Source organism: Aplidium turbinatum, chromosome 3, assembly GCF_918807975.1.
Source record: "Aplidium turbinatum chromosome 3, kaAplTurb1.1, whole genome shotgun sequence".
In the NCBI taxonomy this organism is placed as follows: Eukaryota; Metazoa; Chordata; class Ascidiacea; order Aplousobranchia; family Polyclinidae; genus Aplidium; species Aplidium turbinatum.
This window is the reverse complement of record NC_137474.1, coordinates 26,874,337-26,946,425: the sequence shown is the minus strand read 5'-3', so window position 1 is coordinate 26,946,425 and position 72,089 is coordinate 26,874,337. Positions and strand designations below refer to the sequence as shown.

The 72,089-nt window shown below is 38.4% G+C and overlaps 2 protein-coding genes across 2 annotated transcripts; one reads left to right on the top strand and one right to left on the bottom strand.

Moving 5' to 3' along the window:
* Window positions 1-21,436: 21,436 nt before the first annotated feature.
* On the bottom strand, window positions 21,437-48,424 carry LOC145766249 (ER lumen protein-retaining receptor 2). The gene is made up of 6 exons (XM_082577924.1): window positions 48,293-48,424; window positions 42,603-42,703; window positions 32,963-33,121; window positions 31,715-31,829; window positions 31,271-31,408; window positions 21,437-22,030 (listed from the first exon to the last, which is right to left on the bottom strand). The coding sequence occupies exons 1-6, from the start codon at window positions 48,381-48,383 to the stop codon at window positions 21,996-21,998; spliced, it is 639 nt and encodes a 212-aa protein (XP_082434050.1). The 5' UTR covers window positions 48,384-48,424; the 3' UTR covers window positions 21,437-21,995.
* A 16,851-nt stretch (window positions 48,425-65,275) lies between these two features.
* On the top strand, window positions 65,276-66,172 carry LOC145766670 (uncharacterized). The gene is made up of 2 exons (XM_082578381.1): window positions 65,276-65,820; window positions 65,901-66,172. The coding sequence occupies exons 1-2, from the start codon at window positions 65,520-65,522 to the stop codon at window positions 66,170-66,172; spliced, it is 573 nt and encodes a 190-aa protein (XP_082434507.1). The 5' UTR covers window positions 65,276-65,519.
* Window positions 66,173-72,089: the final 5,917 nt, after the last annotated feature.

Below are 72,089 nucleotides of genomic sequence, written 5' to 3'. Positions count from 1 at the left end.
GCTTAGAAATGTCGTGAGATGCAGAAGGCTGCGTTGGTACGAACACGCGCAACGCATGGAAGAAGTCGCGTGGCCAAGAAAAATTATTTTTTATCGTCCATGAAAATAACCCTTGAGAAAGTCCTTAGAAGAGTTGGCTAAATTACGTCGGAGAAGATATGCGGATGGCAGAACCGAAATGTTAATAAAAAACCGGCCGATTGTTAAAAAGAAACCGCAGATTCATTCGACGGAGAGTATCTGCTTCTATCCCCTGGTCCATCGAACCCCCGGGCGAGGTCGGGCCTTCCGCTAGTGTCAACGTGGACTTGCCTGTTTGACCACGCAGACAGGTTAAGAGACCGAATCGACTTATACCTGCCTGGTGGAATGTATTAATTTTGGTGTGCGTTTTGTAGTGTCATTGAACTTAAAGTGCAACTGCACGATCGAATTAACATTGGCTAGAATCCATTGCCAAGACATCCGGTACGGGTTGAAAAACTTACTTCCTTACAATTGAGGCCCACAGCCAAGAAACCGACCTTTTTCCTACACACTTTAGCGCTTCTCTCTCAAGCTACCTGGAAGTGGAAAACTCGTCTACGCCACCTAGTGATATGACGTCACTTATAGTCGAACTTAGTGGAGACTAAACTAGACGAGATAGGCTTGGTTGCTAGGGAATGCGCAAATTTATAAGGCATCTACATTCTACAGTATAATGAAGACGCACCTTACAGCCAGCATATTATACAAATTTAGTTGTTGATGCCTGTGTGCCAGGAGTGGTCTGCGATGCCCATCGCCGAAGGCTAGTTTCGTAGATTGAAACAGGCAAACTTGGTTATATCGAAAAGATTTTGTATTGTAAAATAATGAGCTGATATCGCTTCAACCGATAACGCTTCAATATTCATTGGGGCTGTTTTCTGAACCCAACATAATCTCCATCGTCGCTAAGGTATTTTCTGCGCATGAAAGAAACAATGCAGGATGGTAGCACGACTCTGTGCGACTTGCCCAAAACTTCTCCATCCAACAGCCACTCCAGCACGTGCCTAAAAGCGACCAGTCTGAATTGCCTGAGAGATACAACAGCTTTGATTAAATATGAATGGAATAATTACGCAAATAGCTCTTGAAAGGCTGTTGAACAGTAAACAAGATTACTCACTCATTTGACAACTTTCCATTGCGTCGTCTGGGCTTGTCATCTTTTTCCCAATTCTTTCTATCAACCCTGAAGAAGGTTTGTAGGACTGCTGGATTGACCAGTGCATGGAAGTCGACCAACACAGTGATGCAAGAGGTACTTTTGCATTCGATGATCTTTATCCAGCTTAGAAGCAGAAGCATTAGAGGTAGCAGATGTACATTTTATGGTGGGAACAGCAGATTTCTTTAGAATGTAACGTTTGCAAAATCCCCTATCAACTTCAAGACAACGAAAGGACTTGCAAAACCGATAGTCCGATAGTCGCTTCGAGGTCTGTCTATAAGTGACGTCACAATCCGATGTGTTGCGTAATACAATCCGCCAGTGCAGGAACGTGGCCAAAAATACAAGCGCGTGGAAAACCATGGTTTTGATAATTTTTAATGAGATAAATATAACCTTAAAATGTAAGGGCGAGGTTGGTATTTATAGATTGAAACATGCTCTGTCAGATAAAATGCGGTCAAAGTCATCGTGCAGTTGCACTTTAAGGGAGAGGTGTTGTAGTATTTGTAATGATATGCTGGAAGCACTGCTTGTTGCAATCAGTGCCGGATTAACCATTAGGCAAAGTCGGCACGTGCCTACAGGCCAGTCAAAAATCCAGGCCACTTTAAAATCAGTAAAAATTTAGTCATGTTTTCAAAATAATTATTTTCTAAAGTGGTAAGTAAGTATTTATTTTAATAGCTCTGTTTTCAGGGTTGGAAGTCGTCAGTCAAAAAGCAATGACTATTTCACTATTCGATAGTGCCCAAAAAAGCAATGACTTTCCGCTATCGATACTTAAAAAAAGCAACGAATCGCAATTACTAAAAATTGACTGGCCAAAAAAGCCCAAAAACAAGCAACCCGCAAACTCAAAAAAAGGTACCAAAACTCGAAAAAAAAACAATCCCAAACTTGCGGGAAAACCGCAAGGTTTGCAACACTGTTAACGGCTCTCACTGGCATGGTTTTTCTGAACTGTGTTGCCGCAAAATTTTCCTTAATCCTTTAAAGTTCGAAAACCAGAAGGGGACTAGGTCGGATAGTAATCCGAAAACTAAATCTCGTAAATTCGTTTTGACGACAAAGTAAGTGAACAACAAAAAATGATTCAGCAGTTCTCCTAAATATCGATTAGTGAAAAACGAATAATGATTTCGTTGCTTGCATAAAAAAGCAGTGAATAACGCGCATTCGATATTTATTTTTAAAAGGAATGGGTATAAGCATTCGATATTCAGAAAGCAACGAATAACGCTATCGAATAGTGACAACTAGTCGTTACTTCCAACCCTGTCTGTTTTTCCAGATGAATTGAAGGTTGCAAAAATTGTTAAAAAAAGACGAATTGAAACATGTTGCCACTTCCTTTTTGATGTTTTTAAAAATTCGCATTTCCGTTGGGTAACGCAACGAAACAAACGTTGTGTTGTGTTAAGAAATTAGAAATAACTTTTAATCATATTCAGAATGATCATCAGATCAGATTGAGTATTTGGACGTAGGTAGTGCAAGATTGAGTCTCGAGTGTATTTACTGTATAGCAGATCCTAACGATTATATTTGTAATTTTCCATAGACTAGTTTTATAGTGCAATTGAAGCTGTGAGTGTGACTTGTGAACCGTTTCTTATCGGACTTTTTATGCTTCTAAGAAGAAAAAAAATGTAAGTTGTTAGTTGATTATTGATATGAACTTTCTAGCGTTTTATGTGATCAATTTAGGGCAAGTTTTTGTTGCACTAAAAACAAGAGAAAGTTGCACTTAATTTTAACAAAAGTTGCAGTAAAAAGTTGCATTTATTTATTTACCTTTTTACCATTCATATACTTCGAAAGACTAGACACAACCTGTTTCCGTTTATGCGGGCTTGGCCAAAAGCCAAGTCATACTTCCACTTCTAATTTAGTTCGGGCGCTGTCGTGCTTGGCTGAGGTTGTTGAACTTCTAGCTTGCAAGCAAACTGTTGCGTCATAGATAACATTGAGATGCAGCTAATCCATCACATAGCTTTTGTTGTGCAAATCAAAGAGAATAGAACCATACTGTACTAGAAACAGTTTTATAGCATGTTTTTTAAATCACTCCTTTACATTTTGCTCAATACTTGATAAAAGTTGCATGAAAAATAGAAAAAAGTTGCAAAAAGTTGCAATATAAAATTCCTACAAACAGCTTAAAACATCATACTACATAAATTCTGAGTATTTAGGAAGCTGTAAAAAAAAGTTGCAAAAGTTGCAAAAACTTGCCCTAACTGATCAAAAACTTGCCCTAACTGATCAAACTTGCCCGAACTGCAAAAACTGATCATCAACCAACTGAAGAGTGCACTACAGAAACGTATCGATGCATATTCCATGGTGCTTCAGAGGTTTGGGGTTTTGACTGAGTACGACTCCATGTCTGTTAAAGACATCGATGTTGCTGTTGCAGGTCTGGTTGGTGTGTATTCAAAGGACCTGTCTTCCGACTTCCCATCAGAATTTTTTCAGTTTATGTGCTGGTATAAAGACTATAAAGAGCAAAGACGCGATGTCTCTAATGGCTACGAATTGCTCGGAGGAACGCTCGTTTTCACAACTGAAACCAATTGAAGACGTTAAACGATCAACAATGTGTCAGCAACGTCTTGGTACAGTGGCACTTTTGTGTATTGAAAGCGATCTACTCCGTAAGATTGACCCCCAAAAACTAGTTAGCGTACCGGTAACGCGTTTTCAATCGCAAAAACGGGCAAAACTGTTATTTAGTTAGGCATATGATCAAGTTTTTGCACGGTACCTTGTGTTATAGTTGCAACAACGATCTTTGTAACAATGATTTGGCAACACTGATAATTCTAATTTTTTTTAGTTGGCAACCCTGATTTTCGGGCCACTTATAAAATGTGCCTACAGGCCAGCAGACCATTAATCCGGCACTGGTTGCAATCAGCGCGAGGAATGTCTGATTCTGCCGAAGCTGCGTTCTTGCGCTGACCGCAACGCGTTTGTTGTTCAGTTTAATCAGTAGGCTACGACTTGTGCACTGGTAGAGAGTAGGCTACATGCGTAGTCTTTTTCTCTCAGTTAACTTCAAAAATAAAAAGTATCAAACAACCAACCGCCCTAATATCGAGATTATTTTTATTTTTTATTTATTTTTTTTTTATTGTCGCTCTACAACAGCTAAGGTCTTTTAGCGACAGGGCTCATTTTTAATTTATTTCAGGTTTACGATGTTATCACATTATCACCCGACTCATTCTCACTGCGCTATGCAGGATAGAACACAATCGGTACCGTTGTTAAAGTCTTCGGTTTGACCCGACCTGGAATCGATCTCAGATCTACCAGCACCAGAGCCGAAGGCGAAACCACTCGGCCACTGAGCTGGTTCCCATCGAGATTAAGAGACGTTAAATCAGAGAGATGGATAGAGACACAAAAACATCAGGAAAAAAAGCAATATTTTGTTTCCCCGTTTGAGGAAAGCATCGCGTATTGTGTTATTTCTCTGTCAGTTATATGAATTAAGATTAAAGAAACACATTGGTTTTGTTGTTTACACATGTTGTAAACTACATTACTTTTGAGTCATTCTAGAAAGAGGTGCCAGAACTAACACTGGTCTACAAATTTCAACTTTTTTTTTCAGGTTTGGGTTTTGACAACTGATTTTGGCTATTTTTGGGGCGCTGAATCCGAAAATGAACTCAGATTTTTTCTATCACATCAAGTTTCTTTCTATCGTTGCCATTATTTTATGAAATTGACCAATTTTTACCCTTTTTAGTGCAGTAAAATGTCAAATATAATTATTTTCTGACAGCTATAAACTTTCAAACATAGAGATATTTTTACACTTAATTCATAAATTGGTTCAGATTTCCTCTAAAATAAAAAAAATTCCTGTTATGATAATCGTAATAGGACATAGTGGAGATTGGTAGGGTTGAGTTTTTCCATGCTGGCTTGAACTCCCTGTCTTGGCTTCTCAGGCGTTATCTGTGGGTCAGCTGCTATCTCTGTGCACTGTGCAGATGGAATATCGTAGGAAGACAGCTGGTGGGAGTAGATTTGACTTAGTAGCCTAATAAATTCTTGCTTAGTACGGAAGATTTATTTAGAAGTTTCATAAAGCACATGTACATTGAGTCAGTGTTGGGCGCGATAACTCATTTTTCAGTTAAGCGATAACGATAATCGATAAACGAAAAATGCCTAAAGCGATAACGATAAACGATAAATCAAAAAAAAGTTAAGCGATAACGATAAACGATAAATTATCGCCGATAATGTCCGATAACGATAATTTTTTTTTCTTGATTAGCGCTGCCCCATCCCATACAGCACGAACTGTTTTCATTAACATGACGAAAAATCGAACATAATATACTGTAAAGGGACAAAACTTTTTGTAAGTTATGCATAAATAGAATCGCAATAGCTGCAATGGGTATCGAATCTTCAACCTGTTGATCCAGAATCAAACCACTGAGGTAACCGCCGTGCTTATAATTATACCTTCAAATACCAGTTGGATGCTTTTATCAATTGAGTTACACTGCTGCTTACGTGCAGTAGGCAAAATAATTAAATCAAATAAAAATACCATAAAAAATTCCAAACTTTGTATTTTGCTTTCTGCTTAAAGGGCTGTTTACAACAAAGTCAGCAATAATTGAAAAAATTCCCAAAAACGCAAAATGCTTGAAAATTTATCAGTAATCTTAAGCGTTATTGGTAGTAAAAATGTGCATACTGTGAAATCCATCAAGCTTGTCAAATTAGTCGTGTTTGTTTCAGAACAATAACATAATTATCGTAATTTACTAATAATTTCAGATAATTTTTTTTGTTTTCTTTGTGAACACCATCATTAAAGGATTGGCAGAACGCTGAGTTGTTGAGATAAGAATTACAATGTAGGCACTGTATTAGTGGGAATAAAAATATTTGATTGAGGTAGGCTATGTCGCATAGGTACAGTAAAGGAGAAAGGTTATAGCCTACTGTATTTAGCATAATTTTACCACGCAACTCGATGCGCCTATTGTCATGCAAAAACTACTACAAGATGCAAAACATGTGATGTCGGTCTGCATGTCAAATGCTTCAAGCAATATCATATTCCGCAATGACTTGTTTCAGTGATGTTGTGTTACTTTGCTAATTTTCATCTTCATATTTTTTGAACTTTCATTTCAATAAAATGCTCGATGACAATAATGACATAACAATACATGAACAAAACATTTCCCGTTTATCACTTTGAGCGATAAGTAAAATGTAATAACGCTTAAGCATTACGCACAAGAAACTTGTGAAATTTGATAGCTGATTTGCCTAGCGTCTTATTTATAGGACGGCTTTTTTCTCAAAAAGTACAAACACAATTAGGAAAAAAATAATTGTGATATGTTTTTTAGGTCATAATTATGCAATATTTAAATTTTCCGAAAACTTTTTTAAGTACTTTCACTTTTGGCACAAATGGGTTAACTTTTTGAGTTAAATGGCACTTATGCATTTGGTTATTATTTTTGGATTAAAGTTATATCGCCAAGCTAAAAAAAATCGATCTTACAGTCTACAACCGATCTTGTGTTGTTATTGTGTGTGAATTTTGTCTTTTAATCTGAGTTTGTGACGTAACCGCACGTCTCAAGGCAAGTTCTTGCAATTTTAGTTGCGCGTTGGGCTCGCAGTCGAGAGCCTGCATGTTCGACTCCAGCCACCCGCACTTGCTGTTGTTTCTCTGGGCAAGAAACTTTACGATAATTGCCTCTACCCAGTGATCGATTTCGAGTAATGGGTAGTACCAAATTTAAGTCATAAGTAGAGTAGACAACCGGAAACAGACATTGCCGTCGGCTGCAGCGTGGGTCAGGTGTACGTCGGAAGGCGTACACCGATGCATAGCGCTCAAGTCCGCTTTCCCGCAATGCAGAATAAAGATAATAAAAAAAAAACAAAAAAAAAACAGTAAGTTTCATGTTTTGACGAAAGAGATTTTATTTTTTTACGACAATTACTAAAAACTAACACCTCCAACGAAACAGAAAACACAAGAATAAAATAGTTGATCGTGAGGTGGCGCGAAAGACCATGTTTCCGATGTAAAAGCGGCCTCGTATTGCGACACTTTCACAAACCACTTGCCAATTTCTTTCGCTTCAAAGGAATCACCTGTGCGCTTACATTTTAATTGTAAAATTCACTCGCGATTGCCCATTGCAGCAAAACAACAAGTGACTTGTTGCATGCATTTCATTGCATTGCAATTTGCAACTCTAAAAATTATTGTGTTGTCAGGGCCGTCGCTGCAGGGAGGCGTGCCCCATCCCCTGATAACGACCTGTGCACACACACTTCAGGCACTGAAGAAAAACTGGTTTTAATTTTAGTTTTATTAACTAGGGTGCTAGTAAAAATATTACTTTTCATGGTCTTTCCACTTGTGTTGATCCGAAATAAAATTTATCGGCGATTAATTATCGGCGATAATCAAATATTGCCTTTGGCGATAACGATAACTGAAAAAATAATTGAGCGATAACGATAAGCGATAAAAATTTATCGCCGATAATCATCGCCGATGAATTATCGCTGATAATGCCCATTACTGTACATTGTACAGACCAACATCAGAGTTCAAGCTGAAAAGTGGTTTGTAGAAGGAAAAGGTATTTTCATACTTTATAAGTTTGAGTTCAAGTCGGTTAGAATTTTTGGTATAGTGGTGTTTCTGTGGAAAAACTTGCTCTTAGAAAAGTGCTAACAAAGAAAGGTTATATTTGATCTCAAGCTATGTCTGCTTCCAGCAAAAGAAGAAAGTGTTGTAATGATCCGGATATATTTTGTTACATTTGTGGATGCTTCATGTTGAGGTCTCAACAATGCAATATTACCACGTTTGTAAAAAGGGCATATCTTGCTTACTTTAAAGTCAAGTTGGGGGACCAGGACAAAAGCTGGGCTCATCATAAAGTGTGCAAGACCTGCGTTGAATGTCTGAGAAGTTGGTCGCAAGGAAAAGGTTCACAAATGAAATTTGGAATACCCATGATTTGGCGAGAGCAACGAAATCATGTTGACGATTGTTATTTTGTTATAATCAAGCAGAAATTGTTTGACAAAATTAGTGAAACCTTTTAACTCAATTCACTTTGCAATTTTTGTATGCTACGATACAGCTTATACGGAAATGTAAAGGTAGAAGATTGTTTTCCAACTCTGCATTTTGCATCCGATACCTTGTTACCAGTTCTATAGACCTTTCCCGCAGCTCTGTGCAATGAAGCGTGACGTTGAAAACAATCACGCTGGCTGCTTCATTGGCAAGCACCAAATTGCTTGTAAATACTTGATAGCTTGTTGAGTAGTTAGCAGAATCATCGTAAAAACATGGAATCAACGTTAAAAAACAAAGATCTGACTGTTAAATTTTATTCAAGTTACTTTTATATGAAAAACATGCCAAATGATATGAGATGTTCTACTGGTGCAAATTAAGCTAAACTATCACAAGATAACTGTATACATCTTGTGATAGTTTAGCTTAATTTGCACCAGTAGAACATCTCATATCATTTAATTTAATGCCTGGTGAACAGCCTCATTCAATTTTCAGCAAAAACATGCCAAGTTATACAATGATAAGCCACTTATTTAATGGGCTCTAGTAACTGCGCATAAGCCATGGCGCTTGAAGGAACTGCTGGTAGTGTGTTAACGTCTAAGCAAAACGCTGTTGGTCTGCAATTCTGATAGACTTGAAATTTCTTTCTGATTTAGCTACTATGTCTTGATAATGATAATAATAAGTGAGAATTACTGTCTTATTTGCTACAATAAGTAGGCTAAGTGGGTGTCAGTTTGTAGCCTTTTATGCTTCTTTACTTGTGAAAGCAATGCAGCCTATCACTTATGGCCTGCTTACACTGAATATGAATCAACTGAAGTAGGCTAATAAGCTGGACTGTCATTCAATCAGGGCCGTAGCCTAACTTCGTCAGTTGGGGCTCCGATACAATTATGAGGCCTCCATTTGTTTCTGTGCTTATTATGAACGTAGAAATGAGATATGTAAAGCTCGCAGGAGCTACAGACCGCGAAACGCCGGTGTCTATTGCTGTCAATTCTTGCAAACGCCGGTGTCTATTCTAGCCTACAATCAGCTGCTGAGTAAACATTTATTGTTACTATAAGCTTATATCTTGTTTTGGCCGCTTTTTGGCTCAATAACCCAACGGGTCAACCCAGTGGCGTAGCCAAGGGGGGGATTTTGGGGGTTACAACCCCCCCTTTGGCACGCGTGTGACGTCACAATATTGAGAATTATGCTTTCAGTCTCTTTATGCTTGAGAATGATGCTTTCAGTCTAAAAAAAAAGCCTAATTTTAAACAAAACTGCATTAAAAGAGCGAGTTTTGCCAATACCAAACATTCAACACATCTCAACCAGGAATTAGCAACAAGAAGACATAGAGACTTAGCTTTATTTCCGAAAAATGCCGAAGAAAACATGATCTTATCCTTTTGCTATGCCACCGGACAGCACCATTTTACAGGAATATTCACACCCACATTTTTGTTAAAAATGCTCTCAGAATGCACCAAATTCAAAGTAATTTTTCAAAATTTTCTGGGGGAGGCCCCCCAGACCCCCCGCCGCTAGGTCCTCAAAACCCCCCCTTTCAAAATTCCTGGCTACGCTACTGGGTCAACCTATTGATGAAGACGTGTACGGTACGGGCACACACTTTGCATTTGCCCAAACTCATCCAATACAAACCGGTTTTCCGCAGAAGTTTGGTGATTACTTTAAATATGAAATCGAAGCTACGTTTTAATCTTTTTTTCCAACCACAAAAAGATTTCAATTATTTGTTTGTTTAACCTACCCAGTTTCATAAAATCCACCCAGTAAAGTTGACATGAAGTCCAGTAATAGGCTAACCTAATCACGCTTTTTTGCTCCCATTGCAAAAACATATAGAGTATGTAGCCTTTACTGCGATCACAAATGCAACACAATAAGAAGCAACAAAGAAATATATATATAGCCTAGTCGACTCGTCGAGTCAGCTGCTATCCTTATTTTAGCATGACATTGAGTGTCTTTGCCGAGACACAGCCGCAAACTCTGGAGCGGTGTCGAACCGACGTCCTTTACGAACGTCGCGCAAACGTTTTCACCACTCTACCATGCAGTTGCTACATTGCTATAAATTGTTTGTAGTTAATTAAAGTTTTATAATGCTATAAAGTTTATTAAAATTTTAGACAACAGTTAGGCTAATAATTTAATAAAATTGTAGTAGCCTAACCAAAAAGTCTGGTATTGAAGATTCCACTTGCGCTGTAATCCAATTTAAAATGAATGCCGTGTGTGTTGCAAACTTGTGATGTGATTATTCCTATTTCGACGGCAAGTAATAATTGCCAAAAATACATAGGCCTATGCTGTCTCATTCTGTGTCAATATATTAGTTCCATACGAATGAAAAAAGCCGGACCAAACACAAACATTAAGTGGCTAGAAACCTGGAGTGACCAAAAGCATAGGGTTCGCCACCGCTGTTTATTATGTCTCGAGCTTTATTGCGAACGTTGTTGATACGAAGCACTTCAGTAACAGAATGAATGCGTGTCACAAAATGGCGGTAACGGATTAGCTCAAGTGGTCGTAGAATAGAAAAAGGCGAAGTGACTGATCTCAAGACAGATACTGCGTTGCGCAATGATATGACGTCATCAACATCCCCCTTTCAATGAAAGGGGTTATGAATAGGATTGCAGGTTTACTACAGTATGAAGGAGAGATCATTTGGGGGTTAGGTTACATAATACAAAACGTATGGTAACACATATGATTACGATATGGCATATGATTACGATATACACACAATGCAAAACGTATTGCAACATATGTGATTACGATTTGGTAAGTTAATTATATTTACAGCGAAAGGGTAAATGCTCAAGAGGTGGAGATGCAAGCATACTGCTAAAAGTTATCAGTGATATCTGGGATAATGCAGTTAAAATATATCACATATAACTTCATACACAAATGTCATCAGGTTGTAGGTTAAGAAAATTACGTAGTATGGTAATCATTCAACCACACAGGGGCTCTACGCATCCGTCTTGGTCGTTCTGAAGAGCTACTTCTGGGGTAGCTTCCAGAGGGTGCGTCATGGTTGTCAAGTGGGGTTATACTGTGTGGTATATCTAAGAACAGGTCGCTTTTGTCGATACGAAGGTGGACCCTGTTCCTTTTATACCTTGTGCCAGAAGCGGACTCGATTATGTAGGTGCGCGAAGAAGGTATTGCGGTCACTCTCCCTCGTTCCCAGCTTGTACTGGGTGGGCTTTGAAAATAAATTCGTTGTCCAATTGAAAATGGACTCATATCACGAGCGTTTTTATCATAATTTCTTTTTGTGGCATTTCTGCAATGAAGCCTTTTTTCGGCGTGCATGGTGTTGCTAGGTTTGGTGATTAGAGGTATCACTGATCTAAGTTTTCTGCCAAAGAGGATCTCTGCTGGGCTGATGTTTACGTCTTGGCGCGGCGTGTTTCTGATCTCAAGCAGGGCTTGGTATTGGTCGGTTTGGTTGAGAAATGTGCGCTTAAGCATGGTTTTTACACATTTAACCGCTGACTCTGCTTTCCCGTTTTCTCGTTGATGGCCTGGGCTGGAAGTTGTATGGGTGACCTGCCATTTTTTGCAAAATGCGTTAAAGCCATCAGACATAAACTGTGGACCGCAGTCTGATACCACACATTTGGGAATGCCGTATCGCGCAAAATGCTTTTTTAAGCAGCTTATAACTTGTCTGGTGGTGGTTGACGTCATCACGTCGATTTCAATGAAATTAGAGTAGTAGTCGACCGTTATTAAATAGCTCTTTCCTTGAAACTCGCACAGATCAATACCAATTTTTTCCCATGGCGCCGTTCCTTCGTTGTGTTGTTTGAGTGTCTCTTTCTGGTTGCTTGGTTTTGTTTGTTGACAGATTATACAATTGTCTGTCATTTGTTTTAGTTCTTTTGGTAATCCTATCCAAAACACGGTCTCGCGTGCTCGCCGCATCATGCTGTCATAACCTAAATGCGCAAGGTGTAAATTGTCTTTGATCTCGCGGCGCAAATTTTTTGGGATAAATATGCGCTCTCCCTTTAGTATTAAGTTCTTTTCTTGCGTCAGGCACTCTCGAAGCGAAAAATAAGGTTTGATGTTTTCTGGGAGATCATTTTTGGTAGCTGGCCAACCTTCTGTTATGATCCTCAACAGTGTTTTTGCTTCGTCATCGCTTTGCATGGCCTGTTTTACTGCAATTAGACGTTCGTCTGGTATGTCCTCTAGGACGTTTAAGTTCATTATGTGATTCGGTTGATTCTCTGAGTCGTTAAGTTCAGGGAAGGCTCTACTTAGGCTGTCGGCAATGACAAGGCTGGCTCCAGGCATGTATTTGAAATCAACATCGTATCTATTCATGCGCATCAGCAGGCTCTGTATCCGTTTGGGGGCATGGCTTGGTGGTTTTTTAAGTATAGTTTCGATGGGTTTGTGGTCGTTGTGTATTGTGATTTGTCGGCCATAGGTGTATTGGTCAAATCGCTCCAGACCAAATACGACTGCTAATGTCTCTTTCTCTATTTGTGCCCAATTTCGCTCAGATTTTGTGAGGGCGCGAGATGCATATTCGACAGGTTGATCGTCCTGCAAGAGAACAGCACCAAGTCCATCCTTGCTGCTGTCCACCTGTAGAATCACTGGCTTTTGCGCGTCAAAATAGGCCAGTATTGGGGGTTGCTCGATTTTCTTTTTAACCTTTTGTATTGCCTGCTCACACTCCTCACTCTATTCCCACTGTACGTTTTTTCGGGTCAGTCTTCGTACGGGCTCGAGGTCGTTTGCCAGATTTGGCATGAACCTCGATAGATACTGAATCATGCCGCAGAATCGTTTTACGCCAGATATATCTGTGGGTGAAGGCATGTTTCTTATTGCTTCTATCTTTGATGGATCGGCTTGGATCCCGTTTTTCGTTACCTTGTGGCCCATAAACGTGATTTCCGTTTTCTTAATGATCGCCTTTTGATCATTGAGCAAAATTAGTATATTTTTGCAGCGCTGTCGCAAAGCCCTCAGGTTATCGTCATGGTTATTGATGGCCTGGTTTTCATTTGACCCACAACCAACAACAATGATGTCATCTGCGACAGCGAAGACACCGTTTAGGTTTTGCAACGCCTCTATTAATCTTTTTTGAAAAATTTCGCTGCTTACTTTGAGACCGAATGGAAGTCTATTCCACCGATAGCGACCATGCGGCGTGATCATTGTTGTTAGTTTGCTCGCTTCTTCATCTAGTTCGATATGCCAATAGGCGTGTTTTACATCGACCTTTGAGAATATTTTGGCATTTGTTAAGGAAGGTAAGATATCGTCAAGCGTTGGCAATTTATAGTGTTCTCTTTTTAATGCTGTGTTTAGTGGCTGGGGATCGATGCAGATGACGTAAATCCCCATTTGGTTTTTTTACTATTGCCATTTGACTAACCCAGTCCGTTGGTTCATCAACGGGGGATAGTACGCCTTGCTCTACCAGCGATTCGAGTTCGAGTTTGACTTTCTCTTTGAGCGCGACTGGCACATTGCGACAGGGTAGGGTTCTAGGTTTTACCCTTGGGTCTACTGTTAAAGACGCACAACCGATGTAACCCAGTTTTGTGTTACTTATATTGGCGATAAAAGCATCATCATTAATCGAAATCAAATTCAAGTTTTTAACTGTGGATAATCCTAGAAGACAGTTCAAGTTATTATCTACAACAGTGAATTTGACACAGTAGGTTTCCTTAGTTCTCGGATTGATAACATCGAGTAGGGCCGTACCTGCTGGTTTGACTGTAGTTCTATTCCACATCGTCAATGTTTGTGTAGTCGGAGTTATCTGACCTCTTTTTACAAAGCGCTTGCATATGGTGTTGACGTCAGCTCCGGTGTCTAGCTGGAAACGGACTTCCTGTTCATTTATATTGAGTAGTGCAGTTAGTCCTCGTTTCTCACTTCCTTGTATAGCACACAAATATGCGTCTTCTTCTTCTGAGTGCACGCTTGGCTCCATGTTGTGGACCTGGTGTAGGCGGCTTCGGCATTTTACTGAAAAATGATTTCTTTTCCCGCAAGTGGAACACGTTTTTCCATACGCTGGGCACATGCTTCTGTTGCGGGGATGGTTTTGGCCACAAAAGTCACATTCAGCGCTTTTCTCATAGCGTGAAAAGCGTCTCTGTGTTGCCTTGTTGGAATGGTGTTGTACAACCTTGTGTATGGACTCAGCAGGCTTTGTTTGCAATTCTTGCAATTGTTTGTGCGATGCTTCACGGGCTCGGCAGATTTGTATTGTTTTGTCAAGCGTGAGTGTCGCTTCGCATGAAAGCTTCTCTTGCAGCGCCGTCGGAACAGACAGTATGATTTTGTCTCGCAAAGCCCTGTTTCTGTCTGGAAATTTGCAGTGTTCGGCTTTTGCTTTCAATTCTGTCAGGAATGCGTCAAAGGGTTCTTTATATTCTACTTTGTAAAACCTCAATGTGGAGATAACATCGTTCTGTTTTGGGCTGCAATATTTTTCAAGTTTTTCCAGCAATATTTTCGGATCGTCTTTGCTCTCTTCTGCGGTATATTCAAAATGTCTCATTTCCTGGATCATGCTCCAGCCTGCGCATTCTTTAACGATTGCTGTCTGCACCTTGTTGTCGTCATTATATGCTTTGGTCGTCAGCAAATAGATATCCACCATTTCACGCCATTGGTGATAGGACTTGGCAAGGTTGCTGTCCAGTGGATCAAGTGGTGGAGGCAGTCTATGTTGGCGATCTGACATCTTGTCTGTCTATGACGCTGGTTCAATTTAACCTTAGTGCCACTTCTATCTGTATGTCTTCGATTTGCTGACGCTACGGCTGAGTTCAAGAATCTTACGCTGCCACCATGTTTATTATGTCTCGAGCTTTATTGCGAACGTTGTTGATACGAAGCACTTCAGTAACAGAATGAATGAGTGTCACAAAATGGCGGTAACGGATTAGCTCAAGTGGTCGTAGAATAGAAAAAGGCGAAGTGACTGATCTCAAGACAGATACTGCGTTGCGCAATGATATGACGTCATCAACAACCGCCCTTCGCCTAGTGAAACCACACAAATCTCCAGGGCCGGATAAGATCTGCCCTGAGCTTGTGCTCCATGCTGACCATGCCTTAAAGTCCTAGTTACGTAGATTCCTCTCTTCCTGCCTGCACCACCTCACAATCCCAAGAATCTGGAGAAGAGCTTTAGTAGTTGCGATCCCTAAGGATCGAATGCAGAAAGGTAGCTCAAAATAAGCCTAACTTAATGCCAAGCTCTTCTCAGGCAAGCGGAGTTTCAGTCAAGCTCGGTTTAAAACTTGAGCGCGCTGCAGAAACTAATTTGCAAGGTCGCTTGGCCAAGCCACCCATTGAGCTGCGTTTCATAATGAAACTGGTTTTAAGCCACGTTTTTGACGCAAAGTGTGACGTCACTCGACTTGCAATGGTGATTTTTGAAACCTACCCGACAAATAAAGTAATTGTAAGTTTAGAAGTTGTTCGTGTAATTAGGGATGCTTTATTAATGACATCATAATACCTTTTGTTACATCACAATTGAATTTGAAACGCAGTTTCCAGTTGGTGGTAGCAAGTTAATGGCCTGTTGTAAGACAAAGCATGTTGACAGCAACTAGCAAGCATGTAGTAGACAACAATTGGCAGGCTACAAATAGCCAGGGGCACCGGAAGCGGGGGGGAGCAGGGGGGCGAATTCCCCCTGCCCTCAATTTTTGTGTGGATGGGGGGGCAATGGTGCCCTTTTAAGGTCCTGTAAGCTACTGCACATTTTGCAATATAGCAACTTCTGCTATTTCCTTTCAGCCTAATTATAATCTTTTATTTTTGCCTCAAAATAATATTCAGGACACAAAATTCTGTATCACAGTAGGTTACATCATTATAACATAGCATGATGCCCTTCCGTTCCATTGTTCTTTGTATACCTGACACTTGTATCATTACTCGATAATGAGCTGAAAGATGAGCATTATCGCTATATGTTGTTTTAAAACTATAAAAAAATGGGCCTTTCAGCAACAAAAGTGCCCTTTTTTCATAATCCTGCCCCCCCCCCAGTGAAAACTCGTTCCGGCGCCCCTGCAAGTAGCAGTTGTTTTTTAACAACTTTGTAACTGAAAAATAGCAGTGAACCAAAAATATCTGGAGGTTTGTCAAGGGGCTAAATAGGGACATTCCACCTGTAACTCAAATAAATCTGGTCAGAATTTTCTTTTTAACCTGGTCGTATAAAATGCTGCTAGTAAGCTTCAGCATTTCCAGAAAGGCCTACAGTGTTCTACAGGTACCCGGTCAGTTGGTCGACAGACAATTGGTCGACAAGACAGTTGGTCGACAGGACGTTAGGTCGACAGAACGATTCATTTTAGGGTTAGTTAACTAGGGTTAGTTAACCTAATTCTAACTCTAACCCTAACCCTAAAATGAATCGTACTGTCGACCTAACGTCCTGTCGACCAACTGTCTTGTCGACCAATTGTCCTGTCGACCAAATGTCTGTCGACCAATCGACCGTGCACCGTTCTACAGACGGAGAATGCACATTTTAGCAAGCTTCAAAAAGTGCCCTGCACGATGGACTGATTACACAACTTCACCGCAATCCTTTCAAATCCAGTTTGCAAAAATGCTTAAGTCAAGATCCCCCGCTGTTAAGTCGCCTTTTTGGCGACTTAAATTGGTGGCTCAAAACCTGGAATGAAACGAGTTTTAAGCTAGGCTTAAAGTAAGAATTATTTCTGCAGCGCAAAACTCGGCTCAAGCCACTATCTAAGCCCGGCTTGCTCAAAATAAACCTAGCTTAACGCCAAGCTCTTCTCAGGCAAGCGGAGTTTTAGTCAAGCTCGGTTTAAAACTTGAGCGCGCTGCAGAAACTAATTTGCAAGGTCGCTTGGCCAAGCCACTCATTGAGCTGAGCTTCATCATAAAACTGGTTTTAAGCCACGTTTTTGACGCAAAGTGTGACGTCACTCGACTTGCCATGGCGATTTCTGAAACCTACCCGACAAATAAAGTAATTGTCAGTTTAGAAAGTTGTTCGTATAAGTAGGGATGCTTTATTAATGACATCATAATACCTTTTGTTACATCACAATTGAATTTGAAACGCAGTTTCCAGTTGGTGGTAGCAAGTTAGTACTTAGTAGCCTGTTACAAGACAAGCATATATTGACAGCAACTATAGCAAGCATAAGTAGACAACAATTTGTAGGCTACAAGTAGCAGTTGTTTTTTTACAACTTTGTAACTGAAAAATGGCAGTGAACCATAAATATCTGGAGGTTTGTCAAGGGGCTAAATAGGGAAGGGTATTAATAAAAACAAGAATTAGAAGTATTATTGAAGTTTACATAATGGCTAGAGAGGGATTATTCTAACAGCAACTTGTACAAGTAGAGTTTTTTTTTTTATATCTAGAGAACTTTGTTGATAAAAGATGGTTGTAGAAAGGCAGAGCCTCATCTTACTGAATGTATAGCCATAAAATAGCTCACCTGCATGCTGTACTACAGCCTCTGCAGGTATACAGTACTTTGGAAATAGTTTTTACAAAAAAAACATAAAATTGCCGAAGTGATAAGCATTGGTTAATCATGCATCCAATATTTTGTTTGCCAGCAAGAGGAGGATAACAAACATTTGTTTATTTTTTACCTGAAAACGGTTTACTTTTTAGCAATAACATAGCCTACTTTATGGAGACATTAGACTTGCTTAAAAGATTCATTGAAGATGAAGAACCAACGGTTAACTTATCACGCAGGATGATTAGGGATGCACAAAATCCATTTGACTATTACGAGGATGACCAGTTTCATGCACGCTACAGATTTAGCAAAGCTGTTGTAGTAGAACTGTGCCAGCAACTATCCGATAGTTTCACAGAGCGAAGTCAATCCCTCTCACCAATGCTACAGTTGCTTGTTACCTTAAGATTCTATGCAACTGGACATTTTAAACGGAGTGATGGTGACTTGATTCAATGTCACCAAACGACTGTATGCCGTACAGTCAGGCCCGTAGCCAGCCGGGGGCCTTTCCCCCCTGGCAAAATCCAAACATTCTCGAGCAACAGCTACAAATATAATGACTTTGCCCATTTAAATTTTTTCGCCCCCCCTAAAAAAAATTTGGCCCCCTTGCTCTGCAGTCTGGCTACGGCCCTGCGTATAGTAAAAAAATTTTCAGCATATATTGTTGCAAGGAAAAACACATACATAAAGTTTCCATCATCGCCAGCAGAAATTCTAAATACCAAACAGAAGTTTTATGGTATTGCCTATTTTCCTTGTGTGATATGATAGATGCAATTGGTGAAAACGCTGAAATTTTCTGGAACAGGAAAGGCTATTTCTCAATAAATACCCAGTGCATTGTTGATGCAGAATTACGCATTACAAATATTTTCGCATCATGGCCAGGATCTTCCACCGAACACACAACTTCACCGGAATCCTTTGAAATCCAGTTTGCAAAAATGCTTAAGTCAAGATCCGCCGCTGTTAAGTCGCCATTTTTGGCGACTTAAATTGGTGGCTCAAAACCTGGAATGAAACGAGTTTTAAGCTAAGCTTAAAGTAAGAATAGTTTCTGCAGCGCAAAACTCGGCTCAAGCCACTATCTAAGCCCGGCTTGCTTAAAACTAGTTTTGAGCTACCTTTCTGCATTCGACCCTAAGCCTCACAAGCCACCAGAGGACCCTAGGAGTTATCGTCCGATATCCCTCCTCTGTATTCCTTTTAAGATCCTCGAAAGACTGATCTATGCCCGCGTCAACCCAATTATCGACCCGCTCCTTCCAAAAGAGCAAGCTGGGTTTCGGCGCGGAAAATCCACCGTAGATCAGGTCACACTCTTAACCCAAGACATCGAGGATTGCTTTGAAGCAAAAAAGAAGGCTGGCCCTGTCTTTCTAGATCTCACAGCTGCCTATGACACCGTATGGCATCGCGGCCTTACTTGCAAGCTGCTTCCTGACCGACATATGGTTCATTATGATCATGGAACTTGTCAGGAACCGAAGCTTCACTCTCACCACCGGTAGCTCACGGCGAAGCAGACTGAGACGCCTGAAAAACGGCGTCCCACAGGGATCGGTCCTGGCTCCACTTCTTTTCAACATCTACACCCACGACCTGCCAACTACGGTCTCCGCAAAATACGCTTATGCGGACGACCTGGCAATTCTCCACTCCACAAAGCCGTGGGAAAATCTAAAAGACACCTTGAGCCAGGTCATGAAAACTCTCTCAGCGTATCTCCAGAACTGGCGACTGAAACTCAGCGAAACCAAAACTGTGGCAGCAGCTTTCCACCTCCACAATCGGGAAGCTGATCGTGAGCTACACGTCCAGAACAACGGAAAATCTCTGTCCTTCTGCCCCGAACCAAGATATCTTGGGGGACGGGGGTGACACTGGACAGATCGCTCACATACCGCCATCATTTGGTGTCACTGCGCAAGAAACTCACATCCCGCGCTGCGCTACTCAAGCGCCTGGCAGGTTCTAGCTGGGGGGCGAGGGCTGACACTTTGCTTATAGCAGCCTTAGCCCTTGTCTACTCTACAGCAGAGTACTGTGCACCTGTTTGGTGTCGCAGTGCTCACTGCCACAACATCGACACTACCATAAACAGCGCCCTGCGCACAGTGACTGGATGCCTGCGTCCCACACCATTAGACAATCTCCCCATTCTCGCTGGCATCCAACCCGCTGAGCTTCGTCGCGAAGAAGCCACTCTGTCCCTCGGTCGACGGCACTGGAGCCTAACCACCTTCTCCACCACAAGATCTCTGCTCTCCCAAACGAGCACCCCGTCGACTGAAATCAAGACACCCATTCGTGCCAGCCGCTCAACTTCTTATCAACGAAGCTGATGTACAAGACGTCTCTGCGGCTACTTGGGCGGACCATAAACGGTGTTCTGAATGGAAGTCAAGTGCCACCACACTTTATTCGTTCATCCCCGACGCCGACACACGCCCCATCGGTCTAACACTACCAAGACAGGCATGGGTGCGCCTCAATCGTCTCCGTACGGGCGTCGGGCTTTTCCGCTCAACCATGCACCAATGGGGAATGGCCTCTTCCTGTGAATGTGGTGCCGAGGAACAGACCGCAGACCATATCATCAATGACTGTTCCATCTTCAAGCCACCTAACGGAGTGGAAGGTCTGCGTGTCATGCATGATGAAACCAAAGACTGGCTGCTCTCTAGTAGCCTTCCAGTGTAGTCCGGGAACATCGTGAATCTGGGGTGGTAAAAGGATAGACCCTCGGGCCCAGAGGCTCACACGACAAAAACATCAAGAATAAACGGAAATGCTGCACAAAAAAAATATAAGTGTAAATTCTAAATGAAATGATAACACGTTTAGGCTACCTACTTTAGTTGTTAACTAAAATATTTTTGAAATACAATTTAACAATGCGAGGTCCTTTCGTTCAGTGGTCCCGTGCATTTGGCTACAGTGCTGTGCCGGCGGTAGTTAGGCCCATGGGCGAAGGCCCTGTAGGCCTAGTAAATTAAAAAAATTTCTGAAAATAAATAACTTCATTGTAATACTCAGTCAAAAAAAACTTTTAGTACAAAATGTACGTCTAAAACGAGCGATTGTTCGATTAAAACGTTCAAAAACTGTGCTTCAACACTACGAACACCAGTTCTTAAAGCGGTTTGTTTTTAACGTCACGCTTCATTGGTTGGCTGCGGGAGAGGTCTGTTCTATTGTTTCGACGAGTGGCAATGCATTGAAACTTTCCGCGCGAAACCATCGGCACGAGGAGACTTGCGGATATATCGTTAGCTTGCAATGCTTCAAGCGCCCCAGTCTTGCGCACAGCAGAATATGCTGCTCTGGCCAGGTGTCGTAGTGCACACGCTACCAAGACTAATATTTCCATGAATGACACTGGTTATCTCTGCCCCATTGACATCATACATGCGAGATCACCGAGTCAACCTATAAAAAGTAATAGCCTACTGGTGTATCCCATGCAGCAGTAACGCGAGCTGTGCGAAGGTCACTTCCACTCCTAAACCAGCTAGTTCCCATTCTTTGCAACGATCCTGACAACTGGCTTGCAGTGAGTGGTCGTGTAAAACCATGACGTTTATTTTGCAGTCAATGAACAAGTAGTACTTAAGCCATCTTGCGGTAGCCAAGCAAACAAGGCGAGCAGCTTTAAACGAAGATACACTGTGGCCGTAATATCCGCACCAAGTTCTTAATGTGTCATGAACGTAATCGTGACTGAGGCAAATTAGAACTTTCGGAAAGAAAATATTACTTTGACCAGTTCAGGTGACACTTTTAAACTTAAAGTAACCAACACCAAGAGATAATTTTTTGAATTCATTGTTTTCAAACTCTTTTCATGCACAATAGTAGTTCAACAGTTTCGGCATGAATCAAGAAACACAGCCTTGGATATGATAAATCTTACAAATTACAAAACATCTTTTTACACAAAAAGAAAAAGTAACGAATCATTTTCTACAAATCGATCCACCGAAGTGTTTTGGCGGCATCTAGTGGCGTCCAGACATGACAACAAATAATGTGACGTCATGCATGCAGAAGGAGAGTGGTTGGAGCTAAATGTGGTTCACCCTATAAACTAATGATCGGAGAAAGCTGGCATTGTCCTTGTTTAGGCCGGCAAGCTCAGCTTCTTGCCTTTCAACACTGCAAAGTAAGCGGTCAGTAATGGTGAGTCAAGTAATGGTTATTTCCAATCATGCTAAACACGTATTAGACTACAAGCCCAAAAGATTTTTACCAAATTCTTAAGTTATTATTAAGCTGTGTCAGGTCCTCCTTAAAGCTGAATGACTAGACATTCAAGTAAGAGATGGCCAATGGTTTCCTTTGGGGTGTTACAGTTGACAGTTAGGTTGAGTGCCACCCACATCAATGAAAGGTAGGTTTTGTGTCGACCTGCTTTGCTCTTACAGTGGACACGGTGAGCAGTGGACTAGCCTACAGTTTTCTGGTAGCTGCGTCAAAACCGGGGAGTGGTATCGTTGGGTCTTTATTCTTTAATGTTGTTTACGGACATGCAGAAGTCAACACAAATTGTACAATTATCATAATTAAGATTTAGCGACCCTGTCGGCTACAATGATATGATATGGCTGCATGCAAATGATCTGGTCTTAACCAGTGATAAGCACTATAAGTATAAGGGGCACTGGAGAGAAACTTTAGGAAATGAAATCGAAGCATTTGAGACCAAGGGTATGAAGGTAAATGTAAGAAAAACAAAATTATGATGAGTGGCACAGAAGGTTGTTCAGAGCAAGTGAACCCATGTGCAATACATGGTGAAAGAGCGATGGGAAATTCGATGCAATGAGTGTGGAAAGTTGGTGCATGCAATATGTTATGGATACTAAGAGAGAGTGAAATGACAATTCAGAGAACGGAAAGGGCAATGGTGAGAGCAATGAGTGGGGTAAAAACTATAAGAAAATAGACAGAGGAACTGATAGATATGCTATATCTATACTATAGATGAAGGAGACTATTGACCAACTTGTAAGGGCAAATGGAGATGATATAGGAGTGCGCTAACTGCTGAGGAGGAAGGAAAAAAAATTTTTCAGAAAGTGATTGGTTTAAAAAGTTATTAAAAAGAGGAAACAGAGACATCTAAAAAGAACAGGAGAAGAATGAGGCAGACAAAGTCGGACTGAAGGTGCGATGGATAGAATGAGATGAAAAAAGAAGTGAAGACAATCGCTGCAAGGAAAAAATCGACTATGAAATCGGAAAAAGTCTGATAAGATGAAATTTTAGATTTGATAATCGTAACGTACAAGCACGATTTTCGCCTCAGAGATGGTGGTGGTTAAAATAATATTTTTTTTGGTTGAATTAACATTAAATAATTCACATATATTCCAAATTGGCGTGTTTAAAGATAACACAGTAACACACGTCACCAATAGAATGCTAAGAACTGTTTTTTTGCACCAAAACCAGTTTATCTCATGCAAATAAGAAAAGCTTCGCGTGTAACCGTATTAAACTTGACAAATATATCACATCGTTGCTAACAGTCTCGCGTATGTCATTGCGGTAGTCGTCCATCAATCGATGGCATGTAACGCAGTACTTCAGATGCCTTCCAACAAAGAAGTGCCATTTCTAGCATACAACTGGTGTCTATCGCTGTCAATTTTTGCTACAATCGACTGCCGAGAAACATAATGTGCTGGATTTTTCCATTTTATTTTATCGGATTCAGGGCAGGTCGAAACGAAGACTAGGGTGGAGTGAAAAAAACTTTTTCTGTCATATTAATGAAAAAGGCTGTTAAAAGGGTGTCATAAGGTCTAATATTGACTTTAAAAATATTTTTTTGACGTGGCACCCAAAATCGAGCGTGCCACCCAGCCCCATGGGTCACGCAAAGGTCAAAATCCATGAAAACAGCGTAACTTTTTTTTATAATGCTCCTGGAAAGCTGGGAGTTGGCTTAAAAGTTGCAGAACAGCTATGTTCCTATATGCTCTAAAAGAAAATTTTGTTCTAAATGCATCTATTGGGCAGATATTCCAAAAAAATGGATTTTTTACATTTTCGGGGGCAAATTCAGATGAAATAGCATTTATTTGATGCTTAAATACATTTTTTCCTTCACTTTGTTCAATTATTTTGGGTGTTATTATGTAGTCTACATAATTGGACAGATGGGAACCTTGGCTATTTTAATTGAATGGTTATAGTTGGGTACCTAGTTTGTTGGTAAGTAGGCCTACTATACCATACCGTCCTTAGCATTAGCATATTGTAGCAGACTTAATGAAGCAAGCGAATACTATCTTTTAATTTGATATTGTTATGCATTCATCAATATTAGAGAGTTACTTACATATTGAACACGATATTTAGAAGAGCACATATCTAGGTATTTAAATTAAACTAGAAAATGAACATCAAACCATAGCTAAGCCACAATTCGACTGACCTGTCACCATCCCCAGTCACAATCGAACAATTGTTCAATCTGCAGGAAGTTTAATTTAAAGCAACAGTAGCCAGCTTCGAGGAAATACATGCATATAAAACAATTGTACAGTAAAACCATAAAAAGTGTTACAAGAATAGTAGGTATTTAAATCATCATAATATTAGTCCATTAAGAAGCAAAATGTTTCTTGGTGTCGAAGCGTTTCATTAAACACCGAGAGTTAATTTTTTGCCTGATCAATCCGTCATGTCTTTCATAGCCAGCAACTGAAGACGATGCCTCGGTAACAAGTTTAATGTGCCTTTCAACAGCTTGACTATGATAGGCTTTGGATATTGAAAACACAATGGGGTGGATCTTACTTCTTCAAGCTAAACATTATTCAAGTGTGTGATTGCCCGAGGATCAGAGATGTCAGCCATGTTTAAATTGACCATTTTAAAATATTTCTTTGCTTTAAAGTGCCTCTGACAGGTAAATAAATTCGCTAAATTTACCTAAGATACCAAAAAGATGACACTAACAAACTTCCCTGACCAGCAAATCGTAAAAAATATCAACAAGCTACTAAGTTACACGCTTGCAAACTTTCGTTGACATCAGCGAATCTGGCACTCATTCAATTGCGAAAATAAAAACGGCAACACCGCTGTGACGTCACAGTAAGCGGGAAGGATACATTCTTTCTCTGTGTTGACTTGGTAAAGTATGGTACGGCTACTGCAAAACGTGAATGTGTGGGGCTCTGTTGGTCTAAAGCAGTGTTACCCAAACTTTTTTTTAATAGCGCCCCCCTGGACAACGTACAGAGTGTCAAACGCCCCCTTCGACAAAAAAAGTAAAACCAAAGTTGTTTTCCATTCATCACAACTTAAAGTCCAACTCTAATGAGATGGATGAGGTTGGTGCAATGTCATCGGCCTCTTGATATCGGGTTCCAGTTTGAATAGGAATAATCTTAAGTCTCCCCGTCTAACTATGCCAGGACGGTTTCTTTTGTTATCCAGAAGCGTTTTCACGGCACTGAAAGCACGCTCCACCAAGTATGAGCTGGGAAAGGCAATGATAAAAACTTTGACCCGATTCCACACGTGAGGGTATTTCTCTTTGATTTGGTTCTGTAGCCAGAACGATTGATACGAGATATTGAACTTCGGTTTGAGTGCAAAATCGCTTTGCAATGTTATCAGTTCCTCCTCAAGAATTCCATGTTCGGAAATATCACAGAATGGGTCGATTGTCCAGTCAGGGATTTCTAACGGGAATACATCCTGGAATCGAACTTCCATGCCTTTGTGTACTTCTTGAAGATGATTGCTGTACGTGTCTACATCAACATCAGATATGCCTCTGTCACTGGTATCAAGTTGATGCAAGCTTGAAAATTAGAAAAATTATCGTCTAGCTAAATTTCGCTGATACAACACAAGCTTATTTCGTTACCCTGAAGGGATAATTTCAATTCATTAAATTTGGAAAATATTTCAATTCATTAAATTTGGACAAGTAGGCGATATTATTTCTCACAACCAGGACATCATTTGCCAGGCCAGGGTCACAACTCTGTAGAAATTCCACTATAGTTTCAAACAGCGAATACAATCGTGCAAGACAATTTCTCTTGGAAAGCCATCGTACTTCGGTGTGGAGTAGCCTAGTAACTGCTCAAAAGCCTCATCATTCTCATGGCACAATTGTTTGAATAAGCGTGTGTTCAGAGCGTGCGCTATAATTTCATTCATTGCTTTGATAACAATCTTCAAAGATAGATCAAGACGAACGCTCGATCAAAATACTCTCGGATTGTAAGATCGGATTTGCATAATCGCAGTGCTTCAAATTGCCATGCGTTACGTTACGACCTCAACTAACTTGTAAGGCACTGTGAGCGACGTTGCCAACATAATTGCCAAAATATCTGCCACAGAGCTCTTATAGTCACCGTCTTCTTTTGTATTTCTTTGAAGCAAAACATGACAAAAAAATGCTTTGCAATCCTCTTCTTGTAACTGCCCGATTTACCCTCAGCGCCCCCCAATCGCCCACTTTATAGCCAGCGCCCCCTTCATGGTTGCAAACGCCCCCAGGGGGGCGCTGGCGCCCACTTTGGGAACCACTGGTCTAAAGCATGTGCAAATTAAGAATTACCGAAATGAAAAAGTGAACTTATTATTACTACCGTATCAGGTTTCGATCAAATAGGTTGAGTTTACTTTTATCAAACAGCATCTCAATTCAATTGAAATTGCAGTTTTATAGGGCTACAATTTTCATACTTTTTTATTTGTCCTAATCTGGCTATAGCCATTTGCAGTGTAACAACAGTATCTTACAAACAGTACCTTTAATTTATGGTTGAGGCAATGCCTACAAATTGCTGTTTATGTGACATTGTCACTGACAAAGACCGTGTGCTTTCTTTTCACACTTTTCCACAAAACAAGGTGCTGAGAAGAAAATGGTCAAAGTTTTCTTCAAGTGTTCGAAAGTGGGATGGGCCATACAAAACTAGTCGTATATGTTTTCTTCACTTCACTGAAGATGATTTTGTTAATACCACTCAAGTAAAAATGACTACAGGCATGTGTTGGAGTGGATACTACTAAGGTGATGCTCTCGGAAGCAACAATCGGATTGTGATGCCGTCATGCATTGTTTGGCGAATCCGAATTGCAATGGCCAACTGAAGGCACATTACGAGAGAGAGAGAGAGAACTTTTATTTATTTTTGAATAGTCATGATGAATTAAATATGAATGATAATTCGTACGATTTCTTCATTTTTCACTTCAAGTATATTTTAGGTTTTGTAGGAACGTATCCAGTACAGTTTTGTTAAACTGCAAAAAACAATAAATCTTCGAAAAAAAGCAACTCCGTTGCTAACGACGCCCACTTAGGATGACGTAATACCACCAAAGTCGTCCTAGAGCAGTGAAATATGGAGTTTCGCCTGTGGTGGCGCTGCGGAGCAGTCGTTTGATTAAATTACGCCCAAACCAGTCGAGCTACGAGGTTAAGATTAAAAAGTTTGCTAAGTATAATTCTGCGCTAGGAAACGCTTTAAAAAGTTACTATACTAGGATCCAACCTGTCAGGGGCACTTTAAAGTTAAGCTTTGGCACCAAAAATCGTCGCACATCAACATTATCGTTGCTTGATTCGTCTTCACCATCTGATTGATTAACAAATCCACCTTCAAAATCACCCATATCCATATTTTGAGTTGCCACTACGTCATGTTTTTATTGCTTTTGATGGAACGACAAAAGCCCGGATACCTTTTCTGGAAAAATTGGAAAAGAGTTAAATGGAAGTGTATCTGATTGGCCAGAATTTAACTCCTTTCCAATTTTTTCAGAAAAGGAATCCAGGCTTTTTGTCGTTCCATCCAAAGCCATAAAAACATGACGTAGTGGCAACTCAAAATATGGATATGGGTGATTTTGAAGGTGGATTTGTTAATCAATCAGATGGTGAAGACGAATCAAGCAACGATAATGTTGATGTGCGACGATTTTTGATGCCAAAGCTAAACTTTAAAGCAAAGAAATATTTTAAAATGGTCAATTTAAACATGGCTGACATCTCTGATCCTCGGGCAATCACACACTTGAATAATGTTCAGCTTGAAGAAGTAAGATCCACCCCATTGTGTTTTCAACATCCATAGCCTATCATAGTCAAGCTGTTAAAAGGCACATTAAACTTGTTACCGAGGCATCGTCTTCAGTTGCTGGCTATGAAAGACATGACGGATTGATCAGGCAAAAAATTAACTCTCGGTGTTTAATGAAACGCTTCGACACCAAGAAACATTTTGCTTCTTAATGGACTAATATTATGATGATTTAAATACCTATTATTCTTGTAACACTTTTTATGGTTTTACTGTACAATTGTTTTATATGCATGTATTTCCTCGAAGCTGGCTGCTGTTGCTTCCAATTAAACTTCCTGCAGATTGAACAATTGTTCGATTGTGGACTGGGGATGGTGGCAGGTCAGTCGAATTGTGGCTAGCTATGGTTTGATGTGCATTTTCTAGTTTAATTTAAATACCTAGATATGTGCTCTTCTAAATATCCTGTTCAATGTGTAAGTAACTCTCTATAATATTAATGAATGCATAACAATATCAAATTAAAAGGTAGTATTCGCTTGCTTCATGAAGTCCGCTACAATATGCTAATGCTAAGGACGGTATGGTATAGTAGGCCTACTTACCAACAAACTAGGTAACCAACTATAACCATTCAATTAAAATAGCCAAGGTTCCCATCTGTCCAATTATGTAGACTCCATAATAACACCCAAAATAATTGAACAAAGTGAAGGAAAAAATGTATTTAAGCATCAAATAAATGCTATTTCATCTGAATTTGCCCCCGAAAATGTAAAAAATCCATTTTTTTGGAATATCTGCCCAATAGATGCATTTAGAACAAAATGTTCTTTTAGAGCAGTGGTTCTTAACCTTTTTTTTATCAAGCCCCCTTCAATAATGGTCATGTGCCTCGCGCCCCCCTAGATTTTAAATAAGTATCCTACCAAAAAAATTGCATTTTTGTCTGTTTATTGTACACATTAGTGAGATACCTGACACTGCTTCTTAGCAACTAGATTTTTAATGCGAGGTTTAACTCCAGAGATTGAACAACGTAAGTCTCCTTCAACTCTCAGCCTGTTTCTGTACTTGGTCTTGATAGCAACGAGAGCAGAAAATGCAGCTTCACAGATACGTGGATCCAAACATTGTTAGAATTCGAAGAGCTCGAGTTGCGATGAGAGGGTAAACAGGAAAGTATTTGGCCCGGAACGTCTCAAGTTCCAGTGCTTTGAAGTCTTCTTTAGTTGTGGAATTGAACTTCATCTCAAGAAACTCCTCTTGTCCTTCTTCGAAAATTTCAACTGCTTCGCATTGAAACGGGTTTCTGATGAACTTCCAAGTTTCACGCTTCTCATCCAGATCTGGAAAGTATTTGATGAACTCTGCTTTCAAATTCAGGTGGGTGTCTATTTGTTTCTTTAACTCAGACTCAAAGTTATCATCTTTGAGAGCAGAATCCAAGTTACTGAAGCTCGCTGGATTTCCTTGTTCAATTTGACTCTTCCAGAGGTCGAGTTTGGCTATAAAAGTTCAAATGATGTCATGATGCTTAATGACGTTGATGTTTTTCCCTTGAAGCTTAAGGTTGAGAGTATTCAATATTTCGAAGATGTCCACGAGGTACGCTAGTGCTACTTGAAAGCCTTCGGACTGAAACTTGGCCAAAGTCCCGCCTTCTGTCGTGATTGAAAAAATATTACGACTTCTTCTTGTACGGTAATTCATGAAGCCTTTTCAGCATGTTACATTTGGACAACCATCGAACATTCGTGTGGAAAAGCAAGGCTTTATGATTGGACTGCATAGTGCATATCCTTACACAGTAGCTTAAAAAGACGGCTGTTAAGGGGTCCGGCTTTTATAAAGTTGACCACCTTGATAGCTAAGTTCAGGACATCCTCCATTTCAAGAGGCATAGTTCTGGATTCTGCAAGAATTACTGAATACAATATAAAATAAGATAAAATACAAAATATGACAAACAGCATAGGTCCTAGGTAGACCTACCATACTTCCCGGTTTAAACGTCTGTCCCTGTGTCCCGTCCCGGTTAGCAAAATGTCCCGGAATTTTACTTTAGTGAAATTTTCAAAATTAACTCCAACCTGACGCAAAATTATGAAATAATTCCGTCCCAAAAGGCATTACTGCTTTAACTCGCTTTAACTTGCTTTAACTCGAGGCTTATTTTAATATCTTAATTTTTTTAGCTTATTAGGTTGAGTAAAATATCGCGCATAGCTTGAGAAATCCTTTAGTTAGGGAATAATGAGTGACGTTTATTGCGTCATTATTCTATTGACTTCAATGAAACGATGAAGCCAATGGTTTCTGAATGCATCCCCCTATAAATGTTTGATATAAATGTTGAACCACTGTTTCAGAGCATATAGAAACATAGCTGTTCTGCAACTTTTAAGCCTACTCCCAGCTTTCTAGGAGCATTATAAAAAAGTTACGCTGTTTTCATGGATTTTGACCTTTGCGTGACCCATGGGGCTGGTGGCACGCTCGATTTTGGGTGCCACGTCAAAAAAATATTTTTAAAGTCAATATTAGACCTTCTGACACCCTTTTAACAGCCCTCTTCATTAATATGACAGAAAAAGTTTTTTTCACTCCACCCTAACGAAGACCCCAAGAAACTCCTACTTTGTTTCACTTTCTTTCAAATCTAAGCCACCTCGTTTTGTTTAATTTAAGCAATTTAGTTTGGAAACTAAAACCTAACATGAGGCTTCCATTACATAGAAAGCATCCGGACATTTTAAGTGCGTGGCCTTACGCTACGATCTAAAGAGATCCAGCTATCATTCAGGCGTCTACGCGAGGATTAAAACAATTTTGTATTGACGTAACATTTTAACATCTTGCTTTCGATTTATTTCGAACCGCATTTCATACAATTTTGTCTGGAACATTAATCTGTGTGTCTTCATTGATAGCGGGATTACATTGTGACGTCAACGACGTGCTGCTTTGTCACATGTGCACAGTGCGCTAGATCAAAAGATTGTTGCATGACAATGTCGCCATCATGATTATTTAATTGGTTCATTAAAGCTTGAACTGGAGCATCGTTAATCCATTCGACTGCCGAGAAACAAAATTAAAGGGGTGCGGACAGCAAAGGTTGGAGACCACAGCCTAGACCAATCTAGTGACAAAACTTAAACAATAAACTAGTACGATCATGAAGTGGACAGCACAAAATCTAGTACGTATTATCACAATATATACGACGAGATTGGACGGCTCAATGTCAGGAAACCAAACATGTTGTTATCTATAAAGCAAACTGAATACTTGTTTCCCATTCCTCCGCTGGCATTGAACCTACCTTTGGTTATGTAGAGGTAAAAGAAGTCGCAGTAAAGGATGGTTTGCACGCATCCGGCTACGATGGCAATCAGGTCAAAGAATCCTTCAAAGTAATATCTCCACACCCAGTTAGCAAGATAGAGCGCCCGGTACGAGCCTACAGTGACAAAACAAAATACAACCGCACGTAAAGCACGTTGGTAAAAATTCCATAGCTTACCACAATTTACTCTATGATAGTGAAAATGTGAAAGCTTAAAATTGAACAAATTATTGAGTATTTTGCAGGTAAGAGGGACTGTTGACCAGTTTAAGGAAACGATATAGTGGCGATAGTTAAGCACAAACACTACATCAAGTTGAGACGCGTGAGGTACCAAACGTATTATCAAGCCAAACGAATAACTACAAGAGATAATGATGCTCTTAACATAGGGTCAGCCATAAAGTAAGTAATATCTACCGAGAGCAAATAGATAATGAGTGGTGATGGTCTCTGCTTCCCCAGTTTTGCTGATCATGAAGAGCTGAGGCAAGATGGCGACACTTTCCAAGTAAATACTGAAAGTCCATAAAATCTGCAAGGAAGGTAGGTCATCTCATGAAGCAATGTTTGAGTGGAAGATGTCGACCAACTAACTTTGCTATGCTCACTTATTACTTCGAGTGCTTACAAAGGCCTGACAACCGTTAGCACGGATAAAAGACCTTTGAACGACGAAGGACAGTTCACTTTACACCAGTGCTTCCCAACCGGTGGGTCGCGACCCATTGGTGGGTAGTGAAGCTATTTCAGGTGGGTTGCGAAGCATTTCTAAATGTTACTGAACGTTAAAATTTTCTAAAAAATGCCGACATTACTATGGATCTCACAAGCCGTAGTTTGGTCTTGAAAAATACTGCGCCTTCGACACCGCTACTCTTATCTTCACTTCATTTGCTGACTTTCCATTTTTATGAATTGTGCACCCTGTTTTCTATTAGATCGGGGAATTATTGCATTACCATTACGCAACAATTATGCAACGATGTAACAATTAGATGTGTTGTGTCGCATTAACTATTTCAGTACGTACGCCAGTAGTAAAGATGGTATTATAAAGATGCCATAATAAAGATGTATTAAAAGTGGGTCGCGAATTGAAAAAGGTTGGGAAGCATTGCTTTACACCATATGGCCTAATCTCTGCCCGATAGCTCAGTTGGTTAGCGCGTCACTTCTGGAACGAAGAAGCTTCAAGATCAAGCGGCGCTGGTTCGACTATCGGGATGTGCGCTTGAGCAACGCACGTTAAGGACTGTTCTCCATTCAGCGGCATCTAATGGTTATAATAATTCCCTGGCAACAAGACTTCAACGATCGGAAACTTCCTTCTGTCAATCTCGGTGAGCGGGCCTGCATCAGTGATTCACTGATTCAAAGCCTCTACAAGTATGCGAAACTACCAGGATTACGCTCTGCAAGAAGCTTTCCCAGTCCGAGGATAAAGATTCAATCAATCAATCTCAAAAGCAGTCCATTCAAAATTATCCATTCGCACTGCAAAATGCAGGGGAAATCCCGAAAACTTGGACAATATTTCAGCCGACCAACAACTGGACTTTGATCACCATGCATGAGATCGGTCAGAGGCAGCAATTTAATCAGATGCTTAAATATTAACTGCTAATTGAAATTTGTTCACACGTGAGAGCAAACATAAGGACTGACCTCAAGAGGTGAGAACTCATGGTTGACCAGGAAGGCGAGGCCACCGACCGGAACGACGAGAAACTCAGCACGGAAAGTGTCGTGGTTGCCATCGTAGGTCGCCTTGAACTTCATGTAGATCAGGTACACAGTGGCGTAAGCGCACACCACGTAAATCACCTACAACACAGCGCAGTTTGACATGGCAAGATGGAAGTTATTCAGGAAATGATTTCCAGCAACAGCGTTGATATGCTGACCTCGCAAATTACAGCTTTTTAATGTTGCTCCGAGGCGGCTCAGTCGTTTATCTCCAATATCATTGTTTTGTCCGCTAATAGCAACGTCTACCATTGACTACTGTATTATAATTGACTGACAAGTAAAAAGATGAAATTTTTCATCGTTTGTGAGGTGCATAATGCCCTTAACAATTATAGCCCAGTCGCTGAACTTAAAAAAATAATATTAAGCTGAAACTTTGCCAGGTGGTTCTAAATTTTGATGATGATGATGATGTGGAGTCACCAAAAAAAGCCCCATGATTCCCCCTTGGGAATAGTGAGCTTTGGCCATTTTTCCATAATGACAGCAGCTCCCATAGGCCAAAAATTCAAAATCGCCTAAAATTGATGTTTTATACCTCATTAGAAAGATAATTTTATGCTGAATCACTTTCACAAAAGAACTGTGGTCCAAAAGTGCCCACTTTTTATGTTATGATTCCTTAAACTGTCATAAGTTAAGATTTAAATTTCTAACAAAAACGCATGTTTTATCAGTAGCGTCCACCAATTCTGTAGCCTACCAGCTACACAGGATCGTTTTCTTTCGAATGAACACAACAAAGCTCAATTTATTGATCTGATTTCTGAGAGTTTGAAGAAAGATGGACAGCAAGTAACTAACTGCGATGGTGATGCTAACACTGAAATTATGGAAACAGCGATCAATGTTTCTGCAAGCAGACAAAATCCTATTGTTGTAGCCGACGACACAGACATCATTGTAATGTTACTCCATCATTGACGGGAAGATTTTCAAGATCTTGTATTTTTCCAAGAAAGGGCTCAGAATAGATGGAGCATGAAAACTGTTTCACCACTAATGGAGACAATCAGAAAGCCTTTTTTATTTATTCATGCATGGTCCGGCTGTGGTACTGTTTCGACTTCATTTGGAAAAGGAAAAGCAAGCTTTCTCAACCTTGTGAAAAAATCTGATGAACTGAGATTTATCCACAGAATTGAGCGATGTTTGGGCAGACCAAGCTAAAATTGCAAAGTTAGCAGAACCAATCTTTGTAGCAATGTATGGTGGAAAGAAATTTGACACCTTAACGAAACTCAGGTTAGTTTTAAAAGTATTGGCTAAGTCAGTTACTGTATACAACTATACATGTATATTTCTCACTGGAGATCACTCTATATTACCCTAGTACGGTACAGTACAGAAATTTAATGAACCACATGTATTAACAAACCAGCAATTTAGCACGAATTTCAAAAACATTGCATTTGTGCATAAGAGTGTAATACTTTATTTAACTAGGTAACGCAGAAGAGAGGCAATTCAAGGTAATTTCCTTGATCTTTTAAACATCTCTGTAATAAGTTATTATTTCATATACCTTCCATTATTAATTTTACTTTAGACATAGAAAGTATATGGAGATGGAAACCAGAGTTGTGTTGGAACCAGAAAAAATGCCACCAACAAGCAGAGCAGCTTATTACCATGCTCTTCAATCTTCATGCACGATTGCACATCATCAAGTAATACGGAAATCGTTAAGCAATAGGGAAATAGAGGCAAAGGAAGAGGAGTGGGGCTAGAAACTTGAAGACAACAACTATTCTCCAATAATGACAGACAATGAAGTTGCTCCAAAGTGTGTCTTGCAGGTTATAAGATGCAAATGCCAATCAACTAAGAATCAATGTGGTACAAAGAGATGTTCATGTAAGAATCATGGCCTCAGTTGTGTAACAGCATGCAGTGGTTGTCATAGTGAAGGATGTGAAAATAAAAAGGTAAACAGTTCTTCAGTTCAATGTTTTCCAACGATGTATTTCTCGGACAATCAAACTTTTAGTTAATAAAGATGAATCTAAGTGTAAAACGTAATAATTCACTGTTACAACAGAAGCAAGTCGTGTGACCATCATGTTAGTTTGTACAGAGTGACTTTAACTATTCATATGTCAGGTGACATGCAGTCAGATATTTCATATCTAATCTTAAGATCAATGTTATTGATTTTAGATACTCGAAGTTTACGAATCAAGTGATAATGATAACGGCGATGACGATGGACGGAATATCTTTGATTTATTCTAATATAAAACATGGAAATGCTAGTACTTGGACATTGGTTACAAGATTTAAAAAAATTTATGAACTTAAATTTGTTATATATAAGTGAAAAGTGATCCTTTACTATTAAGGTTGGTGTTTTTTTATAGTGTCCCAAAATGAAAAATCTTGAATTTCACATTTTTTGACATAATTTCTACATAATTTTGCTATTTACCGGTCAACATTTTTTCAGTGTGGTGTAGCTTATTTCAATGTCAAAAATATGTCAATATTGATTTTGGAGAAAATGAGGATAAAATATTCCAAAAATTATAGATTCAGCAACTTTTGAATTTCTATACTCTACAATTGGATTTAATTTTCCAATTTTATGGAGACTTGTTGTTTATATACAGCAGTGGTTCTCAACGGGGGCGGTACCGCCCCCGGGGGGCGTTTTGATTTTGCAGGGGGGCGGTATGATTACCTCGGATTAAGGGGGGCGTTTTGATTATTAGGGGGCATTCTGATTTAACCTATCTACCGCCCAGCGTAACGATTTCATCAAAGAGCTCGTATCTTCGTGGTAGCATTTCCTACCTCATACATGGTGGAAAAGGGCTAAAATGAAGATCATCAAAAGGTCCTTATTTTAATAGAAATAGAATTCTATTTGAATAAGGACCTTCTGATGATCCCCCTTTTAGGGTAAAACAGGCTGTAAGGGTTTTAGAGACTGGTAACTAGCCTATATTTGATGTAATTTGCTCTGCTTGGCTTTTTGCTTGGCATTGAGCACTTTTTGTAGTATTAATAGTATTTATTGTTTTATATTCGCTTTTCGTAATTGTTTTTGTTGGGGGGCGGGAAAAATTTGCCAGTTCATGAAGGGGGCATTGAACCAAAAAAGGTTGAGAAACACTGATATACAGTATTGAGTTTTCCAAAATCAGTTTGAGGAACTTCGGATGGAAAATTGTAGGTCTATGCTTTTTCGTAAGCTCTGGTTTAATCATGGAATAATTCATTGCATGTCTCTCCTCACAAAAATCCACCACGCTAAAGCCTAATGGTGGATTCCGCCTTATAGTCCGTATTTAATTGCTAAGAACTTCAAATGTGACTAATAAAACTTTTCTGTTTTTGTGAACCAACCCAGCAAACTTGAAGCGGTTGACTGTCTCGTATCATTACTATAAGCCTTGTTACTCAATGTATCAGACAGTGTATAGCAAAATCGATCTATGATTAAAAAATGAGGCTGGTACGCAACGCAAGTACACTGTTTGTTGCATTGAGTAACAACTAACAAGTCTTATAACTTCAAATGTGTGTATTTTTTTTACCATAGTTCTTATGTGAAAGTGATTCAGCATTAAATTATCTTTCTAATGAGGGATAAAAGATCAACTTTAGACGATTTCGAATATTTATCCTAATGGGAGCTACTGCCATTATGGATAAATGGCCAAAACTCATTATTCCCAAAGAGGAATCATGGGGCTTTTTTTGGTGACTCCACATCACCAATCGAAACTCCTGACAAAGTTTCAGCTTAACATTATTTTTTCTGGGTCAAATCATTCAGCGACTGAACCAATAAATTGGTTTGTGAGAGCAACTGAGTTAGCGCAAATGGGGAGAAGTAGGTTTCCGAGTCACAAATATAACAAAATCTGCAGCTATGCACTCAAACAGTAAACAAAGTTTCGCACTTTCAAAATAAAGGATGACAAAGAGAAAATAATATTAATTGGTATATTTTGTTCTACAATACAGCCGCATTGCCACAACATAACATTAACAGTAAAATGACAGGTCTGGAACTATTCGGAAACAAGCAATTCGGTGATTTCTTGAAAATCCAGCGACGGCTTCTGATTATTTAGAGAATTTATGGGGATGATTTAGGTAAACGATTTTTGTGTTTTCTTCCCCATACCCATGCAAGCAAAACAATGAGGTGTATGTGATCGTGATGTTGTAATTGTTTCACAGTGAGGTGTATGTAAATTAGCTGATGCGGGTATATCTAGCCTAGATTATTTTATATGTTAGGAAAAGCAATATCTCCTAATAGTCCAATACCGGTGAAATGACACAGCACACAGAATTATACTAGACAAATACTATAATCAAATGAAAGTAAGTTGCATCTTCCAATTAAATAACAATGGAAGTTGCAAATTAGTCATGATGGTCTTCGAATACTTTAGTTGGGTCTGCTACTATTCGGCGAGTCCGATTCGGCTAATCCGATTCGGCGAGAGCCTTTTTCGGCGAGTGCCCTATTTGGCAAGTTTTTAAAATTTTATTTTTGAAAGAGAATTATCGGGTACCGTAGCTTAATTATAATTGCCGTTTTTACATCGTTAAACGTTGAAATCGTGCAGAAAGGAATAAAAATAAAATGTTTGAACTATTAAATTAAAATTCGTTATGTCGGTTCAGTTGAGTTGTTTTTATTTCTGACCAATGACCATCATATCAAAAACAATACACGTCAACATAGCAAAGGTAGAAGCGACAAAACACGAACGTTAAAACGTGCTTGAATTCGTCATGTCAGTTCAGTTGTTTTTATTTTTGATAATGATATCAAAACAATTCACGTCAACATAGCAAAAGTGTAGAAAAAGGTAGAAGCGACAAAACGCAAACGTTAAAACGTGCTTGTGACCGAAGAAAGTTATTGAGTTGAAAGAAATTTGGCACGGTCGCAACACCTTCAGAAAAATTTAAGAAATGAAGGGAGAATAAAAAAAAGGAAATGTTCCAAAAAAAAAATCATGTTTAATGTCTATAAGTTAGTACTTTTGAATAGTTAAAATGATTAGTTTGGATCAACAAATGTGTGGCCTACAGCTTGGATTGAAAGGAAATTATCGGGTACCGTAGCCTAGTTATCCCGACCAGCCGAAATTACTGTTTTTACATCGTTTTAACGTCGCTAAACATTGAAATCGTGTAGAAAAGAGAACTTTGCTGACTAGGATACGTTGAAACTGGGAAACATTTACAGAAGCCCTTCGATTTGTTCCAAGAACCCATTTAGCCTAACAGTTCATTTGTACATTGATTCAACGTCTGAATACATTATCTTAAAAATGCATCTTAAAAATGCAACGTGTCGAAGGGTTTCGGTGAATGTTTCTCAGTTTCAACGCAGGCCTTAAAACTCGTGTTTTTTTCCGGCAGCTATCGTGGCGTACCGAGAGCTCCTTCTCGGCGGCCAAATCTGTGTGCTTGGAGGCCAAAATACAATAACGATAACACAAGTAAATAGCATTAAACTTGCAACAATGTTAAAATGATCACTTAGCGTTGTTGAAGTCTGGGCGACGTCCTGCAATAGAATCATTGTACCACGCATTAAATGCTTTATCGGGATTGTAATCAGGTATTGCGGGACCATCTAACAACCCTAAATTGTTTTCACTGCTCGCAGCTCAGTAAATTGTTTCAACTGCATACCACCTTTCATAAAACCTGACCATTTATTCCATTATGATGTCACCATTGAGGGTGGTATGAAGTCACTAACCCACAGCGTTCTCAACTATGAATGTCCGACAACATTGAATCAATATAAAAACGACAATATTGCCAGCCTATGTAAATTAGCACTTCGTTAAAATAAACATTGGGAATAGACCTTTTCCGAGCTGATATCAGTCAAGCGTGACCGGGTAAACACGGTCCTCTGAGATGGCGCAGTCAGAACTGATTTTGCTTGAAACTTGTTGCATTTTTGCGCGTATTGTAAGTTGTAACGACATCGCAACGTTTTCTAAGTAGTTTTTATCTGGACAAACATGTGTTTTAATGTCTATGAAACCTATAATCTTGCATTCGATTGTAACAGGCCCAGGGTAAGTTATGATCATGTGTAAACTTGAGTGCAGTATCGGTAGGCTACAGTCAGAAATTCAAATTATGTTGAAATTCAGTTCAGATTATGTTAATTAACTACCGAACCGGTGGCCTGCAAGGCTAAATTGTGTATTTTCCTTTGTAAACAAAAAAGTAAGGCTGTAAGATACACTGCCAACTTTCCCGATTTGCCTACAGTGCCACGATTTCAAATGCAACATCAAACTCTTTCTGATAAAGCACTGGCAATATTATGCACTACCGAAGTATCTCTGAAGAATGCACAGATACTAGAAAAAGAAACAGTTGAACAATGTGACAGTAATCTGTAGTTTAAAAGCAGGTGTTCTTGATTAACTTCTATTTTTTCGAAAAGTGTGTGCAAGGAAAGCTGCACCTACAGTACAGCCTCATTTTTCAAATCCATTTTCTCTGCTAATAAATGTAATGCCAAACCACTAGTACATGGTCGAAGTAACGAGAAAGCTGCACGTACACTTTATGTTGCCAAAATGACCAAGGAAATGGGCCATACCTTACAAGTATATGACTGTGGCCTAATAGTAAATCTTGGCTGTTCACACCTGAGAGCTTCTCCAGATTCGAAGTTGATAGGTTTTTCTGCGCAGGAAAGCCTATTTCGCATTTTCGAAATAAAGTGCCCATACAAATATAGACACCATAACGTCAGACATAGGCGTAGCCAGGGGGGGCGAAAGGGGCGATGCCCCCCCCAAAAAAAATTTAAAGTTTGGATTCCGAAGTTGAACCTTTTGTTGAAAATATAATATAATTTGTATAAATTTATATCGTTTTGCAAGACATCTGGCTATTAACACCCCCCAGGACTTGTTTTAGAATTTATTTTAGACACACAGAAAGACACCAATAAATTTTGCAAATCGTAAATCGCGCAAATTTACGCGATTTACGCTTCTTTTAACTAATCTGTGGAAGCAATTTCAGAATCGCTTACTCTGTTGGTTTTTTGTGTTCTCTAATTTTAGCCGCAATTTTGCCCGTTCGTGTGTAACAGCTACCTTTAGTAAGTTAATAGCTGTTTATCTGTTAATAAATTTCATACAAATTACCCTGAAAGTGTTTCCAGAAAGCGCTATAATCCATTATTTGAGTGTAATTTTGCAAAAATTTTCCGGGGGAGCATGCCCCAGACTCCCCAAGAATACGTGTGCCTTCGGCACGCTCTAACCCCCCACCAGCTTTATTGCTTCCCTTGCTTAAACCACCAGGATACGCCACTGCACATCAGGTGGCGATGTCTTAAATCAAACACTTTGTCGTTCTCTTCAATTCATCAAATATTTGCCCCCCCCCCCCCAATTTTTTTTTCTGTTTACGCCACTGGCGTCAGAGCAGCAAACGTCTTACCCTGACTTTTGCTTAGAACTGAACCAGGCAAAAACAAACTTGCCACAAATTGAAAATCTCTCAACACTATCATTTCCAAATTCAAGGACAAATGGCTATATCTGGAATGACTTGGTGTGATCTTATTGTGTCAACGTCCAAGTCACTGTTTGTACAGAGAATTCCATTTGATGATGATTTTTGGAATTGTATGTTACCTAAACTAAACAATTTTTACTTCGGCCATGGTTTAAACTATTTATGCAGTAGGCCTACAGAGGGAACTCAACAAATCATTTCGCTCTTTGAAATCTGCACATTTTTACATCTAAAGCCACTTTATTCAGTGCAGACAAACAGACGGTTCATATTCAGGTGAGGTGATCACAGCATTCACAGGTCCCTGCATGAACATGATGAAATTAACAAAACATGCTTACAAGCGATGTCTAATCTTTTTCTGACGAAAGTATTGGCCTTTGAAATTGCAAAGCATGCAACAAACAACCCAAATTTGATTAACTATTCCAAGCATGTTAACTGGTATCTTTCTGTCAAAAAAATGAAACGAACTGACAAAAAATTTCATAGACATTAAAACACATGTTTGTCCAGATAAAAACTACTTAGAAAACGTTGCGATGTCGTTACAACTTACAATACGCGCAAAAATGCAACAAGTTTCAAGCAAAATCAGTTCTGACTGCGCCATCTCAGAGGACCGTGTTTACCCGGTCACGCTTGACTGATATCAGCTCGGAAAAGGTCTATTGCAAACAAGACTTACAGCGCTGGTGATCGCAGCTGGATATTATTCAATACAACAGTAGTGACTATGATGCGCTGACCTAATTCTGCGTCACTCTTTGATACTACATATTTTCGACATTTAATCCACGATCATTCTATTGCGAAATTAAATAATTGGCTAGAAGAAACCGGCGGCCAAACTTGGCCGACGGAGGAGGTAGCACAGGCGGTCATTCAAGCACTACTTAGCAGCCATGGCCGCCGGCTGCTTTAAGGCTTGCAACGTATCCTAGTCATCAAAGTTCTCTTTTCTACACGATTTCAACGTTTAGCGACGTTAAAACGATAGGCCACACATTTGGTTAGCCTTTTCATTCTGTTACTACAATGTAAAAATGAACTGTTAGGCTAACTGGGTTCTTGGAACAAATTTTTGCTGGTCGGGATAACTAGGCTACGGTACCCGATAATTTCCTTTCAATCCAAGCTGTAGGCCACACATTTGTTAATCCAAACTAATCATTTTAACTATTCAAAAGTACTAACTTATAGACATTAAACATGATTTTTTTTTGTAAAATTTTCTTTTTTTTGTTTTCCGTTCATTTGTTAAATTTTTCTGAAGGTGTTGCGACCGTACCAAATTTCTTTCAACTCAATAACTTACTTCGGTCACAAGCACGTTTTAACGTTCGTGTTTTTTCGCTTCTACCTTAAAAACAACTGAACGGACATGACGAATTCAAGCGCGTTTTAGCGTTCGTGTTTTGTCGCTTCTACCTTTGCTATGTTGACATGTATTGTTTTTGATATGATGGTCAGAAATAAAAACAACTGAACTGACATGACGAATTTTAATTTAATAGTTCAAAGATTTTATTTTTGTGAAGAAAGGGGCGTTCTTCCCGGCTATCAGCACAAGGCTGACTGGTAAAGGGGTGGTCGAATAAATTTGTGGCTAGAATACGGTGCAATACTGATGAGCCCAGCCTCATGGGCGAAACACGTGTCTATCGCTGTCAATTCTTGCTACAAATCGGCTGCCGAGAAACATTTTATTTTTATTCCTTTCTGCACGTTCAGCGACGTTAAAACGATGTGAAAACAGTTAGGCTACGGTACCCGATAATTCCCTTTCAAAAATAAAATTTCAAAAACTCGCCGAATAGGGCACTCACCAAAAATGGCTCTCGCCAAATCGAACTAGCCGAATCGGATTAGCCGAATCGGATTAGCCGAATCGGACTCGCCGAAACGGGCCATTCCGTTTACAGTTACACTATTTAATAAAATATAATTGGAAACATTTTACATTGAGGAGTAAACATCCCAGAGCTACTAATTTTACAAAAACACACAACTTCATCACTACCTTCATGCCTGTGTTGTAGAATGAAATGAAGTTAGTGAAAACATCCAGATATCGAGTTGTAAAAACCATCGCAAAGAGAACTTGACTCTTTCCAGATATGCCTGCAAAACAACTTTTAGAAACAAAGCAATCCCGAACAGTTGACTGGTCTGGGGTTAATTCAAATTGTTGTAGCAGAACGAACAGAAAGTTAAACAGAAATAATCTGGACAGTGGTTCCCAACCGGGGTGCCTTTTCAATTGTCCAATTCCATTCGAACATGGTTAGTGGTTACTGTGCAGATGTCAATGGTGGTGGTGATTCCACGGCTCTCTTTACGATATGTTAACTTTCTTTAAGCCCAGAAACGAGTTTTTAGCAATGTTTGCATACTTAATGAGTAACCCAGAACTTATCTTAATTTCTCAGCTTCATGTCAAAGTAATGAGCATGGCAATTGTCATCCTCTTTTAAAGAACACTAAGATTGTAACGCTTCTCCTTCGTCATATACTTTCTACAAATGTGTCTGGTTTGTTAGGACAGTGACTTGTCATGGACATATTTTATTACTGTATATTAGCTGCAAAGCTCCGATTAAAATTGCCTGCAGAAAAAGGTAGGCATAACAATGGCTTGGAATTAAGTTTTATTTGTACAAGAATCAATATGTCAATAGGCTTGCCTTCTCAATACAAAGTCGCATTCACAACCACATATATAATCCTTAAGTTATCTTTCCTTGTGTTTTACCGAGATTCTCATCATTTGTCATTGAACATTTATGCTTTTCTTTCATTCCTCACAGTTCATTTCACCCCTCGCTTGTGTTTTTAACTTTTTATAATAACAACCAGCTGAACTAGACAAATACAATTATGACATCACAGTGTTCAAAATGAGAGATTTTACAAATAAAAAAGCTTTGAGAAGCAAACACCACTTATCCTCCAAGTGGTGGCTGAGCGCCGCAAAAAAATGGATACACGACTTTATGCCGGGGTCAAAATGACGCGATCCCCATACTGCAAGTCACGAATGACAGGAGATTTCATGATTTCGTACTAAAATTATTTGTTTCTTTGAATGCGGTTGTAATTTTACTTGTCTTCATCATCAACCAATTTTGATATTTTGGTTGATGATGGTGATGCCAAATAAAATTGTCAAAATTTCAATTTTCATACACACAAAAATATAAAAAGTGTTTTTTAACAAATAAACATGAGACTTAGTTATTTCTCACCAAAACGAATTGCTTTTTTAATATGGCGGCAATTTCAATTTTCATTTTCTCCATAAAAAAAAATTGTTTTTTTCCACTTAATAAAATATAGATGAAGTCTAAACCTAATCGGTTTTCTTCGAAAACAAAATAGTGGAACTGACCTCCTGTGTTGTTCCTGAAGCAGCGAGGAACGAGATTAACTGGGGGAAGGCAGACTTACACTTCGAGTTTGCCAAACGTTTCTGATTAGTAAGAGTTCCCTGCAGACGTGTAATTAAGATTAAAAAGCAACAAATGAATTAATGGCACCTACATCTTGATTTTATTAGGTGGAAAAAAATAATTTTTATATATATTTTTTGTTTATGTAAAAAATAAAAATTGCTATTGAAAAAAACAAAACGATACGATATTTGAAAAAATACTCAATATTTCGATACTTTTGTTCTAATTAAGAAAAGAGTTTCTCAGTCTTCAAAATTAGTGCCGTCAATTGCCGAGGTGATTGTCGACGCAGATGCATGAATGGCGCATTAGCGTCGGCAATAAAAATGCCGAGGCCAAACGAGCGCTTGTAAGGTTAGGGTTAGACATTCCTCCCAGTCGTTATGCCACAGCCATAGATTTGATCCTTAGTCAACACCCTGATGGAGCTCTGCAAAAGAGGCGTGTGGATGGGTATCAAAGCACAAAAGCGGCAAAACGTGGACGCTTCATTGCGAACAGCGAAGACAGTGTAGATTTACAGCCAAGCGATGAGCCTCTTGATGTGTCTGATTTCAGTAATGATACGACAACCTCATCCTCCGATACAGCATCTGATGATTCCGATTCTGACAGCTAATTCTTCATCAAACAGACTTTGTGGTGTTGGCAGTATCCCAATTGTGTCGAAATTATGCTAAGTGCATACGTAAATTGAGGCAATCTTCTCGCAGGGAGCTATTAATTTGTTACCGGTACTTGGTTGAGCAATTAACGTTATTTTATGATAATTTAACGCCGTTAGATGTCGAATTAATGCAAAACAAACGTAAATTTCTTGTTGGGCATTGTTGTTACGCAATATAACCCGCCAGGAAAATTAAATCGATTTGTGCTAACTCGAACGTTGAATCAACTCAAAATGAACTTACTTCTCCGCCATGAGTTATTTAACGTGAATTACTGTAACAGCGTGCGACGAGCGTATCTTGTTGCTCGCTTTATCGTTACTTTTGGTATTATCACATCACAACAAATCAAACAGTGCGGTCGTGATAGACTACTCTAGTATATTTTTCGCTTCTTGTTTCACATGTTTTGATAAAATCTTTTCGTAATAAACGTTCACAGCAATTGCCGAGGGAATTTCAACTTTTGCCGTTTGGCATCGGCAACGTTTTTGTAGGGATTTGCAGTTACGAATTAGGGCTGTGATAGTTAAGAATATCGAACGATATTGAAATAAATATCGATATTGAAAAGATATCGAATCGTATCGAAAATTCGATATATCGCCCAACACTACTACCGTACGGTACTAAAAAAGCAGTTAGTTTTAGTGAGAAATAACCTTGGAAGTCTCATCTTTATTTTGTGCAAAAAACAATTCTTGTATTTTTGTTTATATAAAAAATGAAAATTGCTACCGGTACCGTGACAATGAAATTATTACCGTATTCAAAGGAACAATAGTAATTAATTTTAGTATGAAATAATCAAAACTCGAGCCATTCCATCCTTGCGTTATTCGTACCTAGGGATCGCGTCATTCAGACCAAGGGGTTAAGTCATGTACTGGTAATAAGCTGCCTTACATAACTGAAGCTGTACTTGTTGAAAATCATAGTATTGTGAACACGTAAAAAGAAATATTTATCATATTGCTATTCTAGAACATTTGATAGCCGCTAACATTTTGTGTTAGCCTACCTTTGTTTAATAAGATCAATTAGACTCAGTCAAATAAAACTTTGTTTGCATTGAGCAATATTAATTGTCGCTTAAAACTAAGAATATTTCAAAGTAAGTGTTTTCACATTAAGTGGAACCAATGCAGGGGGCGCCTGGACAATTTCCTTCAACTTAAATTTTTAGCTGCATGTGAGAATCACCCTGATGTGCTATCATGTTAAGGTTGCATGTTTAATTAGTCGTGAAGCTTCCAATCATAATAATAATAATAATGTTAGTTTTTATATAGCGCTGTATCCATCGCAGAATGCGTTGCTCCTCAGCGCTTTACAAAGCAGACAGTGTCAATGCAGCCGTATAGAGGCGCAACTGAGTACATTATTACCCGAATCCACTTCATTACTCAGTGCCAAGCAGAAATTAGTTTCAGTACCATTTTTAAATAGTCTTTGGTATGACCCGACAAGGTATCGAACCCATGCCTACCAATTCAGAGGCGGGCGCACTATACGGCTGTTAGTATTATAAGCAATGGGCACTGAGTAGTTTACTTGAATCTTTATTGACAAAAAAAGTACTAAATATACTGCAACAAATGCATAACTTTGCATACATGCAAGTAATGAAGTAAATCTATCAAAATTCTGATTAAGCACACTACCACACTCAGCATTTATTCACCCAGATGGTTATAAGCTGAGGGCACTGGAGTCACGAACAAACACCAAAGGTTATTCCATCACTAAAGGTCAAATGATATCTTACAGTGAAACATTTGCCTCAGTGTAGAAAGTGATCTATAAGACTTTACTACAGAGGTGTCAACAACTGCCTTGCCCTAAAATCCTGGATTTGCAGACTTCTTTCTTCCTGCTTAAGTAAGCAACTTTAATTTTAACTGCGGTAAAAGTTCCAATGCCAAAAAAATAACTCAAGTCCATCACAATTAAAAACAAGTTGTCCAACCCCATTTATGCCAATAACAACTGTACCATACACAGGGTTCGATCTTAGCACTGGTCCTCTGGCCAATGTCTAGTGCGAGTTCCCCCGCGGACCAGTACCAATCGTCTCGCACTGGTCCGACTGTCCAGTGCGAAAATATCATCGTATTATGTCGTTTAATCGTTTAGAGTGCGTGGTTCTCGTTTGCGCTTCTCCCCAAACAACAAAACACGTGATGCGTGCTCCGTGCGTGTTAAACCGTAAGAAAAGGGCAATCGCAACATCACGTGACGGTGTTAAATCATAAGAAAAAGGGTAATCACAACAACACGTGAGCTCTGGTAGCCTAGTACAGTACTCTCAAGAGATTTGATGCATAAAAATGTTAAGATTGTGCTAGAGAGCATGTGAGTGATGAGGCATCAAATTAACTTAGTACAAGGCCAGACAAACCAAGGTTGTTGGTATTTTATCCGACCCAAAAAAACCCGGGTGTTTTTTTTTAATAAAACCCACTTAAAAAAAAACATAAAAAAACCCAGAGCATCATATTTGTCCAGTAGTTTTTATTGGAAAATTAAAAAAATTTACAAAAACACTACAAGGCACTTACAACAAACTTTAAATTAGGACTTAAGGATGTGATTGTGAAGTAATTTCCAAGAATAAACTGAAAACGCAGTGGATATTGCACAGTACACAAAAATCAAGTAATGTCACTTTGTGTATACTACACTAAAACTCATTTATGCAAGAAGGCTTTATAGTTAAATTGGTGAAAGTACTACTCTACTGTAGTCTGTATATATGATGTGAAATGCAATTTAGGAGGCTATTTACCAATTACAGATTCTGGATTCTAACACATGGCTGTTTCAGAGAATTTGTCTAATTGGCCACGCAATCGCTCAATTGCTCATCCATTACTATATTATAATATATATATAAATGATAAAAAATATTTAAACATGATGGCATAAATGCTCCTTGCCTTCAAATCTAAACAAACGATGCAATAATGTGATTTCTACCACAGTAGCATCAACTTGGTATAGAAATCAGTGGATGATGCAACATTCAAGCAACAACAGCCCTAGTGAATTATTTTATTGAGTTATGCAAGCATGTACTGTGAGTGAAAGGCACTTCACTCGTAAAAAGTAGTTTTGAGGTGAAATAAGCATGAATCTACCTTTTTTGCATCTTTTTTAAAAAAACCCGGGTTTTTCTCAACCCTGAGACAAACACACATCGGATTCCAATCATGACCCCGTGATCGTCCCGTAATCAGATTCCGATTATGACCCATTATCGGATTCAGAAATTGAAGAAGAGCCCCAAGTAGATTGAATGTCTTGCCTAGATAAACTGTTGTTATTGTTATTGCCATTGTATATTTCCATGTTATTGCCATCATTCATTATTGTCGTTTTAAGGTGGTTTTCCCTGTGTTGGCCTCGTGCTTCCCACGACAATCTTGTTTTTATCAGTAAACGGGATGGACTAGTGCGATCTCTTGCGGACCAGTGCAAATGGTGAGCCACTGGTCCAGTTGGCCAGTGCGAAAAAAAGTTAAGGTCGAACCCTGCATACATCTGTACAAATTATTAAAAAAACTTTGACAATCCTTAAATTAACATACCTGCACATGAACGTGTCTTCCATATCTTCATAAGAAGAACAAGTATGGCAATTAAATGAGAAAGATCTCCTGCTAATCGAAATATATTCATATTGATAAGTTTTTAACAACCTGACACAAAATAATTGCCATGGTTATTAATCAGTAGGCTCATAGTCGTAGAAGATGGGGGCAATCGTTCCACCGCTGAAAAAAACGTGAATTTGGACAAAAATGTTTAGTTATTTGGGGAAATCAAGCTTACCATGATGATTTGACATCTCACCAGTTTAGGAACTTTACATAATTGTTGTAAGTTATGATCTACATTAGCAGGATCTAAAAAAAGCAAATCCTGCTAGTATAGACATATGTAATAAATATTTGGGCAAAAATAACCAGTTATTAGATAAATTAATCTTACCATGAGTTATGCTATGGTCCCAAAACTTAACTTTAATACTACGAAGATAGTAAAAACAGAGAGAGACTGTTCACCAGGCATTTGATAATTAAAGTAATTTGCGTTCTTCTGGTGACTATTTACTAGGTTACCTCCTGATGTTATAGATGATAACTAGCTTTTTGTATTTCCGACGTTGCGTCAGTCAGCACGACTGACTTTATCAAGGTGGCTAAAACAGGTTAACACAACCTGTTCAGCAACGATGGCGCAACACAAAAACATACTGATAAAATGAATAAAGTAAAGCAGCAAGAATCAGAGTTAAAACACGCAACAAGATACCTAGAGGTTAAACTGAAAACAGTGAATGCCTAACACCAGTAGGCTACTTTCCAACAGCGTAAATTTATCTATCTATTGGGCCACTGTCAAGAAACGTTGAAAAGACATCAGACAAGACAGAAAAAAAAGGGATTAGCAATTGCAATGATAGAGAAAACGCACTGAGCAATGGAAAAGGTGAAGCTAAAGTTAAAGTAATTTTTTGTACACAGAGGGGAAGTTCTGACCATCTTTCTGGTTAAGAGCATGTTGTGCTTTCTGGTTTATGTACCACTTTTCTGTAAACAATCTTTTTGTATAATCCTTTTCAGTTTTAAGAATAGTGGCATTGGTTCAAGTAATTTTATGGTCTGAATTTATAGAGTGTTTGCAAAGAGCGGAATGCTCCAGACGTTGAAATTTAATAGCTCTTTGGTGCTCGTTGATTCTTGTCAACGCTACTATTCTTAAAACTGAAAAGGATTATACAAAAAGATTGTTTACAGAAAAGTGGTACATAAACCAGAAAGCACAACATGCTCTTAACCAGAAAGATGGTCAGAACTTCCCCTCTGTGTACAAAAAATTACTTTAACTTTAGCTTCACCTTTTCCATTGCTCAGTGCGTTTTCTCTATCATTGTAATTGCTAATCCCCTTTTTTTTCTGTCTTGTCTGATGTCTTTTCAACGTTTCTTGACGGTGGCCCAATAAATAGATAAATTTACGCTGTTGGAAAGTAGCCTACTGGTTTTAGGCATTCACTGTTTTCAGTTTAACCTCTAGGTATCTTGTTGCGTGTTTTAACTCTGATTCTTGCTGCTTTACTTTACCGTATTTTACGGACCATAAGGCGCACTTTAAATTCTTTTTTTTCCTCATAAATTGATCGTGCGCCTTATGGTCCGATGCGCCTTATGTATGGATCAAGTGCGGTAGTGCTTTATTGCCTACACTCAAAACCAGTACCGATATACTATTATATATGGTCCGGTGCGCCTTATGTATGAACAAAAAACTAATCAAAGCAATTCATTGACAGTGCGCCTTATAGTTCGGTGCGCCTTATGGTCCGTAAAATACGGTACTCATTTTATCAGTATGTTTTTGTGTTGCGCCATCGTTGCTGAACAGTAGGGCGGTCCTTATTTGGGGCTAAAAATTTTTTTTTATAATTTTTCAAGTCTCACCCCCCAAAAAGGTTCCATTTACCACAAAAAACCCTGTGTGAAAAATTTTTTGAAAAATATTAACGTTTAGAGGTTCCTCGAGGCCTCTGAAAATTTCACGTTTTTATGCATGTATGTCATACTTCTGTAAGCTTGGTTTTGCCATGCGGATTTGAAATGCACAAGTGTTATGGCTTGTTTTCACATCAGCATGGCATAAATAATAACCCAGTTTGGTATACCTAAGACAAAAGTTCTTTTTTGTGATCTTGATGATAAATATTATTAATAAAAAAAAATGATAATGTTCACATGTTTGAAAGTGATGAAGCAAATTTAATTGCTTCGAAATATTGCGCAACAAACAGTATAAAGCAAAGCAATAGCTATAAGTGAGCCTTTAGTTGCAATAAAAATAACAATACACGCTGAATAGATGTATATTGGATGTGTAACTTAGAAAAATTGGGATTCATGCGATATTGCGGTCCTGTTAAAACAAACTTGCTAAATGCAAATTAATAGTCATTGGTTAATGGTTATAATGGTCAACGCCTCAAAAATGGTAAAATGTCACATCAAAGCCTTTATAAGTGGTTCAGAAATGCATTTTTGATGTTGTGAAACTACTTGAAGAAAGTACTGCAACTGTTTCTCATCTTTAGTGAGTCGCCCAGAAAAGTTTTGGATAAGTGCTATAGCTCTTTCTGCATGATCATTGGTCACAGCTAGAGATTTACATGGTTCTCGAGCAGTCTGATAAGCACTGTTTTCTTCCCACTCTGACGCAGGAAGATGGAGAAAAGAATCTGGAAGGCTTAATTTTTTGAACAATAACTTTGTGTTTGTACTGGCAAATGAAGATATTGTCTTAGTTTTTAAGCTGTTTAGTGTCATGGTGACTCTTTTATTGGGTGCTTCCAAATTTTCTTCTCCAATTCTCATTACTTCCACTATTTCTTCTTTGATGTTTGCTGCAACATCATCATCAAACAGAGAAAGGGTAACAAGCTCTTCCGAAAGATACCACAGATCACCACCCATCTTTTCAGTTGTTGCTTCTGAGATACCTTTGTTAACAGTTTTATAAGCTTCCAATTCTTTATATAAGGACAAATCATTGTTGGGAGCTTTTATAGCCAAAGGAGCTGTTATCCACGCCTTGATATAGATACGTGTAAAAAACACACATAGGTCATGGAGATCGTTTGCTCACGGCCTGTCAGGTGAAACTGACTTCGAAATAACCACACCTTAAAGGTGTATATCACTTTCATCATCCACCGTGCATGATGGCTTGCACCAGGTGCTTTAAAATTAGCTTGCCCCAGTGTAGTATCTCCAAGAAAAAGCAACAAGATTTCCATTAGTTTACGATAATCATCTCGAGGTTGCTTTTCCTTGGCCAATACTACATGAATGAACTGAATAAGGTCATCCTTAATATCTTTAACACCCGCTGCAGCTTCTTCATCAGTGGAAGAATCTTCATAATTCTCTTGAGCTATGTACTCCTACTGCTCGTTGAATATGACCGATTTAGATGGTACTTCCTGCGGACATCACATGCTGTGACGGCGGACATGTCCGCCATGCATTTCGAGGCCTGCTATTGTGTTTTCTAATAATACAACTGTGTTTTGTGAGAATTGTGCAATACACAATTACACATTTATGTCGTAGAGTGGAACCATTATGTCTTTTGAGAATTAAGCAATACAAATTTGTGTCTTAGAGTGGAACAATTGTGTCTTGTGATTGCTGTTAAAATACTGTGATTAAGAGTGCTTTCAGGTGTTTTCATGTCTGCACAAAGTTGTTTAGAGGGGTATCAAAAAGTTTATTTCATACCGCATCACACCCCCTATACATAGTGTATGGGGAAATTTCTAGGGCCTTGAGGAACCTCTAAACATTAATATTTTTCAAAAATATTTCACACAGGGTGTTTTTATCCTAAATGGAACCTTTTGGGAGGGTGAGACCTAAAAATTTCAAAAGTCAAAAAATAAGGACCACCCTACTGAACAGGTTGTGTTAACCTGTTTTAGCCACCTTGATAAAGTCAGTCGTACTGACTGACGAAACGTCGGAAATACAAAAAGCTAGTTATCATCTTTAACATCAGGAGGTAACCTAGTAAATAGTCACCAGAAAAAAGCAAATATAACTACGAAGATAGCTTATCATTTTTACATACGGCCTAACAAGCATTTGTTACAAACAGGGCTGGAAAAAATGCTTAGCTTCCCGGGAATCTGTTTTTTAGCGAAAAATTTCCTGATGCTTACAATCACACAATGATGTCATAATTACACCATTTACAAGTTTTCCGACGAAAATCATCATGTAAAAGATATATTATAGACGGCCATCTGTAGCTTCATAGTTCCAATAAACAGTCTTGGTACCGGTAGGGTGGGGTGGGGGAAAGTGGGTAGAATTTGCAATGTAATGATCTATAAAAAATTTCTGCTACCAAGATTTTTTTTTTTTTTTTATGGATTATAACATTAAGGCATTCACCTACACAACCAACAAAAAAATATTAAAAAAAATGTTTCACAGAAGTTACAATGACAATTTTTTTTTCCTTTTTTGTATACCCATTTTACCCCAGTTTGTGGGGTAATGTGGGTGTACCAACTATTTTTCCTTCTAAGTAACCAACATAAACTCATATCCTCCATTTGGCCTTTCAATGTGGTAAAGTGGGTATACAACAATGTATAAAAAAAAAATCAACAAACTGTGACAACACAGAACCATGCTCTTGTTTGATCAAATATGTCTATCAAATTGTATTTTGCGAATTTTTCAAAAATCCTTTTGAAACCATGGAACAACAACTCCATCTGAATTTATGACTCGTGCATTTAAAATAAACAACCACTGCCAAAGTACAGTACATAGTCCCCAAACCCAAAAATGTTCTTCAAGCGAAGAGAAGCAACAAAATGCAAGCCGGCTTAAATTAAACAGTTTTTTCATTCGGTCTAAAGTAAATCACCAGTCACCACAAGTGAGCATTCAAATTAAATTTTAGTTCTCCCCCTTCTAGTTGGAGTTGGTGGCTGAACAACACCAAAAACATTTTGTCTATTATTTCCACAACTTTGTTCTGTGTAAATGTGAAGAGACCACTGGGAGTTTTTTTCAATCTTCTTATGACGAAGAAAGTTGATCTTAAGCAAGTCCTCCTCAGCAACTTCCTCAACTTCTCCTAAAAAATTTCGATCTTCATAGGTAACTACCACCCAGTCCAGAATCTTCAACTTGGTACTGGTGTGATACCTTCCATTTTTGTTTGTAGTCGTAGTTTATTTCTGTTTTGTTCATTATGTATAATATGCATCACACATCCGTCGTTTTTTTCCCCAAAACTTGACTCATCATTTAAAAAAAGATCTATTCTTGATTATGGAGCACTTTCTTTTGACGGCTTTCCTTTGACCTTTTGGACTTTCTTTTGACCTCTTTTTATTCTTGGCTTGTTTCTGCACCTTTCTGCGAAACTCTTCAGTCTTTAACCTGTGTAAACTTTGAGGCAACCTTAAAACTTCTCCAACTTTAGCCTGCACACTTTGTTTGAGAAAAGTTAGAGATATAAATGCTTCTAAATGCAATAGCTAACTTATCACTCCATCACAAGAGTGCACTCAGAGACAGAGAGTGAAATGTCTTTGTCACTCTGTAACACGATTTATAGTACTAAAATCATGTATACCCCATTTACCCCATATCAAAATTCACTTCTACTCACTTTACCCCAAATTTTTTCACTTCTTGTAAAAAAATATAAACAATACTAAAATAAATGATACCAATGGTAAATGGTGGTTTCAGTCATTGACAACAACCTGACATCACAACTTTCACAAAATATTCCAAAAACATTAAAGTTTTAGGAAGTTCAAAATATGCACTTATTTTTACTTTCTCACCACAAGAAAATGTGAACTTAAAAACACCCTGAAGCACCCAAGAATATGCACTGAGATTTCAGTCACACATAGTCTTGGACATGACTTAAATATTTACCAAAACTTTAAACAATATATTTTCAAAGTATACGGCTATTTAAGTTTTTTTAAATTATACCCACTTTTCCCTAGACCCCACATTACCCCACCCCACCCGTGGGGTGGGGGAAAGTGGGTAGAATTTGCAATGTAATGATCTATAAAAAATTTCTGCTACCAAGATTTTTTTTTTTTTTTTATGGATTATAACATTAAGGCATTCACCTACACAACCAACAAAAAAATATTAAAAAAAATGTTTCACAGAAGTTACAATGACAATTTTTTTTTTCCTTTTTTGTATACCCATTTTACCCCAGTTTGTGGGGTAATGTGGGTGTACCAACTATTTTTCCTTCTAAGTAACCAACATAAACTCATATCCTCCATTTGGCCTTTCAATGTGGTAAAGTGGGTATACAACAATGTATAAAAAAAAAATCAACAAACTGTGACAACACAGAACCATGCTCTTGTTTGATCAAATATGTCTATCAAATTGTATTTTGCGAATTTTTCAAAAATCCTTTTGAAACCATGGAACAACAACTCCATCTGAATTTATGACTCGTGCATTTAAAATAAACAACCACTGCCAAAGTACAGTACATAGTCCCCAAACCCAAAAATGTTCTTCAAGCGAAGAGAAGCAACAAAATGCAAGCCGGCTTAAATTAAACAGTTTTTTCATTCGGTCTAAAGTAAATCACCAGTCACCACAAGTGAGCATTCAAATTAAATTTTAGTTCTCCCCCTTCTAGTTGGAGTTGGTGGCTGAACAACACCAAAAACATTTTGTCTATTATTTCCACAACTTTGTTCTGTGTAAATGTGAAGAGACCACTGGGAGTTTTTTTCAATCTTCTTATGACGAAGAAAGTTGATCTTAAGCAAGTCCTCCTCAGCAACTTCCTCAACTTCTCCTAAAAAATTTCGATCTTCATAGGTAACTACCACCCAGTCCAGAATCTTCAACTTGGTACTGGTGTGATACCTTCCATTTTTGTTTGTAGTCGTAGTTTATTTCTGTTTTGTTCATTATGTATAATATGCATCACACATCCGTCGTTTTTTTCCCCAAAACTTGACTCATCATTTAAAAAAAGATCTATTCTTGATTATGGAGCACTTTCTTTTGACGGCTTTCCTTTGACCTTTTGGACTTTCTTTTGACCTCTTTTTATTCTTGGCTTGTTTCTGCACCTTTCTGCGAAACTCTTCAGTCTTTAACCTGTGTAAACTTTGAGGCAACCTTAAAACTTCTCCAACTTTAGCCTGCACACTTTGTTTGAGAAAAGTTAGAGATATAAATGCTTCTAAATGCAATAGCTAACTTATCACTCCATCACAAGAGTGCACTCAGAGACAGAGAGTGAAATGTCTTTGTCACTCTGTAACACGATTTATAGTACTAAAATCATGTATACCCCATTTACCCCATATCAAAATTCACTTCTACTCACTTTACCCCAAATTTTTTCACTTCTTGTAAAAAAATATAAACAATACTAAAATAAATGATACCAATGGTAAATGGTGGTTTCAGTCATTGACAACAACCTGACATCACAACTTTCACAAAATATTCCAAAAACATTAAAGTTTTAGGAAGTTCAAAATATGCACTTATTTTTACTTTCTCACCACAAGAAAATGTGAACTTAAAAACACCCTGAAGCACCCAAGAATATGCACTGAGATTTCAGTCACACATAGTCTTGGACATGACTTAAATATTTACCAAAACTTTAAACAATATATTTTCAAAGTATACGGCTATTTAAGTTTTTTTAAATTATACCCACTTTTCCCTAGACCCCACATTACCCCACCCCACCCTATCATATTTTATCCATAAATAGGCATGGCGCACTGTTTGTGCCCGATGTGCCCACATCAATAAGCTATATAAATTAGACGCCACATGCTTACAAATTAGATCCACTGACTCACCGACTACCATGTGAATGTCATGAAACAATACGATATCACGAGCCGCTTGTTATGTACTTGACTTGTTGACAATAACAACCTTTCATGTTCGAACGGGTTAATAATATGCGCAATGTGCATGAATAGCATATCTAAGTATGAAAAACGATAAAAGCATATAGCACAAAAAATGACCAAACGGCTGAACAAATGAATGCACAACGAATTTCACTGAGAACCCAAGACATTGCAAAAATTGCTGCCGTAACCTACTAAACAACCAGTTTGCTACATGGAGAATAACGAAACGCCATTAATTTCACAACAAAATTACGAGGCTGAAAAACTATTTTTGTAAATCAAAGAAACCGCAAGCAAGTTTCGCCCATGCAAAATTACTACAAATTCACTACCAGGACATAAAAGATAGTGACGATTTCTTGTTGTTTAGTCTATCTATCACAGCAGACACTTTTTACATTTTTGAGCGAACGTCAGTATTCATTAGTAATCAAATGCCAGGGTTTTTCTTTGAAATGTAGATTTAGAGCCTGTTTCACAATGCTGTTAAAGTTGCTTTTGTGTGGCTCATTCCAGTGAATGAGCAGCTCTTCGAGCAGGATTAGTGGTCTTGATGCTTTCATTTTTAGTGAATAGACTCGTTTCCAATTCATTCTTTCAAGGCATTACATAATGAAGAAATATGTGATGAGGTTGGAAGACATTACGTCATGTATTTTCAATACACATTGAAGTTATTCTTTTGTTCATAGTCATAGCCTATGTTCATACTCATAGTCGTATGTTCATAGTTGTAATCTGCCATGACATGGTTTAAGCTTGATGAGTTTATTACAACAAAAGGTGGAAATTAAATCACAAACTGATAGAACTAGCATACTAAAAACAACCAAGTTGCATGGGTTTTTTAAACGTTTAGCAATTTAAAAACGATTAAAATTACACATTTTGGGGTCCACGTCTTTTAGGCGCTGACAGTTAGGCGCTGGTCTAATAGGCGCGCACACTGTGGCGTCTGGATATTTAGGTGCGGAGCACTGTGGCGCCCGTTCATTTAGGTGCTATTCCTAGTAAAGTCTGTAGATTGTATCAGCTTGGCAGGTAGGGGCGTAGGGCAATGCTTTTCACACAAAATATTATATTGAACAGGAAAATATATTGTTTTGTTAATGCGTGTGCGTTGTTGGTCATGGCTTCAGTGCGTGAAGTTGCTTAAACTGGCAATGCTTTTTCACACAAAATGTTATATTACACAGAAGAATATATGGGTGAAGCTGCTTGAACCGGAAATGCTTTTCACACAAAATGTTATATTGAACAGAAAAATATGTTATGGCTTCCGTGAGTGAAGCTGCTTAAACCGGCAATGATTTCACATAAAATGTTATATTAAACAGAAAAATATGTTGTTTTTTTTAATGCGCGTGTTCAGCATTTATTTGTTGTTAGTCCAGGTTTGCGCCGGCGAAAGCTTTATCAATAAATTATTCAAGTTTCCGAAAATGTATGAGATTGAGTTCACTTTTAGTTAGGTCAAATAATAACTAAACATCAGTAAAAAATGTACCGTAGGCTGTACTCAAGCGGGCGGTAGGCTTGAGTGATGAGCAGTGCCGGTCTTAGGGTATTTCGGGCCCTGTGCGGAATATGCCTTGCAGGCCCCAATGACAATGATCCAATTCAGTAGCGTAACTAAGTATTTTGAAAGGGGAGGGAGTGGTTTGACGGTCGGTGGGCGACACTCAGCGACGGGGGTGTGGGGGGCATCCCCCAGAAATTTTTTAAAAATTTCTTTAAATTTAGGGCATTCTGAGGGCATGTTCAACAAAAATTTGGGTATGAATATTACTGTAAAATGGTGCTGTCCGGTGGCATAGCAAAAGGATAAGATCATGCTTTCTTTGGCATTTTTCGGAAATAAAGCTATGTTTATATAATATGTTGAGTCTGGATGCAACTTATGTCGTCCCCTGAAAACTTTGTACCCCGATTTAGTACCGTACCCTAAAATCGTCTAACAAAATCAAATTTCGACCTATTTTGTCCCCTGAAAAGATCGAGAAAAATTTTGAAATGTTTGCGGCAACTCCGATCAGCGACTTCGGCTCTATTGTTTTTTCTCAATCTTTGCAAGGTACGAAATGCTCAGGGGACGCATTAGGTTTCACCCGTTGAGTCTTTATGTTTTCTTGTAGCTAATTCTTTTGTTGAATTCACTTTTTGAATTTTTCTATTGAAAATGACAAAATTACTGCACTTTCTGAGTAAATTGCGGGCCCCTAATTTGCGGGCCCTGTGCGATCGCACGGTTTGCACACCCCAAAGACCGGCACTGGTGATGAGTAACTTAGTTTTCCGTCAAAACCCGGACTAGGTTTAATAACGAGCGAAGTCTCACCATTATGCTTGCAACTTGTAGCCAAGGTGTAGCCTATATGCTCTGTAGAAATGTATTCATGTGAACAGTAGTAGAGCGTCTTACGCGTTCTCGTTACATGGCCAATCCATCCCGAACAGAAGTAATTTATATTTAATCTAAATTACCAGACATTTTTCACACAAATCTGTTGTATTTACGCGGTAAAAACATGTCATGTGATCGACGTAGACGCACAATCTTGACATCAAATGAAAGCATACATCTTCAGCTATCCGAAGATGCAAAGCTTTGCAATAAAATTTAAAACATTCTATGTACAACTAGCAACTTTCCAAAAGGTATTTTTTCTAATTTCTAAAAAAATTAAAAATTGGCAGAAAAGTGTACTTCATTATAATTTTTACTACCCAAGCATGATACAATAATATGAAAATATATGTAGTTTAATCGAATGCCAAAACAATTCTGCACATGAGAAAAAATTTACTTTGTTTCTGCGCGCAATGCTTTAGGAGGTACAGCAGAATGATTATGGAGAAATTTGGAAAATTTTAAGCAAAAAGTTTACGTAATTTAGCCTACAGTCTTTTTGATCGAGAAATTCCAAAGTAAGGGGTTGCCTAGCCAGTTTTGACTGCCAATTCCAATGAGTGAAAGAAAAAAAATCCACTGTGTCCCCATCTTTAAGAAGTCCTCATCTGATAACTGCACCGCCAAAATATTTTTTTTTACTTAGCCAAAAAAGGACAGGCAAAGACTATGGATCTGCCATCATTTACAGTATTTTTTTGCTTGAAATAGGCCTTTTAACCTTGGACGTAGGGATACTTCCTTGGTCATCATGGCAAAAATCCCAAGACGTGTGTATACTGTACGTCCATGGTCGCGAAAGAGTTAACTAAAAATGAACTCAATAATGTTGGAAGCTTCAATAATTTATTGATAAAGCTTTCACCAAAGCAAACCTGGACTAACAACAAATAAAACAATAATAAATCAATAAAACAACAATATATTTTTCTGTTCAATGTAACATTTTGTGTGAAAAGCATTGCCGGTTTTTGCAGCTTCACTCACTGAAGCCATGATATAATTTTCTGGCAAGCTGATACAATCTACAGACTTTACTAGGAATAGCACCTAAATGACCGGGCGCCACAGTGCTCCGCACCTAAATATCCAGACGCCACAGTGTGCGCGCCTATTAGACCAGCGCCTAACTGTCAGCGCCTAAAAGACTTGCTCCCACATTTTGCCACCTGGGTAGTCTTGGCCTGGCAAAAGCTTATCAACCAAACGACAAAACCCTTAGGTTGCACATTACTTGTCGAATAGTTTTTGTACAACTACACAAATGACTTGGTTTACATCTTATTATCAATTAAGATAGCCCTATTTGGAGAGTTTGCGTTAACCCTTTATTAATTTTTCAGAAACCCCAATTAGTTATGAAGTAATGTTTCTTCCCTTATACCCCAGTCCTCAACCACAGTGGCCTTTCATTATTAAAACTTATTATTATGACACAACAATGCGGCTAAGATTGGATTCTTAAATCTTTAATAAATTATGCCAATTCAAAGCTTTTTTTAATAGTTTTATGCAAATAAGTTCAAACTTAGCATTTGATATAATTCCTTGCAAATACCAAAATTGCTTCTTTTTGTAACACTAAAGTATCGGCCGAAATATCTGTATCGCCAAAAAGTGATATCGGTATCAGTCGAAATATTGGTATCGGTACCTACATCTCTAATTCAGGCCTCGAAATTCACGACGGACACGGCGGTCATGTTAGCCGTCACAGCATGTGATGTTCACGGGAAGTACCATCTAGATCGGTCATATTTGTCCGCCGAGAAATAGCGATAGAAATCGTCATTGCATAGCACAAACAATGGTTGCGAATATATAATTTCCCGCGCATCTAGAAAATGTTAATACTGTATCTCTTAGCTTCCATTCAAGCAGGAAAACTCTCGATTTTTACGTTGCTTCAACAATTGATGACATTGAATCAGCGTAACAAAGGTAGATTATTCGCTAAGAACCGATGGGAGTACCAGCAGGGATGGATCCAGCCTCTAATTTTTGGGGGGTGCTGCTGAAATCTATTTTCATTCAAGGAGGTCCATCACTGTGGCAGTGTCAAAATGTGTCTCTGCTGTATTTGGCATACTGATAAGCATTCATGTTGTTAATACAGATGTTTTTGTTTAATATTTATAAAGACCTGAAAACGGAGAAAGTGTGCATGAAAAATCAGGGTCTGCTACTATTCGGCGAGTCCGATTCGGCGAGTCCGATTCGACTAGTCCGATTCGGCGAGTTCCCTATTCGGCGAGAGCCCTTTTCGGCGAGCGCCCTATTCGGCAAGTTTTTTAAATTTTTGAAAGGAAATTATCGGGTACGTAGCCTAATTATAATTGCCGTTTTTACATCGTTTTAACGTCGCTAAACGTTGAAATCGTGCAGAAAGGAATAAAAAGAAAATCTTTGAACTATTAAATTAAAATTCGTCATGTCAGTTCAGTAGTTTTTATTTCTGACCATCATATGAAAAACAATACACGTCAACATAGCAAAGGTAGAAGCGACAAAACGCGAACGTTAAAACGTGCTTGAATTCGTCATGTCAGTTCAGTTGTTTTTCTTTCTGATCATGATATCAAAAACAATACACGTCAACATAGCAAAGGTGTAGAAAAAGGTAGAATTGACAAAACGCGAACGTTAAAACGTGCTTGTGACCGAAGTAAGTTATTCAGTTGAAAGAAATTTGGCAAGGTCGCAACACTTTCAGAAAAATTTAAGATATGAAAGAAAAATAAAACAAAGAAAATGTTACAAAAAAAAAAAAATAGATCATGTTTATGTCTAGTATAAGTTAGTACTTTTGAATAGTTAAAATGATTAGTTTGGACCAACAAATGTGTGGCCTACAGCTTGGATTGAAAGGAAATTATCGGGTACCGTAGCCTAGTTATCCCAACCAGCAAAAAATTGTTCCAAGAACACAGTTCATTTTTACATTGTAGTAACAGAATGAAAAGGCTAAACAAATGTGTGGCCTATCGTGTTAACGTCGCTAAACGTTGAAATCGTGTAGAAAAGGGAGATTTTGCTGACTAGGATACTTTGAAACTGAGAAACATTCACAGAAGCCCTACGATTTGTTCCAAGAACCCATTTAGCATAACATTTCATTTGTACATTGATTCAACGTCTGAATACATTATCTTAAAAATGCAACGTATCGTAAGGCTTCTGTGAAGGTGGCTAAAACAGGTTAACACAACCTGTTCAGCAACGATGGCGCAACACAAAAACATACTGATAAAATGAGTACCGTATTTTACGGACCATAAGGCGCACCGAACTATAAGGATTGCGGATGACACATATCTAGCTTTACGTGGTGAAGACTTGGAATCTTTACAAACAGAAACCAATACTGAACTACAAAAAATTGATGCTTGGCTACGAAGAAACAAACTCTCTTTAAACTACTCTAAAACAAGCTACATTTTAATAAACAAAGTACCTAAGCGTACTGTTGAAACTAATTTCAGGTTGTGTATAAACCAAACAGTGATTGAAAGAATGAAAACAGTTAAGTACCTGGGAATCCATGTCGATGAAAATCTAACCTGGTCCTCACACATTAAACATTTGTCGCTGCAGTTGGCTCGATATTCCGGAATTTTTTATCGCCTTCGTAACTATGTGTTAGAGGAAACATTGCTTATGTTATATTATAGTCTAGTATATAGTCGTGTTCAATACGGTATTACTATATGGGGTACTGCAGGTAAAACACTAATCAAGGAAGTTGACGTAAGACACAATAATATTATTCGCGCAATCACTAGAAGTACAAAATTCAGTCACGTCACTAGCTTATACAAATCTTTGAATATTTTACAACGTGAAGATATTTACAAACTCGAAATTGCAAAATTTATGCATAAAGTTTCCAATAATAATCTACCGCCTGTATTGCAAGATCGTTTTATAAAACTTGATAATATTCACTCGCACAACACTCGACAACTAAATAAAATGAAGTATTTTCTTCCACAAATAAACAAATCCGTGGCACACAATCTTCTGACACATCGGGGTACTAAATTGTGGAGTGAATTGGATGAATGTATTAAAAGCAAACACCTAGCTTTGTTTAAAAAACTTTATAAAATTACCTTGTTAAGTTCTTATTAAATCGTTAAAATCGTTCAGTTAAATTATTTTATCTCATGCAACGTCGTATTTGTGTTCTTAAACGATATGATTCATTATATGCTCATGTTTTCCCAGCTGGTCTTGATTCAATATTCTACAAAACCTTATATATACAATTCGATTTCGAAGCTACTGTTCCATCCATCATTATATTTTATTGATACAGTTATAATGTCTGATGCTGCAATGTAAGATGACTGATGACAGGCAGCACCTTGACTGGTTAACCGCAAGGTTGTTCGGTGCTGCCAGACCTTTCTATTGCCATATTTTGATTTGTATGTAATTGTGTTTCTTTATATCGAGTCGTATTAGAAAGGCAAATAAACAATATCTCTCTGTAACCCGATCAAAGGCGGGGAATATGCGCATCTTTCGTTTCATCTGCAACACGAAAACGGGCGTATTGCAGCGAATTGAAACTTGAAAGCTGGTCAGCCATAAGTTGCGATATTGTAGTGAAGAGGGAGCAATGTCAAGTCGAAAACTTAATCAAACGTCTCTCTGTAACTATTTTTCAAGGGCTGTTTACGGATGTCAGCAACTTTTAAATTTGTTAAAGGTGACGTGCTGTTGAATTGCTGTAAACATGAATGATTTTGCTTTCAACAGGTATATTTTCAAGCATATGATCAAGTTAGTATTTTCATTCCATTTACAGTATACCTTTTAGTAAACCTTTTCGTCTCTTGTTTCATGCTAATAAATCTAGTTCGTTGCTAAACTTTATGTTGCGCTTAGCTTAAAGAGTCGCAGTCCATCAACCGCTAGCCAACGCAGACGCATAGCATGTGTTTTGGTCGAGCTTTGTTTATAATAATTAACGGTAGGTCGAACGTAGCGATAACTCCGAGTGTGGCAATAAAAGCAATCCAAGTGTGGCGACATAATTACGTCATCCATCTGCGTGACATTTCGCTGAATTTACGTTGCTGCTGATGAAACACGCTTTCGCCCCCACGGCCAAAAGAATATTTAGGCGTCTATGATTTTAACTATTTAAAAGTACTAACTTATAGACATAAACATTATTTTTTTTGTAACATTTTCTTTGTTTTATTTTTCCTTCATATCTTAAATTTTTCTGAAAGTGATGCAACCTTGCCAAATTTCTTTCAACTCAATAACTTACTTCGATCACAAGCACGTTTTAACGTTCGCGTTTTGTCAATTCTACCTTTTTCTACACCTTTGCTATGTTGACGTGAATTGTTTTTGATATCATGATCAGAAAGATAAACAACTGAACTGACATGACGAATTCAAGCACGTTTTAACGTTCGCGTTTTGTCGCTTCTACCTTTGCTATGTTGACGTGTATTGTTTTTGATATGATAACTGAACTGACATGACGAATTCAAGCACGTTTTAACGTTCGCGTTTTGTCGCTTCTACCTTTGCTATGTTGACGTGTATTGTTTTTGATATGATGATCAAAAATAAAAATAACTGAACTGACGAATTTTAATTTAATAGTTCAAACATTTTATTTTTATTTCTTTCTGCACGATTTCAACGTTTAGCGACGTTAAAACGATGTAAAAACGGCAATTGTAATTAGGCTACGGTACCCGATAATTTCCTTTTAAAAATTTCAAAACCTCGCCGAATAGGGCACTCGCCGAAAAAGGCTCTCGCCGAATAGGGAACTCGCCGAATCGGACTAGTCGAATCGGACTCGCCGAATCGGACTCGCCGAAACGGGCCATTCCGGAAAAATCAAGTCTTAAAAACAAGCATGAATAAAAAAGACTTATGGTATAACAAAATTCAAGAACGTGATGAAATTTTGGGAAATATTCTAAAGTTTAAAAACTTGAGCAGTATAAAACACATGATTATTTCCATTGGTACACATTCCATAATCTACACAGCATCAATTCGTTACATGCTGATATAAAAGGATGCAACCTAGTTCGTACCCTGAACACTATTAAGCGATCATGCTTCCTTCACTCAAAAACAGAAAATGGGTAGAGAACTTTTAAAGTATGATGGAGCATTTAAATCAAGTAAACTTCCAAAAACCAGAATCCAGCAAATGCCAGTTCTTCAACAACAAACTCAACTCCACAACCTTATAGGAATAAGACTCATGGACTTAGTTCAATTTGCTCAAATTAGATATATACAAGTTTTTTAACAGCTATTCCCAAGTTTTGGCACAAAAATCTACTGTTCTTAAAGGTAAAAACTATAATCAAAGCAATCCCAGTTGTCAATGATGCATCTGAACGAGCATTGGGTCTTCTTACTGAATTTTATGACAAACTCACCCAAAATTCTACAGCAAAACAAAATATTTTAAAGATTACACTGTGCTGCGTTAATTTTAAGGTTACTAAAGTATTGACGGTTCTTAGTGTACTTTTTGATGCTGAATCCAAAACTGTTGGCCGTTTTCTTCCATCAGGTCTAGTTTTTTGGCAAATTGCATTTGAAATTTTCGACAACTTCAGCTTTCAGCGTCTTGGGATTGAGATTTGTTTTGTCATAAAAATGGTTTAGCAATTGAATTAAGTTTTGATGAAACTTCAGTGACATCACAATGAGAAGAACATAACGAATGCACCTGATTCTTGAAAAGTTAAACATCTGAAGTGGTTTTTACAGGCTAGGTTAGTGTGCAGTTTAGATGATAGTTATTGTATTTTATTTGGAAATTAGCTATGTAAAGACTTATGTGCACTCAATACTATACCACGTCAGGATAGGCACGTTTGTGTGATAATGATAAGTTTTGTTTTTACAGTACAATGAGAAAGTGCAAAAATGATCCAGGCAGGTTCTGTTATATATGTGGCAAGATCACCCTGCACAGTCGCCGAGCAAAAATTACGCAGTTTGTTAAGAAAGCATATTATGCGTATTTTGGAGTAAAACTAGGCGATCAGGACAAGGCATTAGCTCCGCACATATGTTGTAGAGCATGCGTTGAAACCTTGAGATTATGGAGCCTAAAGAAAAAAAAGAGCCTTCCTTTTGGTATTCCTATGGTATGGAGAGAAGGAAAAGACCATGTCACCGATTGTTATTTTTGCATGACCAACTTACAAGGTATACTGATACTTATACTGTATGGAGGCATTTTCATTTATTGTTTGATTTAAGAGTACCAGTGTTCTTTTTCATTTCAGGAATAAACCGGAAGAACAAACGACATGTGAAGTACCCTGATGTTCCTTCAGCCATGAAACCAGTATCACATGGCCCTGGTATTCCTGTTCCAGAACCACCTGGAGAAATAAGTGAAGTGGAGTGTTCTTCATCTGCAGAGAGCGAAGCAAGTGAACAAGACACATGGGATGCAGAGCAAAGTACAAGCCAACCGAAGTCTCTTACACAGCTTGAGCTGAATGACCTAACACGAGATTTAAATCTCACCAAAGAATCCGCTCAGCTCCTATGATCACGACTACGTGAGAACAACTTGCTAGCTCCACGCACCACATATTTCTGGTATCGGTATAGAGATAAAGAGTTTAGAAAATGTTTCAATTATGACGAAGACCATTCTCTAGTATACTGTCAAGATGTTTCAGGATTAATATCAACTTTGGGCATAGTCTACAGTTCGGCAGAATGGCGATTGTTTTTGGACTCATCTGTAAAGAGTTTGAAGGCAGTATTACTACACAATGGCAATGAGATTGGTTCTGTTGCTGTTGGACATTCAGTGAAGCTCACTGAATGCTATGAAGACATGAAATTCCTTTTGAAATCTCTTCAGTATGGAAAATATGGAAAACACAAATGGAAAATATGTGGTGACTTAAAAATGATTTCGATACTTCTTGGGTTACAGGCCGGTTACACTAAATATCCATGTTTTTTGTGTCTGTGGGACTCGAGGGCTGATGATCGCCACTACACACAAATTAGCTGGCCACCCAGAACAAGTTTTACACCTGGTTTTAAAAATGTCAAATCTGCTTACTTAGTTGATCCACAAAATATTCTTTTGCCACCTCTCCACATTAAACTTGGACTCATGAAAAACTATACCAAGGCACTTGATAAAGATGGGCCAACCTTCAAGTTCTTACAAATAAAATTTCCCGTATCTCTGAAGCGAAGCTACGAGCAGGAGTCTTTGATGGGCCACAGATCCGCGAGCTGATCAAAGACGAAGGTTATACTGCACACATGAGTGCAGTAGAAAAAAGAGCATGGACAGCTTTTCGAGTAGTAATTGCAAACTTCCTTGGAAAGCATAGAAACCCTGATTACGAAGCACAGGTTAAAGAGCTGCTTGAAAGCTTTCAATCCCTTGGAGCCCGGATGTCTGTGAAAATGCACTTTCTGAGTTCGCATTTGGATTACTTTCCTGACAACTGTGGTGACTACAGCGAAGAACAGGGAGAGAGATTCCAAGACCTTCGCCAGATGGAAGAAAGGTACCAAGGATACTGGGACGTAAACATGCTTGCAGATTACTGTTGGTGCTTAAAAAGAGATCTTCCCAATTCTACGCATAGAAGAAAATCTTTGAAGCGACACTTTTTTTATTTCACACATTGATGTTGGCAAGTATTTTGCATTTAAACACACTTGTGATGTTAAGTGTTCACGTGTTTATAGTGTAACATATTAACTTCTACTGTTAGGTTGAGCGCCGTTGAACTAAATTATGCGTTACGAAGCTTTCTTGATTAGTTGTAAGTGCCTTTATTTCAACTGTGTCATTATATTTTTGTAGTATTTAAAATGGCTGTCATTGCAACAACCTTGCATTCAAATAAAAATACCATCTTGCGAGAATTGACAACATGCATTACCAATTAAGCCATCACAGAAATTAGTTTCTTTGTGCACAATAATGACTTAAGCTAGCATAATTAAATATGTGATAAAAAAAAAACTTGACCTGATTGAAAAAAACTGGTTGCATTTTTGAGTTCAGCGCAAAAAATTGATTCAGAAACACTTAAAACATCTTTGACCTTTGTGAAAAAATTTTTAAACGCAGCACAGTGTTATCAAAGGATTGAGAGAAAAACAAGCCACAGTTGCTACATCATCAGAAAGAGTTACTAAAACAAGAATGAAACTGTACTTGTAAAAACTACAAATCAAGCAACATTGATTTCCATTGATATGATGCGTAAAACATTGCATATCGCATTACGGCTACACAGGTACCGGACCACTGGTACAATACCTTTTGTCTTGAGCATTGTCAAAGGAAGTAAAATAGTATTGCTTACTGCATGTTAACTGATTATATATACTGTATTATATGTATTGTATACTGGTAATTTAAGGTTTTAGTCAAGTACTTTAATTTTTTGTTTACACTGCCAGACTATTGTGTGATTGTTACATTGCCACTTCAGCCAGCTATAGCAAAAATTTGTACAAAATAATTTTTAGAGTAAATTAACTAGATTTTTTTACAAAAACGTTGTTTTAGGAAATATCTAAAAAACTACATTACCTAGACCCATAAAATGCATTAAACACTCAAAGGAATATTGGTGTTCTGGAACTTTTGGTGTTTATTAGAGCTTTCTAACTATAGTGGTTTTCAAGTTACGCCATTTTTTAAAAATTTGGGTTGTTTCCATGGAAACGCAAAGAAAATAGGCGTCAAACAACAATGAAATTTAAATTTTTTTATATTAGCATTAGTTTTGACCCCAAACACAACTTTTTGCCAGCCAACAGCAAGATCAGTGAAAGTAAGGTTTTTTTGGTACACCCTACTGAACAGTTCGTACCCTGAAAAGATAGAAAGAAAAAATTAAAAAAAGCCGAAGTCGCTGATTGCAGTTTCCGCAAACAAACAAAAACCCTTAGGATCATTACCGGAAATTTAAAAATGTTTGCGGAAACTCCGATCAACCCTAACCCTTTAAAAATGTTTGCGGAAACTGCGGAAAAACGGTTCTATTTTTTACTCGATCTTTTCAGTTTGTTTGTTTGCGAAAACTCTGATAAGCGACTTAGGCTTTTTTAATTTTTCTTCTCGATCTTTTCCTAACCCTAAACCCTAATCCTTTTAAAATGTTTGCTGAAACTGCAATCAGGACTTCGGCAAACTCTTAGGATCATTACCGGAAATTTTAAAATGTTTGCGAAAAAACGGAAACTCCGATCAGCGACTTCGGCTTTGTTCTATTTTTTTCTCTCGATCTTTTCAGTTTGTTTGTTTGCGAAAACTGCGATCAACGACTTTGGCTTTGTGCTATTTTTTCTCTCGGTCTTTTCCGGGAGAAAATTTTAAAAATTTGCGGAAATTGCGATCAGCGACTTAGGCTTTTATTAATTTTTTCTCTCGATCTTTTCAGGGCACAAACTGAGGGTACAAATTGTTCAGGGTACGAACTAGGTTGCACCTGATATAAAATGCTATGATCTATCAAAATATAAAGTAATACTAGTAGATCTTAATACCATTAGTTTATTAAAATAATAGCAGTTTCAAATTTTTTTGGGGGGTGCGCACTCCCCCGCACCCCCCCTTGAGTACCAGTACTTTTACACTAATCACCAGCAACTTAGTTCAAGTCTTACATCACAATGTCTGGATTTGATCTCCGAGTGATATTGATAAGGCAAAGTTGGTTACAAAATTAGATTATACGAGTAGGCTATTACAGCAAGATGCAGCAAAATTTGTTTAGTTTTGGTATTACAGTAAGAAAGAAAAGGCCCAGGGAAAATTCACTTTCGCTCATATGACGTGCAAAAATAAACCTGAAGAAAAAAGCCTAGTGAAACTTTGCACAACAGAAAACAGTAGCGTTAGTGTAGAAGTTTTCCGACTCATGTCCAGAGCATTGTGAAGCAAGAGGGTGCAACCTAGTTCGTACCCTGAACAGTTCGTACCCTCAGTTTGTACCTTGAAAAGGTCGAGAGAAACAATTAAAAAAAGCCGAAGTCGCTGATCGCAGTTTAATAACACAAAGCCGAAGTCGTTGATCGGAGTTTCCGCAAACAACTCGAGGGTTAGGGTTAGCGGAAACTGCGGAAAAATATTTGCGGAAACTATGATCAGCGAAGGTTAGGGTTAGAGAGCATAGATTACTCGATGGTTAGAGTTAGGATAAGCGGAAACTGCGGAAAACTGTTTGCGGAAACTGCAATCAGCGAGGGTTAGGGTTAGACCATAGATTACTCTATGGTTAGGGTAAAGGTTAGCGAAAACTGCAGAAAAATGTTTGCGGAAACTGCGATCAGCGACGGTTAGAGCATAGATTACTCTAAGGTTAGGGTAAGGGTTAGCGAAAACTATGGAAAAATGTTTGCAAAAACTGCGATCAGCGAGGGTTAGAGCATAGATTAGTCTATGGTTAGGGTTAGCGGAAAGTGCAGAAAAACGTTTGCAGAAACTGCGATCAGCGAGGGTTAGGGTTAGTGGAAACTGCGATCAGCGACTTCGGCTTTGTGCTATCTTTCTCTCGATCTTTTCAGGGGAAATTTTTTTAAATGTTTGCGGAAACTGCGATCAGCGACTTCCGCTTTTTTTAATTTTTTCTCTTGATCTTTTCAGGGTACGAACTAGGTTGCATCCGAAGCAAGAAGCCACACGACCTCGTTCGGTGGAAGTTAATTACGGTAGTTATGCGGCGTATTAAGCTGGGTTTAAACTACGTGCGTTTTCCGTGCGTAAGCACTCCAACAATACGCATCGCTCGATCCATCACACACAAGTGATTGGGACCGTTTACATTGCGCGCGTATTTCGTACGTTCGGTCTCAGACAATCGCAAGCGATCCGAACTGAGTGGAAGCTGAAGCTGTCGCAACGGATCCTAGGTCGAGTGTTTGCTAAGTCAGTCTAGGTAGTTTCGCAAAAAATCACCGAGGTAGGTTAGTTTTTTGTGAAGTATTGATAGAAAAATTGCTTTTTACATCAAATGTGACTTGTTGGGCAGATTTTGCTGAAGTTTAGACTTTTTGAAAGGGTTTTATTGTATTTTTAAGCAAGATAGATGCCTCTCAGTAGTGTTTTTCTTGGTCAAACTTAATTTATTTTTCATTCTTCAAGGTTTAGGCCACCGTTTTGAACTTTATTTTCGATAGATTGTTGCACATAAAAAAAATCTAGGCTATGATTATGAAACTTATGAAGTAAAACCAACCAATCAACCAGTGATCACCATGCTTATGTCATTATGAGAGGCTACCATAACCAGAAGGTGAGTAAAATGACTAGTTGACTATCAGGTTCCTACTACCTAAATGTTATTTTAAAGTATGAAGCTGATGATCATACCAAATAGCCTACCTATTCTATATTTGGAAGTGCTGATTATTTCACTTTAAACCATTATGGTTTTGCCACCTTTTCTTTTTGCTGGCTTTATTGCTGTTTGGTTTGGTTTTTGAATCTTTATCCTCTGACTGAAAAATCCTTGATAGGTTATTCCTGGTAGTTTCGCATGCCGGTACTTGTAGAGGCTTTTGACACAATATCGCTTGATTTGCGTTTCAACAAAAAAAATGAATTCAATTGAAGGCATATTTAACATTTAAAAGTCATCGCAAACACACAAACAAGCTAGGTATGTCCAGTGGCAGATCTATAAAAATATTTGGGGGGGGACACCAAAGTTTAAAACAAATGAAAATTTGTAATACAACATAGACAATGCAAAAGTTCTGGGATGCTTGTCCTCCATTAAAGTTTACCTTGCTTTGGTGACGTTTCGTGCACTTTAAGGTCTAATAATGTATATTTTGTATCAAGACACACACTTTATACGGTATTTGACCAAGTTCATTAAAACTGGACTTCTGTAGAAGTTTGTATCACAAATCTTGATTTTAAATTGAAGCTTTGTTTTAAACATTTTATTTTTATCATGGCCACAAAGAGTGATTGGTGTTTTGAAGGTTTGTATAGTGCTGTGTTGGCTTTCAATAGAATTTTGAAAATTTGCTAATGTGGTCCAAACTTCCCTTATAGTGTAGGCCTACATGGCACATTTCACCTCATACATTGAAATAGGCCAAATTAATTGTCAACTAGTTGAGTGAGCAATGTGTTTGTAGATTACTGCTATGCCGTACCTAATTATACATGGAATGGCCCGTTTCGGTGGGTCCGATCCCTTAACGGGGGTTTTTTCAATTTTTTTTTTAAGTTATCGGGTACGGTAGCCTAATTATCATTGCCGTTTTAGGGTTAGGGGTTAGGAGTTAAGGTTAGGGGTTAGAAGTTAGGAACTCACCGAATCAGACTCACTGAATCGGACTCACCGAATCGGACTCACCGAATAGTAGCAGACCCAATTATACAACCTAGTTTATATTGGTTTGTTGTAGGATGATACTTCGGCCCCAGAACCTCATATATACAATGATGATCTTATTCCAAA

What these genes read in the sequence shown, in the direction of transcription:
- LOC145766249 (XM_082577924.1), bottom strand. Translation starts at nt 48,383, where the DNA reads ATGAATATATTTCGATTAGCAGGAGATCTTTCTCATTTAATTGCCATA. An exon ending in GAAGACACGTTCATGTGCAG is followed by an intron (nt 42,704 to 48,292) that starts GTATGTTAATTT and finishes GTTGTTTTGCAG; the next exon opens with GCATATCTGGAAAGAGTCAA. An exon ending in TCATTATCTATTTGCTCTCG is followed by an intron (nt 31,409 to 31,714) that starts GTAGATATTACT and finishes TTGTCACTGTAG; the next exon opens with GCTCGTACCGGGCGCTCTAT.
- LOC145766670 (XM_082578381.1), top strand. Translation starts at nt 65,520, where the DNA reads ATGAGAAAGTGCAAAAATGATCCAGGCAGGTTCTGTTATATATGTGGC. An exon ending in TTGCATGACCAACTTACAAG is followed by an intron (nt 65,821 to 65,900) that starts GTATACTGATAC and finishes TTTTCATTTCAG; the next exon opens with GAATAAACCGGAAGAACAAA.